At 36.7% G+C, this 69711-nt stretch overlaps 1 protein-coding gene across 4 annotated transcripts; it reads right to left on the bottom strand.

The window, feature by feature from the left end:
* Positions 1–12527: 12527 nt before the first annotated feature.
* Positions 12528–46648, bottom strand: Mob4 (MOB kinase activator 4). Of its 4 annotated transcripts, none has more exons than XM_081740198.1 (5): positions 46496–46648; positions 25814–25977; positions 21033–21242; positions 17726–17837; positions 12528–15218 (listed from the first exon to the last, which is right to left on the bottom strand). In XM_081740198.1, the coding sequence occupies exons 1-5, from the start codon at positions 46553–46555 to the stop codon at positions 15099–15101; spliced, it is 666 nt and encodes a 221-aa protein (XP_081596324.1). In that variant the 5' UTR covers positions 46556–46648; the 3' UTR covers positions 12528–15098. The 4 variants fall into 4 exon arrangements, with proteins under 4 accessions (XP_081596324.1, XP_081596325.1, XP_081596328.1 ...); XM_081740199.1 differs by lacking the exon at positions 46496–46648 and adding an exon at positions 46319–46429; XM_081740202.1 differs by lacking the exon at positions 46496–46648 and adding an exon at positions 46377–46398.
* Between the last annotated feature and the right edge of the window lie 23063 nt (positions 46649–69711).

Genomic DNA, 69711 nt, shown 5'->3' with positions numbered 1-69711 from the left:
GGACTTGTGAATGCCAGCAAGAGATTTTCAGGAGGCGCCAAGCTCTTAAAACCTACCTTGCCACCCGATCGTATATCACTTTACAAAGCCTGTCAACACACCCAAGCTACCATAAACCGCATTCTTCACCAAATTCAACGTAACACCTGGCAACAATTTTGTTTCACCCTTCGTTATGGCTCCTCTGTTTCCTCAATTTAGACCCTTTACCGTTCCCTTCGTAATAAGACATGCCTTTCTTCCTGTAGCGAATGTCTTTTTTCTCCTTGGCTCCACCAATTTCATTCCCAATTAGCCGCCGTCACGTGCCTTTTCCCTGCTCTCTGGCTTTTTCCTCTTTACACACCAGAATCATCCAGCCCCTTACATCATCCGTTTACCCTCTCCGAACTCTCTCTTATCTTATCTCGTCTACCCCAATCTTCCCCTGGTAATGATGACATCAGCTACCGTCACTTACAACGCCTTCCTCCAACGTACCAGCAGTTTTTACTCACCCTATATACTACTGTTTGGTCTTCCGAACGCATTTCTCCATGGAAGAACTAGCTCATAATTCCTATTCTCAAACCCACTAAACCACCTGGTATCACTGATCATTATCGCCCTATTGCTCTCTCCTCATGTCTCCTAAAGATCTTTGAACATCTGAAACAACGTTTTCAATGGTTATCCGAACATCAACTCTTATTCTTTAAACAGCAATACGGTTGCAGACTTGGTTCCAGTGTCTCTAACTGCCTCTCCTTTCTTATTTTCGATATTTGGCTTGCTTTCTACCGTATTTATTGACCTCTCCCTTGCTTATGATTTTGTTCCCCTTTATGACCTCATCGATATTCCCTGGCAACAAGGCTTTCTTCTAAATATCTACGTATTATATACAACCTTCTGGTCCAACGTACCCTATATATTCGCCTTGGTTTGCAACTCTCTGCCGGACGTACCACTTCCCAAGGACCTGTCTTATCTCCTCTCTTATTCAACCTCTTTCTGGCTCCTATCCGTTCGTGCTCCGTTATTGCGATGATTTAACCTTCTATATTCCTTTTTCTTCCTCCCAACTCGCTATACCCCAACTTATTCCTGCCTTTACTACATGTTCCAATTGATGTTCTGGCCACAGCGTACAAATTAACTGGAAAAGAACACCCTTTCTGGTCTTTACCCGTTAACTTACTCCAGCCCTTCCCTCCCTTACCTTTACCGTCATTACCCTTCCCCGCCGCCCTTCTGTTAAATATCTTGGAATAGTCTTCAACTCTTCTTTACATTGGACCCTTGTAAACTGGACCTTCAACTCTTACATAAAAAAAATCTTCTTCCTACGTTTAATACGGTCTATTTCTACTTCTACCTGGTCTTCTGATTTCTGTTTCCTTCTGTTATATAAACAGGTTTACTTACCCATTTTAACATATGGTCACTTCCTTTCCTCTTCTCCTTCTACGGTCTTTCACCGCTTCCAATCCCTCCAATATTCTACTCTCTGCCGTACCCTTAGCCTTCCTATTACAACTGCTGCCACCGCGCTTTATATTGAAACTGGGGTCCCACCCTTAACTATTTACCTCAAATATCTCTTGGATAAATTCTGCCTCCAGCGTTTCCAACTTACCTGTTCCCCTCTCCTCCCAAAACTAACTTTACTTCGACACCTTCATATTACCCCTAAACGTTCCCCATATACACTAGTTACCTCGAACTCGCACCGCGTCTGCTACATATCCACCATACGTATACTTTTACCTGCTATCTCCATCCCTATCCTGTTTTCCCCCCCCATCTCTATCATTTTCCCCTCAATACTCCCCATATTTTCACCCTTTCCTCTTGTCAACTTCATTTCTCCTCTCCCTCCGCACACTATACATTTGTTCTGGCTCTTTAATATCGATTCCTTCATTTTCACTTTATCCCCACCTGTTCTTCACGAATATTATCTATATTTACAACGCTCTGCTTTATTTCAGATCAAACTATCTCTAAAGATTCATCTCGTTCATCCATCTTTGTCTTTTTGAACCTACCGCTTATAACTGCCGGGAGAGCGATCTTCGCTTAGGCAAGAAGATATCGAAGCAGAAGATGCGACCCGCAACACCCTTAATAGTTGAATAGTTTTTGATCAGATGGTATTTTAAAATGTTGCTTTGTGACCAGTTTAAGTAGTTACATTGTCAACTCTTTAATCTTGTCCTGCTGCCATGCTATTACGTAACACTAATACTGGGGCGGATGTTGTTGACTCTCCACGGGAAATGTTGATTTGGACTGACTTGCATTATGTTTGATTTTTCGAGTGTTATTGATATAATTCGTTCTAGGTTAATTACCAAGATGAAAGTCAAATAGGAAAATAATGAAACTTGCACGTAATAAGTGAAGTTTTATCTAGCTTGGAAGGTTACGTTTTAATATGAATGTTCATAACATCCTTTACTAATGCTAAATGATTAAAGAATAGTATTTTCTTTTTCATAAAGTTTTTTCTTTGTTGTTTCGCAAATGCTTTATTTTTAAGATCTGTAAACGCGAAATGAATGTTTTCCATGGGTATAAGGCTCTTTCTCAATTTACGTAAAAATAAGCGTGAATTTGATTAGTCCGCAGCATAATTGAAGTGCGTCTTATTTGATTAATCCAAATACAATTCTGTTTTTGTTTTCTATCAACAAAGTTTTCTTTCCAACTGTAATGTCTTGATTCAGCGATAAATACCTAAATCTATGTGTAAATATTTCCTTTCCGAATAAAAATTCTTAAAAACGAAATATACTGTACTGTGTAAGTTATTTGCTTGATTTACACTCTCTCGCCTTCGGTACGAGCGCTCCCGGGTTTGATTCCCAGTGGGGCACTCAGTCGAAAATATGTAAAAAAAATTTCAGGTCAGTCATCTTGAGTAAGGTTTTTCTCATTTACACCAGGCAAATGCCGAGATAGTACCTCGTATAATGATACCAAGGCGCTTCCTTTCTTCCTCCCCAATTCCCCGGACAGCGGGATCGCCAAGGGGCGTCATCCCTCATACGTGACGGGCTAACATACCCATAGATGCCGAAAGCCAATCTAATACCTAATCCTCATTTTATTTGGTAATTTACTTGTAACTAGTGTTTGACATGAAGGCACGGTGGACCGCAGTGGCTCAGTGATAGAGCATTCACCTACGGTGCATGGCGTCTTTGGTTCGATCCCAGCTCGCGACAAATGTGCTTTGTGGTGGACAAACTATGTGCGTGGGTTTTCTTGGGTTCTCCTGTTTCCTCACACTTTCTTCATTCCACCATTTCACATCATCGCTATCTGCTTTAACCTAACCGGCATAATCGTGGGACGTAAAACTTAAAGATGTTTTAATAAAGACACAGTGATAGAGGGCTCACCTCCAGTCGAAAGTTCTGGTTCGATCCCTGGCCACGCGACTTCGTGTTATCAAGTCTTCTTGAGTCGTCTCGAGGTTCTCCCATTTGCTCCCACATTCTCATTCCAGCAATTATTTCGTAATTATTCGTCTTCATTAATCATCCGTCTTTAGCTTTAAAGGGCATAATCCTCGGACGTAAAACTAGAAATTTCATTTGAAGTTTCAGAAAATCAATGAAATCAAGTAGAGTTCAAACTCAAGTCCAGGAAAATTGTGTTTCCCTATCAAATTTGATGTCATATTCTTCAAAAGATTTCTTTAGAACTCTTTCCATTTGTCTGGATTAAATGCGAAATGTAAAATGAGAACCACTGCATATTTCGCGGGCTCTTTTGTGGCTAGTTAATTTTCGTCTTCGGTATGGGAGAGTTCAATTGTTTTTAATCCCAGTTCAGCCATAAACCCCACGTCGCATATAACTTCGGTGCTAGAAACGTATGTTAAAATCACAAACAAAACCATAAAATATTTTGTAAAATGAGTAAACCAGCGAGTAAGATATTTAACTCACAACTTTTTCATTATTACTATTTATTTATTTTAGTAAGTTGTTCTCATAAGATTACTTATTACAATTAGAACTAATAAAGACCTCGTACTTGAAAGCTGATATGAAAATCTATTCCATGGAAAGAATTACGAATTGTCCGCTCATTAGCTAGTCATGTGCAGTGGAGAATGTTTCAATTGCTTAAAAGGAGCACTACTGTAGTTCAGCTAATTGAGTAGTGTAAAAATCGCAATGCATTTTTCCCTCCTTAGGATTATTCTTTAAATATGAAAGATTGTTAAATAAATGGAACCTTCAACTAAAACTGTTTTGAGAGTATCGGAATCAAGTACAGTCCACTAATTGATAGCGATCATTTCAAACTACAATGTACACTCATGTCCAAAATTATTGTCGCATATCTATAAATATGTTTTTATAGGAATATAATTTGATAACAAATTCGCCCGGTACTTCATATAATGTTAGTATGTGTATAATCGGCAAAGACATGTATGTGGCAAATTTTATGTCAAAACAGCAGTAAATAAGAACAATAAAACTTTCTTGTCCATTTAGCAACATTTTGTTTTACTCATTCTAATTTCCGTATTTATAATTCTTTTCCTATGAAATTTACCACAAATATACATTTCCCGATTATACACATAGTATCAGTATTAAAAGTACCCTGCAAAATCATCAAATTATTTGGTCTAGGAATTAATTCGTGCGGTTGGTACGCACACATTGAAGCTGTAGTACAAACACAAAATACATAAATACCTTAAGAAAAATATTGTCCATCGCTAGCCACCACTTTCGCCCATCTGTCAGGCAATGTACGGATTCCGTGGCGAAAGAAGTCCTCATCCTTGGAAGCGATCCAGTCAGAGACCCATGTTTCGATATCTTCTGAAGAAGTAAACCGCTGTCCAATCAAATCGTTGTTCATGCAATCGAACAAGTAGTAGTCCGAAGGAGCAACGTCTGGTGAATACGGCGGGTGGGGTAAAACTTCCCATCCGACATTTTCTAAATAGGTTTTGACCGGTTTTGCGACATGTGGGCGAGCGTTATCATGTTGAACAATAAGTTTATCATGTCTGTTCTCCCATTCTGGTCGTGTTCTGGCCAGAGCTTGCTTCAAACGCATTAATTGTCGTCGATAACGTTCTCCATTCATAGTTTCACCCGGTTGCAGCAGCTCATAGTACACCACACCTTTCATATCCCACCATATGCACAGCATAACCTTTGCACAGTGAATATCTCGTTTTGGTTGTGATGGACCTGGTTCACCTGGTTTCACCCAGGCCTTTTTTCGTTTAGGGTTCTCGTAATGGATCCACTTCTCATCACCCGTAATAATTCGATGCAGAAACCCCTTTCTGCTCTGTCGTTGAAGCAGCAATTCGCAAATGGTTTTTCGTCTTTCAACGTCTCTGTCTTTCAATTCATGTGGAACCCAATGTGACATCTTTTGAATCATTCCCATGGCTTTCAAGCGTTTGGAGACTGTTGTTTGATCAACGCCTAATGCTGCTGCAAGTTGTTCCTGCGTTTGACACGAATCCTGCTCGAGCAATGCTGTCAATTCTTCGTCTTGAAATTTTTTTTGGCTGTCCAGCTCGCTCTTGGTCTGCCAAGCCGAAATCACCACTTCTAAACCGTGCAAACCACTTCTGACACGCTCGCTCAGCTAGAGCATGGTCACCATACACTTCCACCAAAATACGATGACTTTCAGTCGCACTTTTCTGCATGTTAAAGTAATGCAGCAGGACACCCCGCAAAAACACTTTATCAGGCACAAATTGCGCCATGTTCACTTAACTACAAACTGGTGTTGTTGACGCTTTAATCCACTGCCCTATACTACGAACGATACGCGATGACAGGGGTTTGCAACACATGTGCGGATACACGGAACTGTGGGACGCTCCGTTCGTTGCGCCATCTCTTGTCCACCCGCACGAATTAATTCCTAGACCAAATATATTCTTACAAGAAGACAGTTTTAGATATGCGACAATCATTTTGGACATGAGTGTACGTATTTTGTTGTATAGTTGTATAAAGGTAACCAAGAAGGTCTGCAGCTTTTTCACCCACCACCTTCGAAAATCGATATGTCACTTAAGACGTACCTGGAAGATCAACAATAGTCCCCATCAGCATCGATGGCCTTCTGCCAACGTTCTGGAAAACCAATGGATTCCATCACGGTAGAACTTCATGGGCCGTGAAGCGAAGAAAGTATCAAGAGCATTTTGCACCTCTACTAGGGGTTTGAACTGGTGTCATCTAAGATGATTGTCCAAGGAATGGAAGAGGTAATAATCGGACGGTACAATGTCTAGGGAGTATGGCGGATGCAATAGTGTTTCCCATCCGAGGCGTAGAATGGTGTCCTGGGTCATCCTACCCACATATGGCTTAGCGTTGTTCTGTAAAAGGACTCCTCCTCTGCGATTCAGAAGTGCTGGCTCCAGATTTTTGAGTTTTTCTTGAACACGGCCAACTGCTGACAATACACAGTTAAATTGATGCTCTGACCAGATGGTAGTAATTCCCAATGCACGACGCCGCGAGTAGTCCACTAAACACACAGGAAGACCTTTTGATGCAGTGCTGTTTCGGCTGTTTTGGAACCGGTTCATAGGATGCGAACCAATGATGACGGCGCCGTGGAGCTTCGTACAGGACCCACTTCTCATCACATGTCAACACCCTGTCCAGAAATGGCTCTTTCTCAGACGAGACAGCAAAGAAACACATGTGTCTGCTCGCATTGCCTTCTGGCCTGGAGTCAAGTCCAGACCCATCGACCCAACTTGTAGTGCTTGTCAAGTTGGAGGTGCTACCGAATGGTTTCTCCATCCACGCTGAATTGTCCTAGTTTCTCACATATCTGGTCACTGTTCGCCTCAATTGCTGCTTGAAGATCTTCATTTTGTCGTGTGTTGGTCTTCTGGCACGTGGTGCGTCTTCGAGTGTTTCGTCACCTTCCTAAAACTTGTTAAACCACCCCTGTACTGTCTGCGTAGTCACAACCTCACGATACCTTTCTTTTCGGGTTCCGAACTGCTGTGCACAATTATGATAAATCTTAAAAAGTAAGTAAATAAATAAATAAAAATAGACTATGCTCGTCTGTCCATTTATCGACAAATATCCGAGCAAAACCGGTAAGAGAGAATGAGAAACTTTTTTTGATAAGGATTCACCATCTCCATCCATCCATCTTTGCCTTTACCTCTATTGAATATAGGTAAGAAACAGCTAGAAACGTTCTTTACATTCGAGCGACGATAGGAGAGCAGGAATTACGAGAATGGTCGTCTGAAATCAATCGAATTAGATATTTTCAAGAATTTACATTTCAACATTGCGATAATTGTATATTGAATATTTCGGTACTTGTTGATATTTTGTCGATATTCAGATTCGGATAATGCACACAACGCATTGTACCTATTCCCGGGATGCTGAATTAAGGTTTAATCGTCGCCCTTAGGGGTCGTCCACATATTACGTAACGCGGCAAAGCGGAAGGGGGGGGGTATGTCCTCGTTACGTAACGCGTTTTTTTGCTATAATTTTAATTTTTATTCTCAAGTTTATATGCAATGTTTTAAATAATTTTATTCAATTATTCTCTCTTTTTATAAATAAACATATTTATATTGCTTCGGGAAATTGCGAACATGTAGCCAATATAAATTGAATCATGCAGAAGGGATTTGTAGACGCTACTAGACACCAGCATGACCGGTGATGAACACTTCGTGTATTACAATACAATAAAATTGTTTACGGCACACGCGTTTCTCGACTTAAGCTGTTTGTGATAGTAACAATCGCTTGAAAATGCCCTCGCTTTACAACTCGTATCGCTATTTCTAAGAATATTATTTAAAACTTTAGATTTTAATCAGCAGTACCCACTTTATTCTTCTAAGGGATTTTGCTTTCGCATGTGAAACAGAAGAAACTCTTTTTCGTGAAATAATATTTTCCACGACAGAATGATCCACGAATTGTAGCAAAATAACATATTAAAAGCCTAATTCGTCGGATATTCATCTCGTACTGATTCTTTTACTTTTGGATTTGAATATTTCTGGTGAAAACGAATTTGCACTAATTTAGGACAACAAGAATTTAAAAAGGGGTAAACTGAAGTCCAAATTCCAAAGAAGATGCTCGAAAACTTGTTCTCAAAGCTTGTCTCTGTTCCTTCACGTGTACAATCACTTCAAATCTGTAGTCGACGAGGAAGAGAATTTCTTTGCATCGTCGACACTGACGAACTTCAAATACACGATGCATCCTGGATCCCGAAAAATGAGGTCGATGTCTGTTATTTAGATCCCGTTTCACGTGTATTTTTCTGCAGTATTTTCTCTTTGCCAATCATCGGTGTCCTAAAAGGATGGTTGCGATCTCCTTGGGAAAAAGACAGTATGCAATTTCGAAGAATTAAAACTGGTCAATTAAACATCCTTATGGAGTTAAAGTATTATTACGGTATTCCATTTTCTAATACTTTGATTTGTTAGAAAAGCACTGGAAATATATTCAGAATACAAACATTTGGTAATAAAAAGTTCTATCATTAAACATATTTTTTGTTAAAATAACCAAAATTGGTGAAAAAACAAAAATCAGAAAGCGTTACGTAACAAAAGGGAGAGGGATTCCGCCTCGTGTTACGAAGTGTGACAAGGGGAAGGGAGGGGGTAAAAATTGGTCAAAAATAGCGTCACGTAATATGTGGATGGTCCCTTATCCCTTTATTAACCGCTTAACTTAAAACCACGAATAATTACAATTTTTTGCCCAAAAATTATTATCACGAATATATTCGTGCAAAGAAAAAAGATCTGAATATAAATTTAAACGGTGATTCCTTACGTTCGCCATACGCAGCTGAGTATATGAGTTTCCGCTAGGTGTGGGTAAGATCAAGGGCGCCGATTTCTCTGTAAATTTGAGGGGTGGGGCACTCAGACGCAGAAGTGTATATATGAGGATGTTAAGACAAATTGCATTCAAATTATGCCAAATATTGTATATTCATACACCTGGGGGGAGCACATGAGCTTTGGGGGGCCCTTGCCCCCCAGGATCGACGACCTTGGGTAAGATTCATTTAACTATTTTCGGCTAATATTTTGCATTGGAAGCCAATGCTTATTGACTAAATGATGGAACTGAAATAGCATATCTACATTGTACCGAGAAATCATTTGTCTGTTATTTCTCTTTGAAATAAGTTTTTTTTTTTTTTTTTTTTTTTTTTTTTCAAAAATAATACAAAAGTTCGTAGTAGATTGAATGGAATATCTACTTATACTGTACTCATTTTCCCCACTGTTTCGTTTTCTCAAATGCTAGTGTAATTTGGTAATGTTTATTGTGGAACGCACATATTCGGGATAATATTTCTTGCGGGAAAATTTAAATCTCAATTTTGATCAGCTTGTAGTTCAAATAAATTGAACGAACTGAATAAAACATTTTAAAAGATTCGCTGTCGCTTCATGTACACAAAGTGTTCAAAAAAAAAAAAAAAAAAAAAAGTAAGACTAACAATAAGATAACAACTGCTTTTATTACGAACGAATATACTCGTGGTTTTAAAATCGGTGATTTTCAAGTGCCTAATTCGGGCCTAAATTTTTAGACAGTTTTAGTAATGTTTGCTTCCACGTACCTTTACCTTCAACGTAACAATAAAAAAATATAAAATTTGGAACGACTTTTGCGAAAAAAAAAAAAGTTAAGCGATTAAAATCTACTTCAGATCTCAATATTGTTTTCTAAGTTAAAAACTGTAAAAGAGAGCGAGAAGCTGTTTTCATGATATGTATCCAGTATTTCACGAATACATTCGATCTCTTGTGTTTATCCTTATATTGAAATCTGAAGTTGTAGACTTAATCACAAGAGTAAAAACGATGGAAGATAGAATCCTGTCTCCTGTTGATGCAATAAGTCATGTTCCATATTAGTAATAATTTGTCACCTATTTCTATGGATTATTAATATATGTACCGGTCATCCTGTCATTTAGTTGATCTTGAGCGACCATATCCTGGCCTTCATCAAACATTTATTTGTCATCTGAAGCAGATTCAGAAGTGCTAATGTATCTTTTGCTGTGTTTGTACGGTCGAAACTGTGCAGTTAATTATTTGCTTAATATGGCAGGACATCATTGAAATAATACAGATATGTATTTTATAAATGAAGGAAATAACAGATTTTATACTCGACCAATTCATCTAGGAGCGAATTCAATGATATGCAGAGTTAAAAAAGAGACTAGATTGGACCGGAAAGCTCGGACCCCACTCTCAGTCCAGTCGTGGAATTTTTATTCTTTGTGCATCATGTGGCAAGATGTTTGCTTTCATTTTATTCCATAAGTTATTGAACATTTTCTATGGGATCAATACTGACTGGAGTTTGAAGTGAGTAATATCGCGTCCGTAGGTTTTCTAGTTTATCCCGTTTGTTATTCCACCATTATTTATTTATTACGAATCCGAAATTATCTTTAACTTGGACAGCGTAATCGTGGGATGTTAAAGGGTAAATTTACACATGATAAACTGAGCGCCGAGCAGTTGTTGGGTGAAATAATTTAGCAGTGTCGTTCTGTTTTAAATCAATTGCAGAAATCTCTCTAGATCACGTATGTCAAGTAGTGCACAGACATTGTATGCCATTATATTGCTGGTGTATCATGTTAAAAGTAACTGCTGAAGATTCGGCGCAGTCGGTGGACATTAGATGTACAGTCCACAAGATGAATTAGTGTAGATTATCGTTATTTACTTTTCCTTCAGACAAAGCAAAGAAATTTGGTATTATTCACACCGAACAAGTCGTTTCTAAGTTGACTGAATACAGCTCGTCTTTGGCCGTTTCCAAATCCATACCTGCTTAACCTGTTCTTACCGTCACCCAATTTTAGAAATAGGATTTTTTTTTTTTTTTTCCTGCCTGAAGATGTTACCGAGTAGATGTTGAGAAAACGTTCATACAAAATACTTTGATTGATCAAAAGATGCATCACCCGATCCATTAGCCCTCCTTTTTAAATTTCTTTCGAGCTTTCTAATACTCAAAGGGATCAACCTGCATTATTACACTGCTTCATTCCCTTGAATTCATAGCTTAAACTTAATTTATACAACATTCAGGAAAAAGAGATGCGAAAATGTATAGAGAAGGCTTATCAGGCATGAAAATGTTCTTTCAGGATACGAGGGAAAAGAAAAAGCGAATACAAAAGAATCATGCAAGAGAAGCTGCGACAAGCACAGTTGGCAGTTTAATACGGTACGTGACGTTTGGGCGCGAAGCCATTTGGGCGCCAAACGTTTGGGCGCAAGTTAAATTAAAAAGTCATTATGTTAGGCGTTGAGTACTAAGTTCGAATCAAGATATCACAAGGTGTCTACTGTAGTGGAAGTCCTTGAATTATACTGGATTTTATCTTAATACTAGAAACACTGGAATTTCAAAATTCTAGAAACTGAATTAACAATTAAATTTTGTAAATTTAAGTTTCAACCAAAGTTAAGTGTGCTTTTTAGTTGGTAACTTTTCAAGCCAAAGGTAAGTAGACCAGACTAGATATGATTGACTGCATTACATACATAGTGAGCCTATTCCATTAAAAAACTTAAAGCAGGCCTTCTACTGTAGTTATGCAATAAGTGTGAATGTCAAACACATTTCTAGTGGCTAAATGAGCAATATATGTACCCTTAATTATTGTTTTTCACTTTGAAATCGTTCTTTTTTTTTTCCTTTCGCCACATTCTTTAATGCAGATTAAATGCTTACAATGCGACAAAAAAAAGTGTTAAGTTTTGATTTTTATATTGGAATGTTAATTAAAAAAGTGATACCAGAAATACGGCATGCTGCAGTTCCTAAACTCAATGTCTTAGACACCCTGTATGTGAGATAAAGATAAAATTGTAGGAAATGTATATATCTTGATTCGCGCTTAGTTTTCAGTGCCTAGCTTACTTTATATATCGTAAATTGTGATTTTTACTATGTACCTTGCGCCCAAATGTCTGGCGCCAAAACGTCGGGGTGTGGGGGTCAGCATTAAACTAGGTTTCACATAATTTTCAGTAATAGTTTAAATGGGTTTCACTATATTTATTCAACTTTCATCAACCCAAAAATACTTTACTTTGCCTTATTGTATAATTTTCGTCACTCGATATAGTGGCTCTAAAGACGAGATGAAATTTAAGTTTTACGTTCCACGGTCATGCCGTGTAGGCTAAAGGAGACGGTGATGAGAAATGAATGAAATGGTGGAATGAACAAACTAGGAGAAAGCGGGAGAACCCCGAGGAAACCCACACAACATGGTGTTTGTCCACCACGAAGTTTACATGGCGCGAGCTGAGATCGAACCAGATACCCCACGCACCAGAGGGAAACAGTCTACCACTGAGCCACCGCGGCCCCCCAGTTCTAAAGATCATCATCAACATGTCTATATTTGTCACTTAAAAAGTAGAATTAGATAATACGCAACAAACATATAAAGAAAACAGGATTACATTTTTGTCATAGCGGAGTATATTTCATTATAAATGCAAGCACACGTCAATAATGGAAACAGAAAATTACCTTTAAAAAAAATACCGGACATATCTAATTATATAAAACTACCTGATATTTACTCACGTTTAGTCTACTTGGCACAGCGTAAGGTTTCATGCTTGGATACAAAAGCTTCAATTATACAACGAAATTAATAAATAATTTTTAAGCTAATTCTCTATTATTCAAAACAGCAACGTACACACTGGAGTTTTATTTGCTTTTTTAAAACTGTCACGATAAGCACGCTCTGAGGAAATTATTTCATTGATCCTAACAGGAACTCGAAATGTGTCGGAAACTCCGTTTTAGAAACAATCAATCCTAAATATGGAAAGATATTCCGTATACTGTATTACATTATATAAACCTTATTTGGTTAACAATTATATATTTGAGAAAATATAGAGCTTTTGTTTAAAAAAAAATGTTCACAATTACAATATTATAAATTACGAAATTTCTTCCAGTTGACACACCTTTAGGTCGCTTTTGTATAATCTATGGAAGTTTACAATCACTGGGATAATTCTGAACTAAATCTGTATAATCCATTATAATGTGGTGAAGCATCCATAAAAAGTATTTTAGCTGTACTTGTGATCAATCCTAAATCATTAACTACAAAGCAGATCTATAATTAACATTTCTGCCTTAAGTGATTATACTCAAATTTAACTTTTTATTAAATTAAATTCACATAATCACCAAGTGCACTGGACACTTTCACATTGTGAAAAGATAAGTTATGCTATACACAACTATACATAATTAAACCTAACTATGGTTTTATGTCAAGTGACTCAAGTATTGAACTTAACAGGATACAACTAATTATGAGTATCTACTTTTAACTGGTTTACACTTCACTTCACTTCTCTTTTTTCAAAGTACTGAAGGAAAAAAAAGAAGTAATATTACATGGTACCTGCAAAGCAAGCAAGGTAAATTTGATTTTACAGTTCATGATTTATTCGGGGAACATTCTTGGTTTCATCTTTAAAATGAAGTGGGACATTAGTTTAATTGAATTGGTTTGTTCTGCAAATATATTTCAATGTTTCCTACTTTGTGACAACTAATTTTTGCTATATATAATATTAAAATTTATAAATTAAATGTAATTTTAGTAATATTAAATTTATATATAACGCACTTTTATTTTGACAAAGTAAAAGACACTTCAATAGAACTGAAGAAAAAACCAGTAAAATCAAACTTAAAATTCCAGTTCATTACTACGAGTGGAATATTTCCCCGTATAAATAAATAAATAAATTTTTAAAAAATGGTGCGGATACTCAAACCCTTAACTGTACAATATTGTCTTTTTTCCTACTTTTCGATTTGGAGATACCCAACAATGACCACACGTGAACATTATTCTGATTTCACCTAAAGCTACTCGAATCACATCTACATCTGCACCTATAAAGTGTCGCACTAACATGAGAAGAAAACAAACCTATTTCACTAGTTTTCTGTAAGTCAAAAGGAATTTGTTTTCATGTGCAACGAACTAACCATATTGCCTTCCAATTTTTCGTTTCCTAAGAACTTTTTCGATGGCAAAATGAAACACCAAGAACATACGTTGTATCTTGTTATATTGCTTTTCTTTTTTCTACTCGATAATATCAGAACAAAACTTAAATTTTGATTACAATTAATGACTGGAGGCAAACTTGGTCAAGTTCGTTTTGCACTAATTCAAATGATAATTGACATACATTATAGTAATTTGATTTACTTTAAAATAGTGCAAGTTTATGCTTTTGCGACCAGTTAATTACTGCCAACAAAAAATATGACAGGGATAATTTTTAAATGTAATTATAGTCAGCGATAATGAAAATACTCGTACGAATAAATACACGAAATAGCCAATTTCACCATATACAAATATATCACATTAATTTATATAAATAAAATTATTGTCTATTGTGTTATATGTTCATATGGTATAATGAATTTCAGCATGGAATGATGCTAACCTCATGAAAGGAGTCTTAGGACCTGCTCTACAGCATGGAACAGTATTGCTTTCGTCTTCAGCGTGTACTAAGCGGAGCTTCCGACACAATTTCTCTTTTACTACGACTTATTCATTCCTACAGTTTTTTTCTTCTTTATCAACAATCGAAATCCAGGAGATTCATGACACTAATACAACTCTAAGGTTTCTGTACATAAAAAAAAGTCGTAATATAAAATATGTATACACTTGTACATACATACATACTTACACACACATGTGCCAACAATTTGGTTCCTGGGATAATGATCGTCATATATGTATTTATATATATTTATATTTCTGTATATATATTAGCATTATGCACACCCACACACATGCACACTTCACGGTAAAGTCTGTAGACACTTCCGTTATATTTACAATCAAGTAAATGGCGTCACTTGGAAAATAAAAGTTAATGTGTATTTTCTTTTATTGTACACGAAATTATCTTTAAATATTTGACACTCACTGTCCGTTTCATTAATAAAAATCAGAGGATAAAAATAAAATTATGCTTCAGATTCTCCGGTGCCTTCTTCTTCCAGGATTGGAACGATGAGGTTGTCTTTTGACATGAGATTGTACTTGGTGACAAATGCTGTGAATCTGCGACAAAGATATGTCTCATTCTGGAAAAGATAAATACGAATGGACTGTTATCAACATAAGTCTAACCATTTCAAGAGAACTGCATCGAAGAAAATCTCATTTTAATAAATTCGAGTTAAAAGAAAGAAAGGAAAATTCTAAATTAAATAATGCATAACGAAGTCGGTATTAATTTGCGACTATTCGTTTTCTATGCACTTTTACAATACGTTACCACGTAACTAAGTACAAAATGTTACCACTCCCATCAAGATAATTACACTTCCTAAGAAGGCATTTAACATGAAACCACAGTTTCCATTTCACAATTATGGTTATCATGTTTTGGTAAGCCTACAGTGAGACACACTTAGCGAACATGCACCTACTACCGGCTCTATATACCCAAATTTGCACTGAAACAATTTATTACGAATAATAGAAATAAGTAATACATTCATGAATGAAGACTGCAATGAAAATTTAAACCAAAAGCACACGAAACAAAAAACAAAAGCTTATAGCCTTGCCTGCACCAAGAAGTTAAACGGAAGTTATGAATCATTCAATAGGTCAAAGAATATTATTGGCGGTTATTTCACTGCTGCCAAAATGAAACATTTTAGCTATAGAACCATATCGACATCTCGAGTCATAAGTACACATCGTGATTTACACAATACATCGCATATTTTGAAAGTTTTCGAAAATTCGGTGTCCCGTCATATACTGACAACTTCAAAGAAACACCAGTCAACTTGTTAACTTTTCTACTGGATACTTTAAATGCTAATAAATAAATAAATAAAATAAAAGAAATAACCTTTTTGCTATTGGCGGTGTATCATTTAGAGCAGAAGTTAGTGAACCTAAGATCCAGCACTGAATGAAGCAACAGATGAAACATAGATGGCTTCGCAGCACTCCAGCAACGCTCTAGGATGATACTACGGCCGGATGATACTCCCAATATTACCGACGCTCCCTCTGAACCGCAAGTGGCACGTTAAATTTATTAAGATATTTTATAAATACACAGGATCTTGGTGGATTTTGAGCATTCTTTTACGATTATCGTCTACTATACTTATGATGAATCTCTGTATGCATGAATTATTTTAATATTAATAGTGAATTGTTGTTAAGTGTGTAGTAAATTGCTCTTTGAGGGAAAATAAGGGAAGTCACAAATACGCAGCTTGAGTTTGTTTGGAAATCTTGAAATATCAGATCGTCTAAAAGGTACTGAGCCTTTTGCGTACGAGACAGCATTAGTGTCTCAAATCTCACGATAAATGAATTGCAGTGGGCTGATGTTGAAGCTAATAGATGTGCGAAAAGTGTTGAAATTCTTATAATTAGATGAAAGAGATTACTGAACTCTTCACAAAACTGCAACATTACAACTTTATTTCGATAACGGCGCAAATACTATGCAGGCCAAACACACCTGTGCTGTTTATGGGCAAAATACCTCATAAAAAGTAAAAGACAGAGGATGATCCAGTAGCTTCCGTTCTGGAAATTTCGATGTCCAAGATGCTCCTGGCAGTGGGTGTGGGCGACGAATCACAGCAAAAGTGGATGATATTCTGGTAAAAGTCAAGTAAGACCGACATGTAAGCAGTCATGACATCGCCAATGACACACACAACTATCACCAAACAGTGTTAAACCATTTGGAGAAAGCTGGCCATAAATGAATCTCGACGTTGGATGCCACGTGATGTGTCTTAAAAACATTTACTCGATTGAATTTCTATCCACGAATCTCTACTGAAACGTAACAAACTCAAGCCATTTTTGAAGCGGTTAATCACGATTGATAGAAAGTGATATCTTGTGACAACAATATGAGAAAAACATTGTGGTCGATGCGAGAAGGTCCACTGTCTGTGGCAAACCCACACTGATGCTCAGAAAGGTTATGCTGTGGGTTTGGTTGACTGAAGGGACGTTGTGCATCATCAGCTGACGTTGTCGGGCAGAACGATAGACTCAGACCCGTGAACAATTAGCGCAAGTGCACCTAATCAATAAAAAGAAACGGCTGGAACTGGTCAATAGAAAGGGTGTTGCACAGTAAGCTGACAACGCCAGACTACATACATCTTTAACGACCCATCAGAAATTGAGAGAACTTCGCTGGGAAATTTTAGTGCATCCAACTCTATAACCCGAATCTGGTACCATCAGCCTATCACTTATTTCGATCTCTGCAGACCTTCATGAATGGTATGAATGGAATGATGGTATGAACCTTCATGAAGTTAGTTTCAAAAGTGGCCTGTCAAAAATCACGTGTCACAATTTTTTGCCAAGCTCTACAGCAACGGGATTATGGTCATGCCTGAAAAAGGCAGAAAGTCATGAAACAAAATGGTACATCTGTGGTTTCAAAATGTTATTTTCTAATAAAAATAATGTCTTCTCAAATTGGCCCTCCAAAGGCTCAATTCTTTTCAGACAATCTGATATTACAAAAATATAAATAAACAGATACTAACTACACAGAATAATACAAAGATTACGCAATTGGAAGACTCACCTCAAATTCATCAAAAATAGCTCGATGATGAAAATATGCATGAGAAAAAATTCGATATACCCGTCTGCATACAGATCCTAATTTGGCAACCGAGGATTCTTTAATGCTGACCCTGCAAAGATTAAAATTGTAATTTAAATTAACTTGGATACCTAAACTTATGCTTTATGAACGTATCGTTCATTTTTATACTGACTTCGACTGATATTAGCGTCTTTGTGAAGTTAAAAAGCTATAACGCACACATCAAATGAATACAACTTTTCAAGAATATCGAACTCGCCTTTTTGACTTTGTGTTAGACTGAAACAAAAAGACGCTCGAAATAAATACAAGCTAAATCGTAATATAGCATATACATACCACACACAAGAATGCCTTGCATAACATGGTTTTGCACAACATAGTTTTCTTCTAACACGGTTTCTATTATAATATATTTTATGAATGGCAATATGTTTGCCAAATCAAATTTTAAAAATAACCAAAAGAAAGCAGAAAAAAAAAACACATAATCATCAGTATAAGTAGAGTCGTGTTCTTGGTTCGATTCAAAGCTATGACAGTTTTTAGTGGACAGCATCCTGTTCATGGGTTTTCCCGTTTTCTCCCATATTCTCATTTACTTTCTTTAATCAACCATCTTCTTTAGCGTACAGGGCATAATCGTGGGACGTTAAATTAAATGAATTGGTAATCGTTAAACAACGTCAATCAATACTTTAAAGATTTTAAATTTTTTCTGCTTTCTGGACTTTGTATGCATACGGATATTGCTATTGTTTTGAGTTAAAACAATATTGAATGACAACAGTTACGAATGCGAAAGAGACTTTATCAATAATTGACAACCTATTCATACAGATTCCTTAAAAGCAGGAAAAGTGATAGTCGTTCAAACAGTGACAGACGTTATTTTAATAAATAATGACTCAAATACTTTCATTTCACGTTCCTTAATTATGTTTTCACAATTAAAACTGCAAAATAGTATTTTAAATTTTTGAAACGTACAACTGAAAGATCCATTTTTTTTTTAATTAACACTTGAAGAAATATGTAACTTCCGTATGTTTTCTGTTCCGTACTTTCTGTTACTTAGTTTATGGAAATAAGTACCTTTTTATTTTTACGCTTTATCATCATAAATGTTTGTGATGAATGAATTCAATTTATACTCTAGAATATAAATACACCACAAGTGGGCTTAGGCTGCATCCTGCTCTTACGTATTATGCACCAAACAGCCTACTTACACAATTTTGAGCTCAGAATGTTGAACCCCACGCTCGATTTTACCAGATGTGAAGGTGAGGAACTACTGATGCTGTGAGACTGTGCACTCATTGAGTGCCATGCCGTTCTGTTACCCTCTCCCCCTCTCACATCCTTATAGAAAGCATGTAGAAACCATAGATGGTCCATCTCATTGTCCAACAAATTTAAACTTTTTGTGTTTTACAAAGGCAAAAGTAACCATTTCTTATAGATTTCTGAGTGCAGAACACGAAAATAACAGTAAAATATGTCTCCTAGCTTATTCTGCGTAAATCGACTGTTTAGGTTTTGAATGTGATATAATGTGACGTTATATTAGCGACACACATATACAGCTATCAGGTTAAATTGTTAACAATCGAGTTGTTTATCTCTGTTTTCAACTCTGCTCATATCAACGACGCATGGCTTGCCCCATCAATCGCGTAATAATAGCCAAGGAAACATTAACTCCTATCTACCTCTTTTCCTTTACTTTGTTAAGGAGAGCATGTCATTAACATAATCGGTTTTAACTGACTGTGTGTGACTGTCATTGAAGTTATTTGAAGTCAATTTTACTTTATTAAAGTGTTATCTGTGGTGCTATTCGCTTGTTTATATTTAAGTATTCCCACACATGCAGTAACAATCCAAATATTTTTTGTTACATTTACGAGGACGTGATTTATGGATCGAGAAAGCAACGATTGACTCCAGCAATTACAAATAAAATAAAAAAGCATTTCTTTTATACTTTACGTCTCGTGTTGGAGACCAAAATAAAACTTGGGCTCCGCATGTGTGTTGTTCGACACGTTCATCAAGACTGTATTCTTGGATGAATGGAAAGAAAATGTCAACGTGTTTTGTTGTATCTGCTATTTGGCGTGAACCCATCAAGCACGTTACCAATTGGTGCTTCTGCATGATATTTCCCTTGAAGAAAAGGATAAATATGAAGAGAAAAATTAACATTAAATACCCTGTAATACCATCCATCATTCTCCCGTGGAGAGGAATTGCCTGTTCTGATCCCCCAGCTAACATTTTGACTATTAATGATGAAAATGATGATAAATTCCTAGAATCAGGTTATATACAAGCTTATAAATCCATCAATAATGCATATTCTACATACATGCCAACATCATGCAGTAAACCAACAGAATCACACAAAGCAAACTCAGTTATCTGCTTAACGATCTGGAAATATCAGAGGTAAAGCAGAATTGATAGCATCACTTTTGCAGCAACGGAACCTTTTCGCCGATACAGTTAAATCAGTTTTTCGAGAGCGTCATAAACAACTACAAGGGTATTTTCGCAGTGAACATAATATAACGTTCTGTATAAATGCTGACGGTGTACTGCACGAACTGACATTTCTTACAAACCAGACGAGTGGAAGATTTTATAGACGCATCCAAAATACAGAGGTTGTTCAGTCTACATTTGGCCAATTTCGACTTACATAAAAATTTAGAAGAATCCATGGCGCCAGGTCCGTAAGTGCACGATGTGTTTCCCTTGGTCCCCAACAATAGCCCGACAGCGTAATCTCCACTGTAATAGGCTTCTCTGAAGAACTGTGAGGGGAATCTTGTCCCATTCCCTTTGCACAGCTTTCCAAAGTCCTTCCACAGTTGTCACACGCCGTTTTCCCAAAGCCCGCTTCAGCAATCCAAATCCACAATAGTCCATAGGACTTGCATCTGGAGATTCAACAGATACTTCATTGAAAGGTCGTGAGGTATGTGAAAGACGTATATATATAATTTTATTTAAGTTTAGCGTCCTACGATTATGTACCGATAAGAGAGATGGGATAATCCTAAGGAAACCTACGCACGAAGTGTGTTTGTCGACCAGGATATTCACTTGGTGCTATTAAATAGGGTGTGTATTAAACTTACCACAGTTTCCTATTGTTTGATCAATAAGCAGCGATGTTAGCACCTTCGATAAAGTGTTATGAGGTTACCCAATTTAAAGTTTTCTTCTATAAAATGAAGAAAAATGAAAAACATAAAAAGAATACAGAAGTTACCTGCTAGGGAAATACTTGTTGCTATTTAACAAACAAGCTGCTCCATCCAACGTATGCCTTGTATAATCTATTGCTGGACATTCTTTGGGAGTTTTGTGAGCTGCACAGAGAAAGATCCACTGTTCCGTGGCTGTCATTTGGGTACACGTCTCTGGATGACATTCTCCTTGCAATCGCACGGCTAAACCATTCAGCTCCATACAAAATTGCCTGTAAAACATCGAATAAAAAATATTGCTTCTAGAAAGTAATCTATAATGCATTCCAAAGAAAATACTATATTTAAATCTAATATAAGGGCGTATGGTTTTAAATAGAAACAAGGACAAAGGCGAAGTGGAAACAATACTTTGTAATCGATTTTGGCTAAGAGATGCCTCTTCCTGACGCATTACCCAGTACAAGGTTGGAGTTCCTATTGAGCTGCCATTAAATTTGTAAGAAATTTATTGCTTGTAGTCCTTGCTCCGGGTGCTAATAAGTACTACCATTAGGTTCTTGGTTCGTGTCCAAAGACAATAACTAGGACAGTAAGTGGTTCGGTGAAATATAAACTGAACGATCGGAAACTGGATATTCGTCGTTTTAATATCAAATTCCATGAAACATAAAATTTTATCATTTTCAATATGGAGAGATAAAGGTATTTTCTTCAATCTTATGCACCCATTGACATGCATATATCAAAACACCGACAACCACGAACAAGAAAACTACTATCTATATACATGCGTATTTATTAGAGTATTCTCCATTAAAAGGAAAGGGAACATGGCAAACGCATTTTTTTTTTAAGATATGCACCGTAAGAATAGCTAATAAAACCATATTGATCTTCAATTATGATATACGCTTTCTTCACTTTCTCACATACAGTAACAGAAGTTCATCACTAACACTTTTTTCACAATGGATCGGGAGAAAAGAGGGTGAATAAGTACTCTAAAGATATGTTAATCTGTTGAGTGTAATTCAACTCTTGAATTGGTAAGCGAAGATAACTCCTCAGTAAATCAACAGCAACTTTTAAACAACTTCGCTCCAAGAACTGTGCGAGAAATTACTCCATTTTACGATGTAAACGGAGACGTGAAAAACAGCATAACTTCACTCATGTAAAGAATTATCCAGTGATTATATGTTTTGGCACTTAAACGCAGACTTAGCCTCGTACTCCACTATAATATATCATATATGTAGAATCGATTACTTAATCGTATAATTAAATAGGACAAGAGTGCAGCTGTCTTTAAAGAGTATAGTTCACACATTTTACATACTGAAAATGTTGAACAATGCAACGAAATTGGTCTCATGAGTTTTGATGCGGACTGCCCGTGGATTTATCATGGTTTTCAAGAGTTGTTACTTTGTCTTGCGACAGGGACATTGCTAGTCAGTTTTATGTTCCTAACTGACAAATAAAAATTCACATGCATTAACATACAAAATTGCCTCCAGGTTGTTGCAGTCATTACTTGTAATACTGAATTCACCAGATGGGTGAGATTGACGTTGGAGACTGCTCCCACGGTTATTATAGCTTCCAACCAATATAAATAATATAATGAGTTTACTGAATATTTACGTATTGCTAGTGTAAGAACAGCAGTTCAGAAAATGAGAATGCACATGGCTATTCTGAATTAGTTGTTATCAGTCCTGCGATTTGCACACTTGTACTCTGAGTTTAACAAGAAATGGTATTATTTTCATCTTTCAATGAAAAGTTTCTTTGTTTGCGATATCAAATTGTTTGCAACACATGACTAAATTGCACACCAAGGTACCTCAGAATAAAAAGTTTATTCGTTGCAAAGAAAGATAGTTCACTGTTCTTGCGTATTTTAACTTTTTTTGGCTTTTCTTGTAGGATATATATTGTCAAAAAATGGAATTGTACAGTCATGGTCAAAATAATATCTATAGCTGTTCCTAGCGGTTTTTGAACTTTGTAACTGAACATGTGTTTCAATAATATTTTAATAGATCGAAAGAGTATAATTGAAACTAATCAAGTTGCCCACAAGATCTCATAATTCTTGTCTTTTAAGCATAAAACGGCATTTGCAAGTTTGAAATTAATAAGTTATCTTCTTATTTAATGTATATGTAAGTAAATAGGAATTCAAACCATTAGTACCAACATTCTACTTATCACAATTAAAAAATAAGTAAAATAAAAAATCATACATTGAGTGATACAGAACCGAACGAAGATGTATGTCTTGTTTTGCGGGAATAAAATGTCTGGATCTCAATAAATTATTTGTTATTATAACAGATATTAACTGACCAAAACAGGAGTTCCAATTTTGGTTAAGGAAGGCCGTATTGCGTTTACTAAGGCTACTGGGAGAATGCGGTAAGACAGGGGACTAGAAGGTTTCATTGAGACGGTGTACCTAACGTTCTCTCATGGTTACGGTTTAGATGCTATAAGCAGCCTGATCTATGTGCGCTTAATAAAGAACGTAGCAAGTTATATAGTTGATATTGAATGTAGGAATACTTCATTTTTGCAGTAATATATGGAAATTACACTAGTCACCACACATTTGATAGAAGTTTGAGGAATTGCTGATTCTCATTATGTTCCCTTCCCTGATATCTGTAAACATGTAGAAATTTTCTGACACCCATAATCTTTCTTCTATTACATATAACTTTTAGAACCAGCCATTCACTTTACACTTTGTTGACTGCTATTTTTCGTTCGTCCCTGTTCCTAATTTTTAGAAGGGCATGATTGATACCTTGTCCGAAAGATGATGGAATACAGATTCGAACGGTGTAATATGTGTGTCAATTGTCCTCTGCTGGAAGAAGAAAATGAAGAAACTAAAAAGAATGTTTAAAAATTGGTAAATTTAAATTTGTCAGAAGGCGACATTATTGCAGATAACTGTGCAACACATCTTCGCAAAACTTTGCCCATAAACAGGCAATACATTAATATCTATTGTATTTAGAAATTGAAAAGATCGGCATTATACAACGTATTTAAAAAAAAAAAAAAAAAAATTCAGGCTTTGACGGATTTTAAAATTTTGGAATCTCAGGAGACAGTGTGGCATTTGTTTGCTCTACCTCTATTCCCATTCTAAATGTTACAAAGCGATGAGCCATACATCGTTTTAAAAGTTTGAGAATACAGATTTCATTGGCATAACATACGTGTCCGTTGTACTTTATTTGTAGAAGACGAAGACAAATTTAAAAAAAAAAAGTGAAAATCCACCATATACAGCGTAAAAATGTACGTAACCAAAAAACGCAATTTTGTCTCATACAATAAATACGAGAACAAAAAGCATATCACCTGTTAGGATATTCCATCTCTATTATGGAAGTTAGATACTATTATTGTGAATCATTTTTGAGTAGACTCAAAAATGATCCCTTATCAATTAACAGGGTTGGCAAAAACCATGGTTACACATAGCCACCAACTACTTTACATTTATCGAATCTCTATCTCAGCCAATCACTATATTCTTGGACTTCACAGCTTAGGGCACGAATATGCTAGTTTTCGAATTCAAACTGGCACTGGCGGATTTTTTTTTTTTTTTTTTTTTAAATGCAAAACTCATGGAGACCTTTTGTTGTAAAAATCTAGTTTTCACGGGATCATAGGTCTTCTCTAGAAGTGCCTCTTTCTGTTATCTCTACACCGTTGGATGCATTCTTCCCACATGATGAAAAAAAAAGTTTCGTTCCAGCCAAGATCAAAGCCTTGCTTATAATGGCAGATATTAGTGAAATTCGAAATTCTTTGACAACTTTTAGTATTATCATTTAATGATAATTTCGTTTGGCAAATAACTTTTCGTATTAAGTTTCAATTTTGAAACTTTCACAGGCAGATTGCTGATGACCTTTAATTAAGTACAGAATGATGTTTTTTTCTATTTTATCGAACTGATGTACTTATGTACCAAAACTATTATTTTTACAAATATTTCCAATTTAAAGGTCACTTTTTCTCCTTGTCATACTTTTGCTACAGCACAGCAGTCCTTACTGTCTATTTCTTGCTTGGAAGATAAAATACAATGAATTAGACGGATCTAATTTTATCACTCTCTTTTTCCGCTTCAATTTTCATAACTAAAAGTAAAGCGAAGGAATGAATAGGGAAAGAATGTACTGAGTAAAAGGTAGGCCTTAAATTTCTAAAGAGTGCTTTTTATCTAATGGCTCTACTTCTTGTCAGTAATGAAATACCTGAGTTGGAGTAAATGCCTTGAAGAGAAAGAAATTCGGTTGACAATAATTTTAGAAGGCTGTTACTTCTAAATGGGAGTGGGAAAAACAAAATCACTAATCCACATATAGAAGAATTCAATTTAATACTCATACAACTCACGTTTCAAATTACGTACTACATTTCGTATACTGACCAGTTTTTACAACAAACGTAACCTTACTTTATTGTTGTTACGTTTTCTGTCTAATGCATATGCGATGTTAGCTAATGTAAAGTGGAAGACAATTCAACGTAGGACTACGTGAACTGAAAGTGAGCTGTTTATATGAATTTAACTCGCACAATAAATTTCCACGAAAAAATACGTAAATGAGAAAATATTTTTAAGGAGAAACATATGTAATGTTAAATGAACCTACTGGATGTTCATATAACCATGGAAGCTCTTTTGAGGATTACTTAAAAAACGTTTTAAGCGCATGCATAAATATCTTGAATCATGTAATAATTAATATTCAAAATTTTTACATCACGAAAATTATTTTACTACCAAACTAGTTTTAATCACCTGAGATGTTCATATTTCCAGACTCCCTCGTCCTGAGCGTCTGGTGGTGTTAAGATTTGATCAATGTTGGCTGGATCTCGCCGAATCTGTTGTTGTATATATTGCTGAACAGCTAAAGTGCTGTCCATCTCTTCAAAAGGCTCATCAGGCCATCGACAAAAGTCCTGTTGAAAAAGAGAAACTGATAGTAATCTCTTCTCTATTATATACTTGCATACACAAAATGCACTAGAAAATACAGATTTTACCTTTTTCGTTGCTGGATTTTGCTCTTCCATAACGAGCAATAATATGAGTATTTTAGTAAAAATATGAATAAGGAATTTGTACAAATAGCTACAAATACACTAAATGTCTATTACGGATGTGAGAGTACGAGCATAGCGAAAAATAGCGAGAGTGACTAAGTTAACAAATAAAGGTTATGAAAAACTTTGGGAATAAAAAAAAAAAAAATACAAAAATAGCTGCTGATTCTTTGAATTGTTAGTGGGATGATACTAATCGGAATTGAAGTGTTCTCTGAAACTATTTGGTCTAGGAATTAATTCGTGCGGGTGGACAAGAGATGGCGCAACGAACGGAGCGTCCCACAGTTCCGTGTATCCACACATGTGTTGCAAACCCCTGTCATCGCGTATCGTTCGTAGTATAGGGCAGTGGATTAAAGCGTCAACAACACCAGTTTGTAGTTAAGTGAACATGGCGCAATTTGTGCCTGATAAAGTGTTTTTGCGGGGTGTCCTGCTGCATTACTTTAACATGCAGAAAAGTGCGACTGAAAGTCATCGTATTTTGGTGGAAGTGTATGGTGACCATGCTCTAGCTGAGCGAACGTGTCATTAGTGGTTTGCACGGTTTAGAAGTGGTGATTTCGGCTTGGCAGACCAAGAGCGAGCTGGACAGCCAAAAAAATTTCAAGACGAAGAATTGACAGCATTGCTCGAGCAGGATTCGTGTCAAACGCAGGAACAACTTGCAGCAGCATTAGGCGTTGATCAAACAACAGTCTCCAAACGCTTGAAAGCCATGGGAATGATTCAAAAGATGTCACATTGGGTTCCACATGAATTGAAAGACAGAGACGTTGAAAGACGAAAAACCATTTGCGAATTGCTGCTTCAACGACAGAGCAGAAAGGGGTTTCTGCATCGAATTATTACGGGTGATGAGAAGTGGATCCATTACGAGAACCCTAAACGAAAAAAGGCCTGGGTGAAACCAGGTGAACCAGGTCCATCACAACCAAAACGAGATATTCACTGTGCAAAGGTTATGCTGTGCATATGGTGGGATATGAAAGGTGTGGTGTACTATGAGCTGCTGCAACCGGGTGAAACTATGAATGGAGAACGTTATCGACGACAATTAATGCGTTTGAAGCAAGCTCTGGCCAGAACACGACCAGAATGGGAGAACAGACATGATAAACTTATTGTTCAACATGATAACGCTCGCCCACATGTCGCAAAACCGGTCAAAACCTATTTAGAAAATGTCGGATGGGAAGTTTTACCCCACCCGCCGTATTCACCAGACGTTGCTCCTTCGGACTACTACTTGTTCGATTGCATGAACAACGATTTGATTGGACAGCGGTTTACTTCTTCAGAAGATATCGAAACATGGGTCTCTGACTGGATCGCTTCCAAGGATGAGGACTTCTTTCGCCACGGAATCCGTACATTGCCTGACAGATGGGCGAAAGTGGTGGCTAGCGATGAACAATATTTTTCTTAAGGTATTTATGTATTTTGTGTTTGTACTACAGCTTCAATGTGTGCGTACCAACCGCACGAATTAATTCCTAGACCAAATAGTTTGATCCGAAAGTTCCTTGGGGGGCCCATTCTCTTTACAGAACAGCACAAAAACAATTAAAGATAACAATATAAGAGTATCAAGCTCCAAGAGGTAAGAAACGGTTGCAAACATGATTTCGTGAGTCGAAACATCAAAATAAATTAAAAATAGGAAGACTGATACAGGTGCAAAGGCAAGGACATTGTTATATTTGACTTTGGAACTCCCCCCCCCCTATTTTTCTAACTCTCACTTTCAACCTATTTAACTTCCTGACAATATTTCTATCCCTGACTTTCTAGTTGTAGAAACCAACAACTTCAAACTCTGATATACCAAATTGTAACTTTCTACGACATACTAATAATAATAATAATAATAATAATAATAATAATAATAATAATAATAATAATAATAAGGCAAGTTCAAATGAAGCGTTCACAGTTTTTAAGCAAAATTTATCTTAGTTTGCAAGATTTTAATGAAATTTGGTACAGTTCTTGACATCACTGGAAAATAAACCCTGAAATTTCAGATTGGTATTTGAACTGGTTTCGAAAATACAGGCCCCAAAAGTTATCAAAATTTGCCCAAAATTGTGTGAGTGACATTTGTTTCATTGGCATTTGCGACTGACCAAAAGGACCTAGAACGCTGGATAAGGTGTGTCATTTTAAAGTTTATGATAAAAAGAACTTTCACATGGTATAACTCTATAGATTTTTTAAAAAAATATTTTCGAAAAAATAGAAGTTTTCAGTTTGATTTTCCCAAAACGTCATATTTTGAATTTAAAAAAAAAAAAAAAAAAAAAAAACTGAAGTAATATTCGGATTGTTTTGAATGTATTCTCAAAGTTTTATTTTAAGATACTTTATTTTTAATAAAAAAAAGTGTTTCCACTTCCACACGTAGAATTGAAAACAGCGTTAATTTAGGTTCTTGTAAAATGGGCGAAAATAATATTTCTTCTGCTTTTCCAGCAACTGCAACACGTACGCAAGCCTTGACAATGTGGTGGATTACCTCAATGTAAAATATTACACATGTTTATATATATATATACATACTGGGAGCAGAATTCAACTTAGTTACTCAAGTGCAGACATACTTTTATATCGATTTACTGGAACTGAGGTATTGGAGTTTACTTAAAGTTGATTTTGGCGGCATTTTGCTGCAACACCTCGTGGAAAGAGGCCTTGTGATGGGTTGGTAGCTTGAGCATGTCCGCATCAGCGGCGTGCTGTCAAGGGGACTAGGTTAGTCCCCTGGCATTTTAATGAAAGTTTTTTGTGATAAATATATACCAAAGAAAACGAAAACATTGTTTGTATTTCTTTATTTTCGTAAAACAACACTATTTCAATTGTTCTGACACAACTTTAGTCAGCGCCCGTGTGCTGGGTGCGACAGCGAAGTGGAGATCGGAAACGCTCGGGTTTTAATCGGCTTTTCTCGGGGAGGGGAACAGGGTCCAGCCAGCTAGTCTTCATATTCTGTTCTTTAAGGTCTAAGCACGGGCGTTCTGTCGTAAGCGAATTTAATGCTCGTTTGCTTTTTACAGTTAATAGTTTTAACGCAATCAAATTTACAGTATTAATCTGGACACTTTAAGAGATCTAGTGAAGTGTGAACTTTTTAGATTATCAATATATTTTGAAAATGACTCGAAGAATAAAGTATGAAAGGGGACTCGTCTGAGAAATCGAGTCCCTTGCAGCAAAGCGATGGCGCAAGCAGTGATATTGCTTCAATTGGTACAGGGGACAGTAGGGGTGGGGATCGGCCGTTTCAGTGTTGTTTTCTGGGCCAATTATTCATTGTATCATTTGGATTCCTTAATTTTCAAGAAAAGCAACAAATAATAACCAGTGGTAGAACAACAACAAGCATTTCCATTCAGACAAAAATGAAAGATTATATACATAATATCAAAACGGATTATTTTGCTTCTTCGAAATAGTTAACTGCATGTAAGACAAGAAACAAACTGTATTGCTGGCCTTGCATTCTGTTCCACATAGAAAAGAGCGTGTGGAATAATGATGGCTTTTGTGACATGAACAATTTCCACAAACCCACGTTGCGCCAAGAAAAATGTTATTCACACCTGTCCACAATAACTAAATTGAAAACTTTCGGGAGAACCAGAATTGATTTTCAATTGACCAAGCAATGCAGAAGTTGATTCAAACCGAGATAATGAATCAATTGATTTATTCCTCTTGTTTTATGACTAAACAAGAGCTATCATTTAGAGGTCATAACGAACAGGAAGATTCTGTCAATTAGGGAAACAAGATTGAAGTAATTCAGTTACTTTCTAAGTACGACACTAAATGGATTTGCAGGGGCGCCCGAAGAAAATTTTCTTGGGAGGGGCCCATCTCCATGGTTGCTATGTTGCGTCTGGTATTTAATATACGTGGTTTGCTATATTACGTATACATTTTCGTGAGTCAGAGGAAGGCCCGGGTCCTACCCTGCCCTCTCGTTCGGGTGCCCATGTTGACTTGTCATCTTCACAGCACCGGATTGTTTAAAGGAACATCAAACAGAATTCAGAATTATATTATTAAATGTGTTGGTGAGTAATTCTGTGTAAAATTAAGTCAAAAATAAACAATACACTTTTTACAACAATAATGTTGGACAAAACTACAGATATTGCAAAGATCTCTCAACATTCAATCGGTACGTGAAAGACGACAATATTCATGGAAAATTTGTTTTGCAGATGTTACTAGTGATTGCACTGCGACTGCTTTAAGTGAACATGCTTTCCAAGTTCTCTCTCACTTTAATTGTAAGCAAAAGCTTGTAGCACTAGGCTATGGATGGAGCTGCCACATTTTCTGGACATTTGAACGGTTTACAATTTTTTGTGAAAAGGTGTTTGAGTGCACTCACCATACACTGCTATTCTCACAGGCTCATCTGGTTGTTCCACAGTCTGTTAATCACATCAAGGAATGTAAAATATTTTTTACAATAAGTGGCATTCCAAATTTCTTTCCATATTCATCGAAACGCTGTAACGCGCTTGCTGAATCAGAAGTAACTAAGCGATTTCCAACGGTTGCCAATATAAGATGGAATTACAATTCCAGAATTGTGAATGCAGTAAATGAAAATCAAATATAACTCTTACGGTGTTCTGAGAACATTGTAGAAGATACAGATAATTGCGACACCAAAGCTGTCATGACTTTAAAAAAAAAAAAGTTATCATTGAAGGATTTCGATTTTGCATATGTACTAAAAGGTTTTTTTTTTCTTTTTTTTCGTACGGATATACTATTCAACATTCTTTAAAGTAAAACCTTGGATGTGAAATATTGCATCCAAAAAGTACAAAAGATGGTATCTCAACTTAGAAATACAAGAAACGATTTTGAAGAGACTTATAGAAAAGTAGAATTAAAAAACAACGGAACCTTCTAATAAAAGACGTAAAGTAGATGACTCAACAGATCCAAAAATTAAATATGTGCGCCTCTTCAATAACACCACTGATACTGTGATTGGACAAATAAAGGTGAGATTTCAAGATCTCAGTGAGTTACAATTTTTTGAGCTGTTAGATTTAAAGAATTTTCAGTGCTTGAAATCTCAATTTCCTGATTGCTTGTTTTTGACCCTTAAATCAAGTTACGGGAGATTTAAAAAAAAAAAAAAAATTAACAATTTGTGGAGTGAATTAATATAAGTTTACAGACTCTTAGATTTTTCAAATAAAACTGTGACTGAAATTATCTATTTCTTGAAAAAAAGAGGCTTGGTAGAAGAAGCGGTTACAGAAACATATAAATTGTTATTTGGTGTCAACAATACTACTCAGGACCTCCAATGTAGAGCACACATTCTCTTCGAGCCTAGTCCCCTATGAGAAAAGTCACTGGATGCCACTGGTCTGCATCGTCCATACAATAACATAATTCTTACAACCCAGCAACTTTTTGACTTGACAGCGGAACACTACCGGAATGTATTTCATGCGTTCATTCCTAAAGCTTCAGATACTTCCACTCTTTAAGTCAAAGTATTTCCGTGTTGGCTGAGTTCATTCGAACAGACACCAAATTCGACAAGCTGGCAGTGACAGACATGTTTTCATTTGGGAAAATATAATAATAATAATAATAATAATAATAATAATAATAATAATAATAATAATAATAATAATAATAATAATAATAATAATAATAAAAGTGTTTCTCTATCCAGCTGAAGAAGACTTGAATTTTCAAATATAAACAAAAACCTGGTCAATGTTATATTTTGACACTGTACTATGCGAATTTGATTTCAATTCTTTTGTGGATTAAAAAAAAAAAAAAAAACTTTCTATATGAAGAATATACATTGTCTTACTACATCCCGATGTACAACTCCATCTTTGGAAGTGAAAACTCTTGTCACAAATAAGCCCATGCTGAAGCAAAATAAAACTCTGGGGTACATTCAAAACGACCTGAATACTTTTTATAATATTTTAAAAAATATTTAAAATATGATTTTCGAGAAAATGTAATTAAAAATTTATTATTATTATTATTATTATTATTATTATTTAAATGTATAGTGTCATACAATCTGGAAGCTCTGTTCATAAGCTATAAAATGACATTTTAACAAATTTAGGTCAGCCGTAAATTACGATCAGAGATCACTTCCGCAATTTTTGGTAAATTCTGATAAATCTGGGAACTTATAATTTCACAATCAGTTCACAAATCAACTTGGGCTTTCCGCTTGTTCCACACACAGATGATAGAGATCAGAAACTAATATCTCTCTGCAATCTGTGAGGGTCGATCTGAAACCTTGTATTGATTTGACACGGAATGACCGTAAGTATTAAAATCCTCAATCCAATGTTAAGACGATCTCCTATCTAGGCTAAGATAATATAGTATTTGAAAAGATTATGCTTTTCTGAAGAAGACTGACATCATAATTTGAATCCAACTCTACGTATAAAATCAGAAATGCTAGCCTATTTACCACAAACGATTCTTGCGGACATGCTGCCCAAAGTAATTAAAATAGCGAGATCTTTGTTACGTTACTGTTTCAGTTTCCTATACCCCGTGACATTTTTCATGTGCAAACACGACACATTTTAGCATTCGCTGCTGGTGTATTAGTAAGTTATTTTCCACCATTCATTTGAGCTGTACTTCATACGTACATGATATAATTCCAATAAGCATCATAGAAGTCTTATCATTGTAGAGACGAATGTACATAATTTCTTTCTTTCTTGAAGGAAGTTAGCTACTGTGTAACGACTGATTTTACATTCATCATGCATATTAAAACATGTATGACAAAACAGATTAATATTAGTTTAAAGCAGCAGTCAACTTCACCAATATTCATAACATTCTCCTGATTACAATTAGGCCTATGTTTTACAATACACAGTATGCACGATACGCTTAGTTCTGTTGACAGGGGCTCTGCACTTTTGGCGTCCTAAAAACATACCTGGTATATGTGAAAAGTAGGTAAATGAATTAAAAAAAAAAAAAAAAAAAAAATCTCCAGAAAATTTTATTTGTATTATTTTGTTGCCCTGAAACTCTTCATACACAAGCCTACGGTGATGGGTGTTGTACGAATGAAAATCGCAACTATGTGGCAGAATGAAATGCTTTGCAAAGGAAACAGTAATTCTGCTGCCACATCATTGTTCACCGCATTATAATGTGCAGAAGCGCACTATGTAAACAATAAAATAACAGAAATGATAACAAGATGATTATAAATACAGAGTATTAACTATAATTGAAGACGATCTGTATCGAGGAAACGAGGGGTGCAGATTAAGAATAATGAGACATCATTATTAACAGGGTTGGCAAAAACCATGGTTTTTATTGAAAAAAAAAATGAAAAACCCGTTTTTTTGGTTTAAACCCAGTTTATTTGGTTTAACCCAGGTTTTTTTGGTTTAAATATTTTGCTCTATATATCACATATGGACAGAAATAAGTTTGCTTCGCTTTGGTGTTAGTATGCAACAACCGGTCTGTGCTGGAAAGGGTCTCATAAGCTTAAATCGGAATCCAAACCGCTTCTCAGCTTACATCCGAGAGAAATTGTCCCCCATTTGAACTCGAAACCGGGACTAATTGGCCACAAATGCGATAAGTCTGCCGACTCACTCACGAAAGAATCCTGATAAAAATACGTCGTACTGATCTTTACATATTTGTTAATATGTCATTTCAGAAGGAGAAAAAGATGAACACTTGCACAAATGAAACCAATATACAGAATTACGTATGGACAATTTTAAAATACTGCAGAGAACAGAACTAATTTATCCAAGTTAGTTCACTACGACTTTTATTAGTCAAAGTTAAAGAAATACAAGGGCTTAATTTGCGTACATATCAGTAAGGAAAGTGAATAAAGATAAGAATTATTTGAGTCCACTTTGGCTCTGACCCATTATACATAAATAGATACTAAAGATAATTCTGATATCAATAAATGCCTCTCGTGGGGTTTGTATGACCCCTTCCCCTAAAAAAATAGAGCATTTCGATGTATTTCATCAAAAGTAAACATTAATAAAACGAAACAACATTTTGAATTTTTCTTTGATTGCAATTGCATAACAATAATAACGAACTATAAAACAATCACAAAAGAAACATTCATAAGCTTATATATATATAAAAAAAAAAAAAAAAAAAAAAAGTGGCTTTTGTAGTATAATCTCTTTGAGTAATGAATGGAGAATTTAGGTCTGAATATAATACGAATAATATACGGGAGTGAAACGTCATAACCCACAAATGTGTGTTCTTCAAGATTTTACGAACGCTTACACTTTTACGAACATTGTTTTTTTTTTTTGGTTTAAACCAGTTTTTTTTTATTTTGAAAAAAAAAAAAAAAAAAAAACAGCTGGTTTAAACCAGCCAACCCTGATTATTAACATTTAAGTTAAAATCTGTTACTTAAAAAGAAAGAGTAATGTTTAAGGAACTTAAATCCTGGTTCATAACTATGCAATTGTAATGCTAAACTAGCATGTAGTGATCATCTAGGACAGGTTATTGCTTTTTCTCTTGAGGGGGGAGGGGTGAAGAGAAAACTTCTTATTTTCCTCTACAGGCTATTAAAAATCACTTCGCGCCTGCTCCCTAGCGGACGCACCGCTTCCTATCGCACGCGTCCAATAGCGTGGTCGTGCTTGAACTGTAAAACACAGAATCTTGCTTGTAAAATGAAATGAAATGGTTCAGTTTTACCCCACAGCGATGTCGGCTAGGCTAAAGAAGACGGTGATGATGAGAAATGAATGCAATAGTAGCATGAATAAAGTGGGAGGAAGCGGGAGAACCCGGAGGAAACCCACGCACACGGTATTTATCCACTACAAAGCCCACTTGGTGCGAGTTATGATCGAAGCAGGACCCCACGCACCAGAGGTGAATGCTCTACCACTGAGCCACCGTGTCCATAAATCTTGCTTGTAGTAACTACATGGAACAGGTTAATGTTTTTCTCACGAGTAATAGTTTTAATGGCCTATAAGTTTGGAGGTATATTATTTACGTAAGCATGTAAGTTCGCATACATATTATAATTCAGTACATGGTTGGTTCAGATACCAGAAAAATAGAAGGTAATACAGGCGATAATTAGTGAATGAATTTTAACTTTTGAATTTTTTTTTTTTCTGGTGGCGCCCTTCAAATTTACCACCAGGGATGACTCTAAAGTTGGAGCTTGAATCCGGGGATAACCTATGGGTCATTCCACGTCAATTCAATCATTTTTTTTTTTTTGGGGGGGGGGGCACTATCACAGATTTGGATGAAATTTGTAAGTGTCATAAAACTTTTTATGCTGATTGCAAGTATGTACACTTTATTGCAATAGCATTAGCGGCTCAGGAGTTAGTGCATTTCATAAATGAGAAGAAAATCCATTTTAACAGTCGTGACATGACTTTTCTCCGTTATGTAAGAACACACACAAAAATCATATTTCGGTTCCTGTTAATGTCAGAGCTGACAGAAATTTATAAAGTCATTTTAAAGTAAGCATTTTGAGAAAAAAACTGGAACGGCATTTTGTGAACTTCAAACCTTTATTTCTCAAAATCCCCATCATGGATTTCAACGATTCAGTTTGTTTGAAAGCTTATTACATTTAGTTTCAAATATACAAAAATTGTGATGGGTCATCCAAGCACTGACTATGAGGAGACATCCCAGTCAGTGTTGCCAACTGATTGCGAAATAAACTTTTTTTCAATAATTTTCATACGATTTAACAAATCCCCCCCCCCCCCGCAATTGGTATAAGTACTCTTCGGTATCCTAGAAACACGTCTGTGAGCATTACTACTCTTCCCAAGCAACCCAGTTGTCAGGGTTGCCTGTCACATCGTTAGACGTATCTGTGCCACATTTTGTAGTAAGCTTATTACATCTATTTTCAGTTTACACAAATTGTGATGAGCCATCCAAGTATTGAGGAGATATCCCAGTCAGTGTTGTCAACTGATTGCGAAATAAACTTTTTCCAATAACTTTCATACGATTTAATCCCCTCCCCCCCCAAAAAAAATGTATGAGAACTCTTCGGTATCCTAGAAATACGCCTGTGAGCATTACCACTCCTATCAAGCAACCCAGTTATCAGGGTTGCCAACCAATTTCAGGGTTACCTGTTACAGCGTTAGACGTATTTGTGCCCACACTTTGCATTATTACCTGCGACATTAAAAATTTATTAAATAATGTGGACCAAATACCCCTAATTACTGAACTACCAACCTCGTAACAACACACTATATATATTCAATTATACAAAACACTAATGTGTTCAACTTCCTACTAACCTGTAAGGGCTCAAAACCCATATTCACTCTGGTCTAATTTCCAAACAATAGCGAAAGTTTTTTTTCTTTCTTTTTTCTTTGAAAATATCCATGACACTAGAAAAAATACTACATGGTTCAACGCTCCCAATCTTTCCGAAAGTCAGAGTTAGTGAATGTTTGAACATCTTCAAAATATTGTTTACCGCACACAACGGCGGGCGTATCAGCTAGTATATCTATAACAAATAGTCTTGTTAATGTTAGAATTAAGGAAACTATTGTATCCCAATGTGATTCCCCCAATTAATTATAACTATTCAACACAAAAGTTATTCCATGCTTTCAGATGATATGGAACATGATGTATTAACGGTCTCTCACACACAGAAACTGGTAATGTAGGACTTAAAACAAACTTTTCCTCACATAACAAAAGTGGAATATTTCATTATGGGTGTGGAGCCTAATATAAAAACTGCAGAGCCTTCTTGAATCTTCCATGGTATGGCGGCTTTTTTTTTTCTACCAGCCATGAAAAGTCCCCAAGCGATGGAATTGGTGGGACTGTTAAGCGGGTTGTGACAAAAGCAACCCTTCAGAGACCATTGTCTGAACAAATAAATATATGTGCCCTTATGTTTCATTTCTGCGAAGAAAATATCATTAGTACTGTATCAAGTTTTTTTTTTTTTAAACAAAGAAGAAATGCCTGTTGTTCATGCCACACTTGAACAAAGATTTCTGAGTGCAAAAACTATTCCGGGGACACATGCAATGCATTGTTTTGAAAAAACTGGCCCATTCAAGAATAAAGCAGAGCTCTGGATGAAGATTTTTGTCAGTGAATAGTGATGAAGGCGATGCATCAGTAAAATTCCTACATCCCCATGGTCCATCTCCCTCATTTTATTGCGCTGAAAATGATTCTTGTTGTGTTCCGTTTACTCACATCTTATATAAAGTGGATATAACAACTGCTACTGGCAGAACATACCAGCTATCTCCAAAGTCTCTAAAAGTAGTTACTTGAATGTGGGAAACGTTTAGAAAAAGCACTTGATGCTAATATATAATTACAGCAAAACCGAAGATTTATTTTATGTGCCATAACATGTATACCTATAATACTGTCAGGTTTATCATACTTGCTTCTTTGGTAGTTAATTCTGATTAACATAAAAAAAATGATAATGTCAATTTATTGTTCAGATTATTGTATTTTTTCTCTTAATTATAAATTTTCGAAACTCCCTATTTCTCCTAAGTACTTGGATGACCCATCACAATTTTTGTATAGTGAAAATATATGTAGGGGGCGCGGTGGCTCAGTGGAAGAGCGTTCACCTCCGGTGCTTGGGGTCCCCGGTTCGATCCCAGCTCCCACCGTGTGGACTTTATGGTGGACAAACACCGTGCTCGTGGGTTTTCTCGGGGTTCTCCCGTTTCCTCCCACTTCATTCATTCCACAATTTCACTCATCTCTCATCATCACCGTCTCCTTTAGCCTAACCGGCATAATCGTGGGACGTTAAACTTAAAGATTTCATTTTGAAAATATATGTAATAAGTTTACTGCACAATGTGGCATAGATATGTCTAACGCTGCGACAGGCAACCCTGGCAACTGGGTTGCTCGGGAGGAGTGGTAATGCTCACAGACGTGTTACTAGGATACCGAAGAGTACTTATACCATTATTTTTTTTTGGGGGGGGGGGGCAATATGTTAAATCGTATGGAAGTTATTGGAAAAACTTTATTTCGCAAACAGTTGGCAACACTGACTTGGATATCTCAGTGCTTGGAAGGACCATCCTAATTTTCGTATGTGTGAAACTAGAAATGCATTTTAGAAACGCACTAACTTCTGAACAGCTGATGCTATTGCAATAAAATTAACACGCTTGCAATCAGCATAAACAGATGTGTATCACTACCAAATGTCATCCAAATCTGAGATAGTGGGTTAAAAGCCTTGGTTGAACTGACGTAGAATGACTCCTATATATTTCCTGAAAGGGTTTGTCGAGTAAGTCCCAGAACAAGTTTCAATTTCTTGCTCGAAAGCAACCTACCCCTTCAGGGTTGGAAATATATAGAACAACTTGACCTCTTACATGTTCTATATATCAAAGTGATCTGCATGACTAGTAAGTTAAGAATATAATAGGCACTACTCAATTATATCCTACATTAATGAATGAAACCAAAAAATACTGCTATTTCACTACAAATATCCTATATTAATGGACCTATAAAGTTGAGGAAAGAAATTCCATAACGTCCAGCCAATAGTAAGTCATTTGGTATCAAAACTAATGTGACCCACTGTTATGGCCAGATGTGTCACATTCGGTGTACATATTTCATTTTCTACATTTTCGACGATTTCACCTATATACGTTGTTAGATCAATTCGTTCATTATATATTCGTTAACTGCTAATCTAGACGAGTTGTTTGATAGGTCACACGGTACAAAATATGTTCAATAGATTTGGAGTTACTAATTAGCAGGTTTGGCTGGTTTAAACCAAGGTGGCTTAAACCATGGTTTAAACCAGCTGGTTTTTTCAAAAAAAAAAAAAAAGTTTAAACCAGGGTTTGCCCAAGTGGGCCCAGCCCGAAAAAAGCCACCGGGTTTTTTCGGGTTGGACCCACCTGAAAAAACCCACCTGGGTTTTTGAGCTTTTTGTTAGTATATTGTTGGTACAAATAAGGTAATTACATTGAAAGTTATTTTTATCAGATTTTGGACTTTCCTGGGCGAATTAGATGCTTTCACGTTAAGGTGTACAACAATATAATACTTTTATAAACTTCTGAATGCACTGAATGAATTTTAAAAAATAATTTAAAAAACTTAGCTTGAGGTAATTATAGAACAAATTAATGTATAGATTATGCTTATAGCCTGTTTGAATTGAAGTAAGATAGGCATATGCAATTTTATATTTTAGAAAATAATTTCCGTGAAAAGTGTGCTCGCTGACTCGGCGACGCCGAGGGACGTTATCCCTCATCGGGTTTAAGGCCATAGGTGCCGGTACTACCAGTAAATATGTAGCGCATTAGTAAAACTATTAGTATTATTGTTTTATTACCTTTGATGGCAACACAAGTATTCTTCAGTAAAATTTGGTTTTCCGACAACAACAGTTTAGTTCAGTTATTTGTTGCTACTCTTCAAATAAGCATTCTGCAGAATCAACACCAGCAATAGCGTAAAAATTCTTGCCAAATTTAAAAAGCTTAATGCTCAGAGTTCCGAAGATTACGTAACTATTTTAAATGCTGAATTCAAACTTCCTTACTAGTGGAAGTTTCGATGTACACCAAGAAAAAGCTGCATTTTCGAAGAAAGAAAAAAAAAAAAAAAGAAAGAAAGAAAGAAAAAAACGTCGCGAAAGAAGTGCTCGGGAAAGTCCCGCAATTCAGCGCACAAAGCGTCGCAACTGAATAATTCAACAATAACACTATTTATTTTATGCTGGAAGATGTTGAATTTCATTTAAGACATTTACTTTATAAAATAATAATTATGTTTGTGTTAATTGTTTTAAATTAATTTTCTGGAAAGAGCCTCTTGCAACAAGTGCTCGGGAAATTCCCGTAATTGAACGCACAAAGTGTCGGAAGTGAACTCCAACCAGTGGCGGCAGTTGGACGTTAAAAGTGGGGGGGGGGGGGGGTAAGACATGATCTGAATATTTGATATCAATGTTGGTTTTCTCGGTTACTTGTAACACTTTGTTTGACGAAAAGTTGTATAACTATTAGGATACTGCCTTTTTCAGTTAAAATACCGTATATCTTGTTTCATATTTTATTAAGTAAATTGACAAGAGCAACGCAAGTAGATACTAGCCCTTTGTACTCTTAAACAACGAAGGTGTAAGAAGAGATTTAATTCCTTGCTCATGAATATCTGTTTGGAAAATTGTGTGATCAAATTAGGGGCCTATTTAATAACAAATTTGCAAAACAAATAAGCAGAAAGGATAATATTAATCAAATAATCAAAGTAATGAATAATGAGGCTTGTTTTGCAAAAGTTATATTGAAACTGGAAATTAATGAACAACTTATATTTTTAATTCCACGCATTCTATTATATGTGTTATTACTCTTAGAATGACAGTGAACACTACAAGTATATGCTACGACATTTAAAGAAATACTTTAGCAGGTTCCCGAAACATGTTCGCTGCCATTAAGTATAGTTTTCACTTTCTTGGAATATATCAAAACTCAGCAATACTTAGTCACTTCACATTTCAGTTTTACAAAATAATCCTAAAACCTAGAATTATGCTGAATTTACTAACTTTTATCTGTATATACAAAATTGTATATGTACACCCCTAAACTTGTATATTACACTGCCAAATTAATATTCCTTACTGAGCTCCTTCGTGGCTAAGCGGTTAGCGTACACGCCTTTGACGTGGGAGTCCCAGGCGGAATTCCCGGGAAGGGGGGGAAGCTCACGTGTTTCGGACTCCACGTTGATCATTAAGTCCACGTCTCATATAACTTCGCTTCTGAACTGGATGTTAAACTGAAAAAAATGAAATCAAAATATTCCTTATTATTAGAAAGAAGACAATACATTTTAGGAACTGTCGATTTTTGTGCAATTAAAGAATAACTTGTGAAGGACTTCTTTTCTTGCGAAATGTTATCTCAATTAGTTCCAGAGCCCTTGCAAGAAGAAATTAAAGTACGCTCGAATTGTGGCGCTCCAATAGGTTAATTTTTGGGCCATTTTTAGTGGCAGTTCAAACGCAATTCCTGTAGCTTTCTTAATTCCACGGAAAGACAACCAATACGTACTCATGGAACGACAAATATTTTATGGCACCATTTTTATTCTATGAACCAATAATATACACAAAACTTTATATTTCCAAATGAAACTATATATGTTAATGGGTAATTTCAAAAAGTGGGGGGCAACTGCCCCCCTTTCCCCCCCTAATCGCCGCCCATGACTCCTACAATAAAACTATTTATTTTACACTGGATAATATTTATGTCGTATAAGACATTTTGAAACATTTATTTTATAAAACACGAATTATATATTTTTGTTTTAAATTAATACATTTTGTGTTCATATTTGGCGAACGTCAGTGAGGCTCCTGGGATGATTCGATCTACATTTGGTCTTTCGTCTGTCTGTACCACACATACTACAGCGTATCATTCTCGGTCTTTTAAGTTTAAATTTTCAGGGTATAAGCACGATATACACTAAATTTCCTGTATAGATTTTGGCGGCATACCAACGTAAAATTTCAAAATGGCGGCCATTCTTTTTTCAAAATAGCGGATATCCACGCTACAAAGTGCAATTTTTGGTCTTTTAAGTTTACATGTTCAGAGTAGAAGCACGAGACACTCTAAATTAGCTGTATATACTTTGGCAGCGATTCAACGTAAAATTTCAAAATGGCGGCCGTTTTTTCAAAACTGCAGTGAATAGAAAATTGTTGTGACAATGATAATCTTGAAATATAAATCACATTTTAACACTTTTACCCCAAAAACATTGAAATATTTAAAAAAAAAACAATTAAACCCGAAAACACCCGAAAAAATCCACATGGGCCCAGGTGGGTTGGGCTTTTTAAAAAAAAACCGGGTTTTTTCAAACCCTGGTTTAAACCAAAAAAATAAAAAGTGCTTTAAATCGTGTGAACTTCATGGATACGTCTCCACATATCAAACCATCAGCATTACGTTTATCTATTTTTCACCTTTTAATCAAGGGGTCCCGTATTCAATTCTCGGTCGAACCACAACCCATCTTTCAAGTATAAACCAAGTAGCGATTCGAGGTGTACCTTCAAGCGAAAGTCTTCTCAGTGCCAACCTTGGTATTTCATAAGGATGTTAAGCCTAAACTTACGAAACGAAACCAAATTATATATTTCTACTTGCCTGAATGCCTGTTTTATAAAGCCAAGGTTGTTCAAATATACTGATAGAAATTGGCAGAATTTATGAACTGCCTACGTAGCTTCCATCAGCTTGGATTCGACTTTGTTTTAATTTTATTGAATGATACCTATATATCAAATTTGTAATTTAATACCTCAGTTCTAGAGTAGTGATTAATATACGTTGACCTTAAAATTTTACCTACAAAAACATTTAAAGTAATAATAGGATTTTACTAACGGCCAAGGCCGGAGTTTCCCGATTTATACATAATTCTGTATAATGTTTTTACTTGTGGAACTGTTTATTCTTTTGTCCTTATGAAATGACTCTTGACAATTATATTAACAACTAGGCCTATGTAAAGATCAGTACAACGTATTTTTAACAGGAATCGTTCGTGAGTGAGTCGGCACACGTATCGCATTTGTGGCCAATTAGCCCCGGTTTCGTGTCGAAACGGACAATTTCTCTTGGATGTAAGCCGAGAAGCGATTTGGATTCCGCTTTAAGCTTATGTGACCCCTTCCAGCATAACCTTGTTGTTGCATAATAATACCAAGGTGAAATAAACTAATTTCTGTCCATATCTAATATAAATACATAGAGTAAATTATTTAAACCACACAAACCTTCTTTAAACAAAAAAAAAAAGGTTTTTTTTGTTTTTTTCAATAAAAAGCATCACATTTGCCAACCCTGCTAAGAAGGGAAAGCTGGTCGTGGTGATATTTGAGCTCAGTTACTCGATTCGAACAACTCTTTCTCTGTAGCTATCTAAACCCGATCGGTAGCCCTTCAGGGTTTACGCCCTCTAGCCACGAAAAGGCCCGGGTAATGAGGGGAAAGAAGGATCTGGCTGTATGTTGTTTACCGGAGTTTGGCTTTAGTTTTTGGCTATGTCTTAAGAGTCATGTAACTCACACGTCACGGTTCTGGTTAGCCAATGCCTTTGTTTTCAAGATGTGAGGACAACGTAACTCAGACTGTCTCACGATCACTTTACGACATGATAGTGAGGTTCACTAATATAGGGTATTTATAGTGAAATAATCATTTTCTTGGGTTTACTACCTTGGTATAGGATGTAATTGGATAGTGCATGTTATATTCTTAATTACTTGTCATGCGGAGTACTTTGATATATAGGATATATAGGTCAAGTTGTTCTATATATTTCCAACCCTGAAGTGGTGGGTCACTTCCGGGCAAGGAATTGAATCCTGGTTTGGAACTTGCTCGACAAACCCACTCAGGATATATATATAGGTTATCCCCAGATTCAAGGTTCAACTTTGGAGCCATCCCTAGTAAGAAAGATATTGGAAATTGCCAAAAAAAAGTGTAGAACTTATGACGATGCTACTACCACGTAGAAATGAGTTTTAATGTTATATAAATAGAAAAACTTGTATTTTCGATGAAGTTTCATTTTAGGCAACCATATACGAATTCATGATTTATGAAGTTTTCTACCAGAAAACGCACTCCTAGTATCATCATAAGAATTATTTCTTGTGGGAACACTTACATACCTATGTGCAGATTCACTTTAGGAGGGCTTAACTGTTAAAGATAGCGTTGGAACACATGCCGTAAGATCGACAATGCAAAAAATACTAACAAACCAACCTCGGCTAGGTGGCTAGTAAAAACCACGAATTGTGTATAACCTGAGTAAGCATGACACGAAGCTGGTGGGCCTTACGAGAGCGTCAGCCATGGTGCGTATGCGTGCGACCTAAGGTATTGCAAAAACGCTGCGTTGCTATGCCTTAATTGTCTAACCATCTTTCGGATGCTTCTGTCGTTACGGATTATGACTTTAACACTAACTACAAATTTAGTTCATTATGATCTCCTTAAGGTAAAATTTCGATATATTTTGATTACTACACATCCCTCTTTAGAAATATTATTATGCCTACTATAAATATTACAAATCTACCGTTCCCTATACTGAGACAGCACCGTATTTCCATTATTTAATTTCGAAGCTAACAGCTCATCAACCTCCACCTAGAACACTTGCGAATTCACTAAACTGGACGTTGCAAATATACCGTACTTGGTATCACATAAATGTATTAGGACAAAGACTAACAATTAGTCACGGTAGTTACTGCCTTTTGCCCATCCTTCCTCTGTAAAACAAACCAACCCAACCTTAAGAGTTAATTTACGGATATATATATATATATATATATATATATATATATCTTTTAAAACATTCTACATGCAGGTGCCCTGAGTAACCAAAGTAAGTAATTAAGCTAACTTTACAATACCCGCTCCAGTTGCTACCCTTACATAGATACGAAAAATCCCATTCGGAACCAAATTTTTCTGGAGCGTGTATTGTAAAATTAACCCAGCGGACATTTCAAGGCTTAGAGTGCTTGGGTTAAAGTAGTTTAGTCCTGGGTAGGTTGGATCAGTTTACCTAGCTTCGGGTATGTTTAATATTGCTGGACCTCCTCGGGGACTTAACCCGATTACCCTTACGGCAATACAGCTGTATCGACGGACCACACGAACATCGAAAAAAGGGATTATTATTCAGTTTCTCCCTCAAAATACCAGGTCGTGACCCTAGAACACTGGTACTGATTATTGTTCGAAACACACTGTGAACATATGGCATAAAAAGCATTGAAGAAAACAGGAACCAACGTGTATTAGGTGGCCACAGAAGATGAATGTTATCTAACCGAGCAAGAGTAGCAAGTGGACCCGAGCGGGAGCGAGGAGGTGCGTCCGCAGGAAGCAGGCGCGTCAGTGGCGGTGGGTATATGCATAAACGAGGGTAGCAGGAAAGCTTTGTGTCATAAAATGCATGGCTTGTGTGTTGCACAGCTTTAGGGGAGATACTAAATGCCATGCAAAACATACCAAAATCTACTAAGATGTTCCTGTTCTTTTCTATAGTTTCAATTCATTCCTACACATACGACAAACTGTTCGCCTGTTTAGTAGACCATGCTTTTCACAAATTTCAACAACTGACACTCCTTATTTTTGTACAACTCGATAAAATTTTAACACGATATCAAACAATCTTGTCATCTACGTAGCATTCCCACACTGCCTTTCCCATAGATTATAAGTATACCTCTTCGCCAAATAGTCCCTTTCGGCTCCACACATAGTGCCGCTTACATCAAAAACAACTAAAAATAACTAACAAGAATTTTCTCAATTTCAACTATTCCCCTCACCTGACTTTCGATCACTCTTCCTCACAAACCAAAATAAGTTCTCCAATTTATGTTGTTTTTTTTTTCTTTTAATTGGTCCGGCGATACAGCAGTTAACCCATACTTACAAACTACCTTTATCGTAGGAATGTACCCGCGCCTGTGGTGAGTTCACTCGAGCAGACGGTTCTAGTAAATACAATTTATAGGTAAAATACGATGTGAAACACTTTTCGTGAAGCAATGAGTGTGTGAATATAAGTAATTTTTTCACAGTGCACACCGTACTGAAACGAATTTTGAAGAACCTACCTGAAAGATTTAACCTAACCTGAAAATGTAAGTAATTTGTCAAAATTTGGTAGAATAAACAAAGCTCTAACCTAACCTAAAATGTAAGAAATGTGGTAGAGTCGTCTTCTCGAGTAATACCGTGCGTGCGAGCGTGGTCCAATGTTCGATTCCCGATAGTCGTACTTGCCTTGGATAGAACACAAATAGTATTCGAACTCATTTTAAAATGACATCCTGTTTCGGTGCTGAAAACGGCAGTTCTGTAGGGCAAATCCTCCTACTTGATCCTTTCCTCTGGTTTATTAAATTGAAAGGCTTAGCAGTGCTAATGTGAATATATTAAATATGCATTACATATAAATAATTTTTATTATATACTGCATAACAAAAGCATCACGTAAGATGTCTTACCATTTAAGGTTTATATAGAAAACTAATATACTCATTAAATTATTTACTTGATATTGACCTATGTACAATGTAACATCAAGTTCCACCTTGACAAGAACCTAAGATTATACTGCGTGAACAGCAATACACAGGACATTCCACTCTTATTTTATCCAATTCCTTTTCTCGAACATTTACCTTTGCTTTAGTGCCTGGCCGATTTCTTCGTAATATCGTAGGCCCATCAGCCATCTTCATGTTTGCCAGCAAGTTTATTTAGTGCTGACATCTATTGTCGGTAGAAATCAGGAAAAACTGACGAACGCATTCCGCTAATATAATAACTTTAGACTAGCTTCAATTCATTCTTGTACCGTGCAGTCAGTTTCTTCGAACGTGTCTAGTCTCGTTTACTTATAAAAGACTGGAGTTTTATGAAGACTGAAAGGAATATGACCCTTCGTTAGAAATTAAAATCCAGCGGTGAAGTGCTGCTGCAATATAGCTGTATTATATTTTTACAAGTGAAGAGTTACTAGTGTGAAAACATTACAACTGTTACACGAACGTTAAAATCAGTGTAATTGAGTGTGAATAAAAGAGAGCTGTATAAGATATTATTTTCCGCATAGTGTACAAAAGCTGTATTTTATATTTACAAATGTGTTACCAATGTGGTACCATTACAAGTGATATATGAATTGCGATACCCACATTGAGACCACTCTAAAAGCAACATATAAGCACTAATCTGATGTAACCTAACCTATCCTACCCTAATGTTGGGAGTTACTATTTTCTGAATGGGTCAAATTATTTTAGTTTCTACGACTGAACCGTAGTTGCAATAACCTGAATAAATGATATTAAATGTTGGGATGTTTCTAGAACACTTAAAAATTGTTCTATTCTCTTCTAACTTTCTGGTGTTTATCGTTATAGTCGAAGTTATTAAACTATGTCGACTTTACTACTAAAATTGTTTTAATATTAGATTTATAATAAGTTACAATATGAGCTGTAACCAAAATGACCAGTCGATGAGAAGAAATAACCAGTTCTAAGTAAAATTGCTAACACTAAAATTTGTGGTTAAAACCCGATATGGATCTATGTCTAATCGGGTTTTATTCAAGGCTTGATACACCCATTAAGATTTGAACGCGCGAACACACATAGAGAGAAAGTGTGTTAGCCGTTTAACTAGGAAGGGGGCAACATTAATTTAGTGATGAGCAAATGCAAGACCAGCACCGGGGTGGTCTTGGTCTTGCACTGGAACTTTTGGTCTTGGTCTTGGTTTTGCAAGTCTTGCATTTAAGAAATCTCAAGATTTTCATAGGTAAATTTTACTATGGATATAAGGGACAATAAACTCTACAATGCACCAATAGTAACGGAAGTACAATGCATGTTTCTAAATGTAATATACGTAGTTCCTGCAGGCCCATGTCAGTCAAATGGAATCCGGAAGTACACTGTTTTAGTTCATAACTTTCACTGCGAGAGCGAGAGCGATTGTCGATAGTGTCGCTCCGTCTCGCATGCTAATACTCACTTGTTTAAGAATGTGTGTCTTTTTCTGATAAGAACCGATTCCAAGATACGACTTTTGGTCAGAAGTAATATTTGTATATGTTGAGCCGTCTTGCTTCAACGTGTTTACAATTTCTTTCTAATCATAACTGGTAATAGTATACATGAGAACCCCCTGTCTTCCGTGCGCGAGGATACTTCATATTATATATTTATACGTTACCAAATTAAATCACTGCGTTGTCTTTTTTATATGTGCTTAACATTCTATTTTTACTTTCTAGAATAAATTTTGTTGATTTCGATTCGAAAAATGTTAAATATTTTTAAATTTATATCATGATGCAGACCAAAATCCTTGTTGCATATAATGTAATGCGCTATAGCATATAAAGTACAAGGGCAAAAAGGTACGTTCTTTTTTATTTTCGTATCAGTGGATAAGTAAATGAAAGTAGGTTTGTTACCCCCTTTCTAAGTTCGTAGATACTCAATGAATAATCCCTAAAAGTATGAGCGTCCAGCTTCTTCTGGAACTCAGACGGTCTTACGTATACTATATCCTCATAATTAAATATCCGCTTATTTTATAATATGTTGCCATTGTTGTAATATGTATATTACATTCTTTAAAGCAGTAAGGATGACTTCATTGCGGCTGTGTCATTACCGATTGGAAAGAAGTGCTGCTACATGTTTTAGTATTTTCCAGAAAATAGGTTTGTTACATTATATTATGACATTATAGGGTAAATAGTTAAAAGTTTCAGTGTTCGAAAGTCAATATTCACAAATAATAGTTTTAGTAACTTTTATCTAATATTCAAATTTTGTTGGATTTAGGTTCTGTGTGTTTAACAAAGTAACTGAGTAGCAAAGATACACGTATATATGGCTGGCTGAATTTTTTTCGTTGTATATACATAAATTTAGCAATACTTAATATGTTTGTATAAGAGCAGAGTGAAAGATAAGTGTAAATTTAATCAAAAAAGCTGTGGAACTACAAAATGAGTCCTGTTATACCTTCATGTACAGATTAAGAATAGGTGAACCAATCTAAAATCTTCATTTAGTTGAATTAGACTTTAGTATCCCTTTCAGTACTGAAACTATATGAGGTTCAGACCTTCAATTTAAGGTGGAATTTGAACCATCGTAATTCGTTTATATTTCAATGTACTTCCTGGAAGACTAGGATTAGATTTCCGGCGGGAGCTAATGGGGTTTGGATCTACATTAATCAATATGCATCTACATTAATCAATATGTCAACGTCTCATGTAGCCTCGCTGCTGTACGGGACGTTAAGCAGAAAATCAACTCATTTAATGTATTTCTACCGCAAGTCGAACCGAGGAACATGTGCACTAAAGGTGTGCATGTGAGCCATTTGACCAGTGAAGAAGGCATATAAAAAGTAATTACATATATACCCTGCGTTTGATTAAACTATACTGTTTGTACCTTGAGAAGTTGCATTTTATAACGTCAAGTTTGAATTAGCAGCACAATTATTATTGCTGCAAATGCATTTTCTGGGCAAAATGACTTATATTGTCTAGAAGCAATCGTATTGCTGGAGTGTTGCAAATTAGCATATGGAAATTAGAGGTAATATACTATTTATATGCCCCATTCGCCGGATTGGGAGGTCGCAAAATTGGGCAAATATTTGGGGCAGTGGTTTGGTTTGATTGGTCAGGGAGGATCTAAGGCGAGTTCTTGCCCCGGGCGACAACTAGCGTATTTCCATCGCTGTGTGGCTTGCACACATGATTCTAGCCGCGGGTTGTGAACTTCCGCTCTTTTGTCGGAACACCTATTTGTTATACACGCAACAATATTATCATTCTATCACCGGCGTGAACATTACAGCCTTCGGCTCATTTCTTTTTGAACATCCTTATATATAATTTACGCATATGTCACCTGTAAGGTAAAGGGGAACCGAAGAATTTCCGCAATCAAAAGTCATTCCCTACGACAGAATGCGTTCTGTTTCTCTCTGTTTGAGCGTTTTTTTTTATCTTAAAGTGTGACCTAGAACTGAAAGACCACATGGAATATAATACCGGTACCTATAATGGTTATATGACAGTACTGTCAAGAAAGAGAATTGTTTCATTAGCTTGGTACTATTGAAATGCAAAAAGTTGATTTGAAAAAAAAAGTGTGCAAAAACAAGTACAGATAGAAGTAATGCTTACAAATTAGGTTAGATAAATGTATGTATTTTAAACAATATTTAGTAAAATAACGCACGTTCTCTGACTTAGGAGTCCTAAGGCCCATATTTATAAACACTCCTTGAACTGTTCCTTGACTTGACTTTAAGGCTTCCTCGGATAAGTGCTCCTTGAAGTTCAAGGACTACTTGAAAAAAATTCACATTTATGAACCTTCCTCGACTGTTCCTTATCGAAGGTTGATTTCAAGGTAGACTCAAGGAAAGACGTCATAGAAGTGATGAGGTCATAGCCAACAGCCAATGAGCATTCATAAAATAAAAGAAGTACGAAATTCGCATTTTGTAAATTATTCCTTTCAAACTACTATGTTTCCTCAATGATTTGTTGCTTGCAACTTTCCATTCTTGTTTAATATTTTAATGTATTATGTCAGTGCTTGCACTAGTAATCAATATAATATGACCAAATGAACAAGCAAAAACTTATCAACAATATGTGCATCTACAATTGGAGTTTTGCAGCCCAACCTAATATTTAAATAAGTAGAGGCCTAGTAAAGCGAACACTGTTACATATTCAAAAAGATTTTTCCCGACAAAATCAAACTACCGCAAATTTTGCAGTTTGCCGTAAATAACTCGAAAATAAGTAACATGTTAATAAAATAGTTGAAAAGTGGTTTTGTTGTTCAGAGGTTCGTTCTCCGTGTTTTTTTTTTTTCATTCTAAAGTTTTTAAAGACCATATGCAATATGTTTTCCCGTGTTTTCAGTTGTATATAATATGGTATTACAACTATCAAATTTCTTATGTGTGCTGGAGTAAATAGTTAAACAGGGACTTCCCGTGTTCTGTTAGGCTTACTAGATAGGCCTAACTGCACATGAACATCATCACATATAAATAAGTTATATATCCGCACTGCAAACAAATCATTATCAAAATATACAGGGTGGACACAGGTTCCCTTACCCCTGAAAATAAGTGGTTGAGTTGATTTTGAGTTTAACGTCCCTTTGAACAGCGAGGCTATATGAGACGTGGACCTACTGATTAAGGTGGAATCCGAACCACATGAGTTCCCGCCGGGAATCGAACCCGGGTTTCCCACGCCAACTGAAAATAAGTAACATAAACCACTAAACCTACGTAAATAACTACACGAAAAGAACTGAATGACATGAACAACTATACTTTCAAGAAGTTTTACTGAGATAGGAAACATTAAGTCAAAGGATCAGTCTCTCGACCGTCATTCTCATGACAAAGGATAATAAGCCGCCAGGTTATGTGGGACATTTTGAGGAGCATTTCAGGTAGAGATGCAAGGGCTCGGAAAAAAACCGGCTTTTCTGGAAAAAAACTCGGTTTTTTCTGCTTTGCTTTTTTGCTTCGGAAATTTTGGGCTTTTTTCAAAATACTGCTTTAAATTGATAAAACAGACTTTGTATCGCTTCTCTATAACACAAAAAATAATTTAATTAGTGGTTGATGCTGATAATAATATAAAACATCGAAAATAAACTATGAATTTCGAAAAAATATTTCAAACAATTTTTCTTCAACATATTTACATTATGAATTCCACAGGATTAACCAATGTATATAATAAGAATTTTTTAACCTCCTATATACAAAAGTAAGCAGAGTTGGCAAGAACCGTGGTTGTTTTTGAATATGCCAAAAACCCGTTTTTTGGGGATGTTTAAACCAGGCTTTTTTGGTTTAAACCAGGCTTTTTTGACTTAGATTTTTTGCTTTATGTATTTATATTACATATTCACAGAAATAGCCTAAGTTTGTTTCGCCTTGGTGTTATTATGCAACAGCGGGGTTATGCCGGAAGAACTCCCATAAGCTTAAAGAAGTGCGGTCAGTAAATTTCTTAAGTTGAGAATCTCCCGCCCTAGCCATTGGGAAAATCCCGTCATTACTTGAAATGTAAGACAATAACGGGAAAATCCTGTTATTGCTTTGCATGTAAAATTTAAAGGCCAACGTACCATAAGCAGTACGCTAAAACTGAGGTATTAAATTACAAATTTAGTACCGGTACGTAGATATCATTGAAAGTCCAATCCAAGCTAATGTTGGAAGCTACGTAGGCAATCGATAAATTTTGCCAATTTCTATCAATATATTTAAGCAATATTGGCTTCTTTATAAAACAACACGCATTTAGGCATGTAGAAATATACAATTTGGTTTGTTTCGTATATTTAGGCTTAACATCCTTACGAAATAACGAGGTTATCAAGGAGAAGACTTTCGCTTAAACTGACATCCGAACCGCTACTTGGGTTACGCATGAAAGAAGGATTGTGGTTCGACCGAGAATTGAACATGGGAACCTCGATTAAAAGGTGAAAGGGAAATAAAACTATTGCAGGTGGTTTGATATCTGGAAACGTTACCATGAAGTTCACACGATTCGCATTTTTCATTCTTTTTATTTTTGTGGTTTCAACCAGTTATTAAAAAAAAAAAAAAAAAAAGTTGGTGTAAATCAGCCAACCCTAAAAGTAAACACTTCTTTTTAAAGAATACACAAATAACTAGCAAAATAGTATGTAGTATTTTTACTTCAAAATATTCCATACCCTCTTTTTGAAACAAAATAAAATTAAAATAAAACATAAGAGAAATACTTAGATTTATATGATACACTTAAAGGCTGCACATCTAGAGCTTTTGGTTCTGTATATTCTTGAAATTCTACAGTTAAGTTTTATAGAACCACCATCACAGTTTACCCAATCCTCAAGTTTTCTGAATTTTTAACAAGAGGGATTCAACATATCATTACGGAACTCCCCCCCCCCAAAAAAAATACTACGGAATATATTTAAGTTAAGCTAAATACAACTGCACAACAAACATGACTGAGTGATTAGCTTTTGCGCTTCTATCGGGAAGTCCGGGATTCAACCAGCATTCGACCATTCTGACAAAGCTTTTCTTCATTCCATCTGTGAATGTAGAAATAGTACGTATACTGTGAGTTGGGCGACTTATTTTCTTATTGTTTTTAAATCGTTATTATTACTAATTACCAGCAGTGACGGTTTTGCGAAGGTTAGGGGAGCGGTCTTCCGGACTGAAGCCTGTTCCCCAAAGTTACGGAATGTATGCAACAAACGAAATATCTATTATTTATGCCTTTACTCATAAACTTTAAGCTCCCGCCAAATAAAAATTACGAATGTTAAAAAAAAAACTAAACATTAGTAAGAAAAACCCTTCCCAAAATACTTTTCTAAATCCGCCGCTGATTCTCAGTATAAAATGATTTTTAAAGTTGTATCCGGAAGATTATTGCTAAACATATAAACGAAACGAAATATTAGTTATGCCTGTACTCATAAACTTCAAGTACCTCCCAAATAAAATTAAAACTTTTTAGGAAACGAAACAATCAGACCCTCCTAAAGTACTTTTCTAAATCCGCTACTGATTATTTGTATAAAGTGGTATTCAAGGTTGTGTCCGGAAAATTATTGCTAAATCACTTCACAGCTACAGTATAACAGAAATGTGGAAGTACGGTTTGACGGATATATTGAAAAACGTACGCTTTGACCGATAAATAGAAAAACGGGCAAGTTTAACTTTTGCGCTAGAAGCTAGAGTACTAAAAGCTCTTAGAAATGAAACACGGATGACAAACTAGAGAAGAAAAAAGATGTCGATAACTCAAAAGTTAAAATAAAGTTAAATAACCTCTAAAATTACCGTCAAATACTACATTCTTCATGTTAGCTTTAATTCGTAAAACATGTGCTCCATCCATCTTGATGGTGAATTTCAGAGCGAAATATCACATTCAGGTCATGGAATTTTTATCTAACTATAGAATATACTATAAGAAAGCTATTTAGATAGAAAAATCATGAAGTTGAAAAAAGCCAAAATTTCCAAAATTCTCGTTTTTTTTCCAAAAAAGCCGGCTTTTTATGTGAAAAAAACCATCGATTCAAAAAAGCCGGCTTTTTTGCATCTCTAATTTTAGGTGTAACTTGAGTGAAAACTTCTTTCACAGCTTCTGTCAGTTCGGCAGTGGTATCCTAACGTTTTTGTGCAACGATGCCCATAATGAACTCCCATAGCGCACCATCACAGGTGGTGAGTTCTGTGTTTCTCTCATGTACCTAACAATTCCTAATAACACGTTCTTCAATACTGTAACTGGAAGTATCAGCCATCGTTCACACAATCTAAAACAATGGGAAAACTTACATTTCTATTTATAAAGGAGTATGGGAAAACTTATATTAGCATTTATCAAGGGGTAACGGGAATACTTACATTAGCATTTATCAAGGAGTAACGGGAAACCTTACATTAGTATTTATCAAGGAGTAACGGGACTTTCCGACCACCCTGTACTACTAGATATATACTTTAATACTAAATACGATTTCCATAGAAAATGACGTCAATATAAACACACACAAAAATTTAGGCAATATAAACGAATACTTATTATAATCCTGCAAGTGTCATAAAAATGAACATGATCATCATCATCACAAGTATTCTGCCATTATTGGCAAGTCACTTGCTGTAATTAAGAAGCTTCCATGCTCCACGGTCTTCCGCTAATCTCTTTATCGTCACGTACGATTTCTCTGCTTTGTTATCATTCATTCATTTTAGTCTTATTCGCCCTCTCCTTCTCTATCCTTCCACCATACCCTCTAGCACGTCTCTCAGGATACAGTTCCTTCTTACCCAATGTCCCAATCAGTTTCTGTTCCTCTTCTTAATAATGTCTAAAATTGTTCTTTTCTCTCCTACCATTTCTAATTCTAATACTCTTTCATTCGTTTTCCGTTCGATCCAACTAATTCTCTCCATTCTTCTCCACAACCATATCTCGAAAACTTCTAGTCGTTTTTCATCATTTTTGCGTAAGTTCATGTTTCTGCCCATACAGTACAATACTCCACACGAAGCAGTGTGTGAATCTTTTTCTCAACTCTATTCATGTTTCCACAAAATAGTATTTTCTTCCTCCTAAATGCTTCTTTCGCCATTTCTATCCTTACTTTTATTTCATTTCCCATTTCATATCAATATTAATAATGCTACCTAGGTATCGAAAACTAATCACTTGTTCTATTTTCTCACCTTCCACTTCTATATTTGACACCAATCCCTTCGTTCCAATCACTATGGCTTTTGTCTTTCGAACATTTATTTTCATCCCATATTCTTCGCAGCCCCTCCTCAAGTTTTCTAACATTTTATTGATTTCCTCTTCAGATTCTTCTACAAATGCCATATCATCTGCAAACCATATACACTAATCATTCTATTTCCTACCGAAATGCCGTCTTCATTTTGTAAGCTCTTTTCACTATTTCTTTTAGATAGATAATAAATAATGTAGGCGAGAGACAGCATCCCTATCGAATTCCCCTTCCAATTGCACTCTCTTCCTTCAGTTCTTCCCCTATCCTAACACTTACTTGTTGGTTCATGTATAAGTTTCTTATGAGTCTTCTATCTTTCCATTCCAACTCTATCTTTGTTAGAACTCCCAACAACAATTCCCAATTCACGCGGTCAAAAGCCTTTTCTAGATCAATAAATACAACATACACCTCTTTCCCTTTTTCTATAAATCTTTCACCGATCACCCTTAATAATCTGCATCTTTTGTGCCCTTACCTGTCCTGAACATAATAATGCACATTAAACACAGTTCTTTTTTGTTTTAATCTAAATTTTCATATTGAATTGTGCCGCTACCTGCTACGCAATTAGTGCATCTTCCTAATCTCCCAATATGTTTCTTTTTCTTTTTAAAAAAATCTTGGACGGGAAGAACCATGAGGAACGAACTTCCGAAGAACCTGGAAAAGACAAACTTGAGCACCACAATCACCGTTGCTTGTTTCACGTGTGCAGGATCTTTCGGGAGAGTTCAAATGTACCGTCTACCTAAAAGCTACAGTATCTATTTCAGCTTCCCTAGAGGCACAACTTCCAGTGCAAACCTCTCAACCGAAATAATAATAATAATAATAATAAAAAGTTAACAAAAATATCACAATTACCCTGACGAAGTGATAGCAAAAATCTTACACATGGTGCCTTCCAGTTTCCTAAGTTCAAGCAGCCAGATCTTGGCAGATCAAATGTCAAAAGTAATAGCCATTATTATTTGAATATATAAAAGGGTGATTTTTTATAGGGTTTACAAATTCAATCAGTTATATAATTCTTGATTGGAACTACATACAGACTTGGTTTATATGTCATTATACAGACTGCAAAACACTTCGGGCCTTATGCAGAGTCGCTCTAAAGCATGATTAGAATCACACTAAAGAGTTCGACTATCATATGTTTCCTGCAGTAATCAGGCTTTTAGTAAGACGCTAATCAAACGTCAAAACAACTCTGCATAAGGCAGTTCAACTCACGTATTGAGTAGTTGCGGAGGTGACCACACGCGGCGCCACTGGTCAGTCGTTGAAAATGGAGACTTTCGCTGGTGAGCTAAATGCGTATTTTGGTTTGAAGGAACGAAGTCAGCAACGAGTGTACAGCGTAAGTTTCGCATACAATATAGCAAGGAACCACCCAGCAGACCAACAGTGTACAAATGGCACCAGACATTTGTTGAAACACGTTGTTCTGTGCGACACACAAAGGCTCCAGGGCGCTCACCCGTCACTGACGATGTGGTGGAACCAGTTTTGTCCACAGTCCTCGAAAATCTACACGATGTGCATTACAAGAAACTGGTATCCCTCAGTCCACTGTTTGGCTCGTATTGCGTAGACGTTTGTCCATGAAGTCATACACACTGTCCTTTTTTCAAGCACTGAGTGAAGGGGATAAACATACCCGACATGAATTCTGTGTTACCATGTTGGATCGCATTAATGGTGATAAGTCATTCTTGAACAATGTGGTATTCAGTGATGAATCAACTTTTCACCTTTCCGGCCGAGTCAACACACACAATTGTCGTATTTGGGCCACGAAAAATCCGCACGCGCACGTGAAGCTGGTTCGTGTTTGAGCGCCAAAGTGTGACGTGTTTTGCGCTGTGTTCAGAGCAAACGTGTATGAACCATTCTTCTTTGCTGAGTGCACCATCACCGGCATCGCCTATCTTGATATGCTCTAGAACTTCGTTGTTCCACAGTTAGATGAAAATGACCACGATGGCCGCTTATGGTGGCAACAAGATGGCGCCCCGCCGCACTACCTGATAGACAAGAGAATTTCTTGATCAGCGTTTCCCAGATCAGTGTATAGGTCGTAGTGTATCAATTGCCTGGCCGCCACGGTCTATAGATTACACGCCACTTGACTTCTTTCTGTGGGGGTTTGTGAAAGATAAAATGTACACCCCTCCCCTACCTGATAATGTTAATGAACTGAAACATCGCATCACAACAACCATCGCGGACGTTACTCCCGAAATGCTAGCTACTATATGGCAGGAAAGCGACTTTGGTTGGGATGTGTCCAGGATGACCGCACACACATGTCACAAAAAAATGGATTTGTCACAAAAAAAAAAACGAAGTTTTTGCAGTATAATGACATATAAACTAAGTCTGTTTGTGGTTCCAATACAGAATTATAACTGATTGAAGTTTTAAACCCTATAAAGTATCACCTTGTATAACAAGTAATCCTGAGCTACAGACTGACTAATCAACACCCAGGCCAAACCGCTTAACCTAGAAACTTCCAATTTTGAGAGTGCATAGAAATGACAATGGAATGAAATCTTTCAGTTTAACTTTCCAAGATTATACCCTTTAGGCTAAGGGAGAGGGATAATTAAGGCAAATGAATGATGATAGAAGAATTGGTGGGATGAGAATACAGGAGGAAACGGGAGCACCGTGAGAAAACCCATTAAAACGATGTTTTTCTTTACAATCTTAATTGGCAGGGAGTCGAACCAGGAACCACACGCACCAGAGTTAAGCGAGTGCTCTACCCCTGAGCCACCGTGCCCCGGGTATATACATGTGACATAAGGTACCGATAAGGGAAAATTTTTGAAAATTCGATGAAAAGAGGGAGAAATAGAGTAAAGAAATGATACTAAAACATCTTGCAATATCTGAAGGTTAGAAACATAAAATTTGCTATGTGAACTTCTCATTTAAAATAATTAGACACGTGTTTCAGATTTGTTTGATATTTTACCTAGAAGGGAAAATAAAGTGCTGAGAACGAAAAAGATTTAGGAATTACAATTTTTGAAATAAGATCCCATATCAAGAAATCTCTGAAGTTTAGTGACATGAAATTTGTCATACGAACTTTTCATTGAAAATAATTACTCACATGTTTAAGCGTTTTTTCGATACTTGGCCTAGAAGGGAAGTAAATGGTTGAGAAGAAAAAACGACGAGAATTACAATTATTTTAACAGCTTATCCCATAAATAATGTCATGTTTTCGATGACTGCTATAATAACGCCATCTGACGACTAGTGAAATAGACGGCATGTGGCTAGTGAAGTAGACGGCACGTGAAATGACGGCAAGCATCCAGAAGAAGAACGATTTGTTGCTTGTGTTTGATTATGGCAGCGTCGGAGGACCGGATCACATACGGCATATTATGTTGAATGAATTACTCTAGGGATATCAGTCAGCGTAGCGACATGAAACATCAATTTCGTATATAGTTAGGATTAGAGATGCAAGGGCTCGGAAAAAAACCGGCTTTTTTGGAAAAAAACTCGGTTTTTTCTGCTTTGCTTTTTTGCTTCGGAAATTTTGGGCTTTTTTCAAAATACTGCTTTAAATTGATAAAACAGACTTTGTATCGCTTCTCTATAACACAAAAAATAATTTAATTAGTGGTTGATGCTGATAATAATATAAAACATCGAAAATAAACTATGAATTTCGAAAAAATATTTCAAACAATTTTTCTTCAACATATTTACATTATGAATTCCACAGGATTAACCAATGTATATAATAAGAATTTTCTAACCTCCTATATACAAAAGTAAGCAGAGTTGGCAAGAACCGTGGTTGTTTTTGAATATGCCAAAAACCCGTTTTTTGGGGGATGTTTAAACCAGGCTTTTTTGGTTTAAACCAGGCTTTTTTGACTTAGATTTTTTGCTTTATGTATTTATATTACATATTCACAGAAATAGCCTAAGTTTGTTTCGCCTTGATGTTATTATGCAACAGCGGGGTTATGCCGGAAGAACTCCCATAAGCTTAAAGAAGTGCGGTCAGTAAATTTCTTAAGTTGAGAATCTCCCGCCCTAGCCATTGGGAAAATCCCGTCATTACTTGAAATGTAAGACAATAACGGGAAAATCCTGTTATTGCTTTGCATGTAAAATTTAAAGGTCAACGTACCATAATCAGTACGCTAAAATTGAGGTATTAAATTAAAAATTTAGTACCGGTACGTAGATATCATTGAAAGTCCAATCCAAGCTAATGTTGGAAGCTACGTAGGCAATCGATAAATTTTGCCAATTTCTATCAATATATTTAAGCAATATTGGCTTCTTTATAAAACAACACGCATTTAAGCATGTAGAAATATACAATTTGGTTTGTTTCGTATATTTAGGCTTAACATCCTTACGAAATACCGAGGTTATCAAGGAGAAGACTTTCGCTTAAACTGACATCCGAACCGCTACTTGGGTTACGCATGAAAAAAGGATTGTAGTTCGACCGAGAATTGAACATGGGACACCTTGATTAAAAGATGAAAGGGAAATAAAACTATTGCAGGTGGTTTGATATCTGGAAACGTTACCATGAAGTTCACACGATTCGCATTTTTCATTCTTTTTATTTTTGTGGTTTCAACCAGTTATTAAAAAAAAAAAAAAAAAAAAGTTGGTGTAAATCAGCCAACCCTAAAAGTAAACACTTCTTTTTAAAGATTCCCGGCGGGAGCTCATGTGGTTCGGATTCCACGTTAATCAGTAGGTCCACGTCTCATATAGCCTCGCTGCTGAAAGGGACGCTAAACTAAAATCAACAACAACAACAACTTCTTTTTAAAGAATACACAAATAACTAGCAAAATACTATGTAGTATTTTTACTTCAAAATATTCCATACCCTCTTTTTGAAACAAAATAAAATTAAAATAAAACATAAGAGAAATACTTAGATTTATATGATATACTTAAAGGCTGCACATCTAGAGCTTTTGGTTCTGTATATTCTTGAAATTCTACAGTTAAGTTTTATAGAACCACCATCACAGTTTACCCAATCCTCAAGTTTTCTGAATTTTTAACAAGAGGGATTCAACATATCATTACGGAACTCGCCCCCCCCCCCCAAAAAAGACTACGGAATATATTTAAGTTAAGCTAAATACAACTGCACAACAAACATGACTGAGTGATTAGCTTTTGCGCTTCTATCGGGAAGTCCGGGATTCAACCAGCATTCGACCATTCTGACAAAGCTTTTCTTCATTCCATCTGTGAATGTAGAAATAGTGCGTGTACTGTGAGTTGGGCGACTTCCTTTTTTATTGTTTTTAAATCGTTATTATTACTAATTACCAGCAGTGACGGTTTTGCGAAGGTTAGGGGAGCGGTCTTTCGGACTGAAGCCCGTTCCCCAAAGTTACGGAATGTCTGCAACAAAACGAAATATGCCTTTACTCATAAACTTTAAGCTCCCGTCAAATAAAAATTACGAATGTTTAAAAAAACTAAACATTAGTAAGAAACCCTTCCCAAAATACTTTTCTAAATCCGCCACTGATTCTCAGTATAAAATGATTTTTAAAGTTGTATCCGGAAGATTATTGCTAAACATATAAACGAAACGAAATATTAGTTATGCCTGTACTCATAAACTTCAAGCACTTCCCAAATAAAATTAGGACTTTTTAGGAAACGAAACAATCAGAAAAAACCCTCCTAAAGTACTTTTCTAAATCCGCTACTGATTATTTGTATAAATTGGTATTCAGGGTTGTGTCCGGAAAATTATTGCTAAATCACTTCACAGCTACAGTATAACAGAAATGTGGAAGTACGGTTTGACGGATATATTGAAAAACGTACGCTTTGACGGATAAATAGAAAAACGGGCAAGTTTAACTTTTGCGCTAGAAGCTAGAGTACTAAAAGCTCTTAGAAATGAAACACGGATGACAAACTAGAGAAGAAAAAAGATGTCGATAACTCAAAAGTTAAAATAAAGTTAAATAGCCTCTAAAATTACCCTCAAATACTACATTCTTCATGTTAGCTTTAATTCGTAAAACATGTGCTCCATCCATCTTGATGGTGAATTTCAGAGCGAAATATCACATTCAGGTCATGGAATTTTTATCTAATTATAGAATATACTATAAGAAAGCTATTTAGATAGAAAAATCATGAAGTTGAAAAAAGCCAAAATTTCCAAAATTCTCGTTTTTTTCCCAAAAAAGCCGGCTTTTTATGTGAAAAAAACCATCGATTCAAAAAAGCCGGCTTTTTTGCATCTCTAGTTAGGATAGTTTGGATATGCGGAAGTACCAGATTAGTCTGGGGATACTAGCCTCACCGATGAGCAACGAGAAGGGACATCTGTGCAGCTGAGCAAGAATCCTTGCGAACAGCAGTGAAGGCAAATTCAATGTATACTGTTGTATCCTCGTCGCCAAAAGTGCCTTTACATCGCCGTGACGGGTATGTGACCGCGCAGTACTCCAAGGAAGGGATGGTTGCATAAGAAATTGTGATTAATTTTGAACAGATTTTATTTTGATTAGGGAAATAACATAGATATAGGGAGCAAAGGAAAAGATTTGAAGCATCAGTACATTATCTTCTCTGAAAAGATTCGTATTCTCAGTTTTTCATTTTATTCTCTTATATGTTAAGTTAATAACTGCTGACAACTGCTACTAGCGCTTTTCACTCTTCAGGAATTTAACACGACATGTTCGCAGAACACTTTTCTAAGTCCTAAATGTATGCGTGAATTATTTCATTCGTCTCACTGTCCTTATTTCAGAATGGAAACTGAATATGCTGAACGTGAGTATGTTTCGCTGTCGTCAAGCAAGGGTTGTAATAAATGTAAATAAGGTTCTTATTATTAAATAAAACACAGAAGTATCTATTCCATGTATAGCACAATATAATACAGTAATTAACCAACACGATAATCACTAACGCCCGCAGGATTTTTTCGAACGGGGGAGGGGCAAAAGACCGATATAGAGTTTTTTGATTTATTGCCCTATATATATATATATATATATATATATATATATATATATATATATATATATATATATATATATCAAAAGTCATAGTTTATCATTGATAGCGTATATCCTCTCACTTTTTAAAATCGCCAGTGTAACCTATTAGTCAGAACATACATCTCCAGATATAATGTAGAGAGAAGAGAAGGAAAGAGATATGAAAAGTGACGTAACTAATTTTACTGCACCCTGGATAATCCATTACTCATACCCGCCCTCTGTCCCACGCATTTCAACTGCTGCGTTATATATATATATATATATATATATATATATATATATATATATATATATATATATATATATATATATGGTTCCATGTCAGAAGGGCCCGAAAAAGGGCTAGGATAGAAAGGCCCGAGTCAAAATGGGGCTTGGTTTTAAAAGGCCCCGCGTCAAAAGGGCAAGTTCAAAAGTGGCCCGGCGACAAAAATGCCCGAGTCGAAAAAGCACAGCGTGAAAATGTTCCCCTCGTCAAAGGGGCCCGGGTCAAAGATCATCGCGAGAAGAGAGTCCAAGACAAAAGGGCCCTACGTAAAAAAAAAGGACAAAGTGGACACCGCCTCAAAAGGACACGGGTCAAAAGATTCTTGCGAGTAAAGAGGCAGAGTCAAAATGGCCTTATGTCAAAAAAGCTGGGTCAAAAAGGACCCCGTTTCAAAAGGGCACAGGTCTAGATGGTCCCACGTCAAAACGACCCCGCGGCAAAAGGCCCCGAGTCAAAAAGGCCCCGCGCCAAAAGGAGCCAAGTCAAAAGAGCCCCGCGTCAAAGGGGTCGGCAAATACAATTCCACGGCTAAAAAACCTGAGATCAGGAGTGAAAATCAGGAGAAAGATACATATGAGCAGTGGCGTAACTAATTTTATTGTGCCTTGATCGTTCATCCAACTCATACCTTCCCCCTGCCGCCCGCATTTCAGCTGGTATATATATATATATATATATATATATATATATATATATATATATATATATATATTTCTATGTCAGAAGGGCACGGACAAAGGGCAAAAATAGAAATGCCCGAATAAAAAGGGTCGAGAGGGCCCTGCGACAAAAGGATCCGAATCAAAACAGCCCCGCTGTCAAAACGGCCGGAATCAAAAGGACGTCGCGACAAAAAGCCCCTATCAAAAATGTCCGAGTCAAAAGGGACCTCACCTCAAAAAGGACACTGGTCAAAACGGTCCCGGGTCAAAAGCGTTACAGGCGAATGGGCACCGCGAAAGGAAGCCCGAGTCAAAAAGGCCTCCGTTAAAACGGGACGAGTCAAAAGACCCCTGCGTCAAAAAAGACCGACTCAAAAGGCTCCGCGTCAAAAGGGCCCGGCAAATATAATTTCACGGCGAAAAAGCCTGAGATCAGGATTGGAAATCAGGAGAAAGAAAGAGATATGATCAGTGGTGTAACAAATTTTACTGCGCCCTGGTCATTGATCATGTATTTAATCATACCCGCCCCTGCCCTGCCCCACACAGAGTTATATATATATATATATATATATATATATATATATATACAGATGGTGATCAGAAAAATGGAAACACCTGAACGAAATTGCAACTTACCAGATTAATATGGTGTCGGGCCACCTTTCACCTTCAGAACAGCCATGATGCGACGTGGGATGGAGGTACAGAGGTCGTGAATGGTAGCAAATGGAATTTTACACCATTCCTCGTGCAGGGCATCGGCCAGTTCTGTGAGAGAGGATGAAGGTGGAAATCGTTGCCGGAGTCGTGTTTCCAAGACGGACCACAAATGTTCAATTATGTTGAGATCTGGGGATTGGGCGGGCCAGGGGAGGTGTTGAACTTCATCCCGATGTTCCTCAAACCACGCTGCAACAACGCCAGCTGTGTGAATGGGTGCATTATCATCCTGGAAGATGGCGTCATTGTCCGGGAACAACATCCGGACCATAGGATGCAAGTGGTCTCCTAAAATTGCGACATAATCGTTGGCAGTGATTCATCCACTAAGTATGACCACAGGACCCAATGAAAACGATGATATGGCGGCCCACACCATCACCGAGTCGCCGCCATGTTTCACAGTTCTGCGGAGACACTGCAGATCATAAGCTTCTTTGGGCGTTCTCCACACATAAACATGGCCCGTGGTTGGGAATATGGTGAAGGATGACTCATCACCTTAGGGAAGGGAAGGGACCATATCATACGTTTCCAGTCCTTAACGGTCCAAATTGCATGGTCGCGGCATCATTTGCGGCGTGCGAAAGCGTTATGGTCCCTGATGAGCTGTTTGGCCCGTGCAACACGACCCCGTAAGTTCATGTCATGTAATTCGCGGCGGACTGTGATTGTCGAAACAGGGTGGGGGAGGTGCTGATTGAGTTCCTCCGTCACTTGCTCCGCAGTGGCACGACGGTTCTGCGTGACAATGCGCTTTAATACCCGGCGTGACCTGTCACTCATGATTTTCTTCCGCCCACTGTTCCGCTTCCCCGATGTGGTTTTCCCGTGTGTTGTGTAGGCCGTCATCACCTTCGACACTGTCCCATGCGACACACCTTACACAGTAGCCACTGCCGTCACACTCACTCCACATAACCGCGCACCAACAATTTGCCCTCTTTGAAAATCTGAGAGGTCTTTCATTTTACACTACCTCCTTCTGCTGCAGCCACTGGACACTGCTGTTCCACTGCGCCTGACGTAGTATGGAGACCGACCTAACACACCACCACCAGCGGTCCGGCGCTGCGGGCGGCACGACACAACTGCCAACCCATACATCTGACGTGTTGCCAACTACAGGTGTTTCCATTTTTCTGATCACCATCTGTATATAGTTCTGTCAGAAGGACACGGACAAAAAGGCGAAGACAGAAATGCCCAAGTAAACTGGACCCCGGTCGAAAGGGACCGGCGACAAAAGGGTCCAAATCAAAAGAGCCCCACTGTCAAAAGTGCCCAAGTCAAAAGGTCGTCGCGACAAAAGGGTCCTATTTAAAAATGCCCGGTGAAAAAGGACACCGCATCAAAAGGGCACGTGTGAAGGCTGTCCCGTGTCAAAAGTTCCCGAGTCGAAAGGGCCACGCTACAAAATGCCCCGAGTCAAAAGAGGCCCTGTGTCAAAAAGGCCTCTTGATAAAAGGCCCGGTAAATACAATTCCACGGCTAAAGAGCCTGAGATCAAGAGTGGAAATCAGGAGAAAGAAAGATATATGACCACTTACGTAAGTATTTTTACTGAGCCCTGGATCGTTGATCATCTATTTACTCATGCCCAACGCATTTCAGCTGGTGAATATATATTCTATGCCAGAAGGGCGAGGACCGAAATGCCCGAGTCAAAAGAGCCCCGGGTGAAAGGGCCCCATGACAAAATTGCCCTAGTTAAAAACGGTCCCGCGTCTAAAGAGCTCGGCGACCAAAGGGGCCGAGTCAAAAGGGTCCAAGTCAAAACGGCCGCGGGTAGAAAGAGCCCGGGTAAGGAGTCGGCGACAAATGAGCCCGCGTCAAAAGGGCGCTGTTTCAAAAGTGCCCTGGTCAAAAGGTCCGGAGTCAAAACGGCCCCGCACCAATACCGTTCGAGTCGAAAGTGCCACGCGTGAAATAGTCCCGACTGAAAAAGGCCCCGCGTCAAAAGGGCCCGGTTCCATGGCTAAAAAGACTGAGATCAAAGCACGAGAGGAAATCGAGCATGCACAAGTGTATATTGTCCCTTTGGTAAGTTGATGGTTTTGTGCAAATGAAGGAAAAATATCTGTAGTTATTAGTAGCAAATAGGAAATTTGAATCGTGATATAAGTTTTGTTTGGTTGTTGATTGTTCTGCAACAAATGCTATTACTTAAGTCATTCTCCATTAAAGTAAGGTTGCACTCCCGTCTTTCGGAGTTTGTATTCTCGTTACTTTATATATTATTCATTTTCCCCTTAGTTCTAAAATTCGATTTCTAGCCCTGGATCAAAGTATAGTATGAAAAATATTCTGTGAAAGCGATTAGTTTAATTTTGCAGTCAGAAGACACATGTGGAGCTGTATACAGGGTTAGTCAAAAGTATTGGGACAGAACAATAATAACGACGTGCGTGGATGGAGGCAAAACATGTTACAATTGGCATTATTGCATTGACTTGGAGTGGGGTCACCTTCGAACCGATCTTGAATTCCGCCATATTGCATATCACACAATATTATTAAATATAAAAGGTTATGTTTTTAGACTAACTTATACCTTAATATTCTTACAAATGAGAATGTGAACTCGTTTGTGACAGAGTATGCTCTGTTTTACATTGTGTCCGATGTTTAAAAGTAAATTACAGACATTCAGTAAAGCGACATCAGCATCATCCCTATTTATCGTATGATCATACTTCAGGTCTCGTTTTATCACAATACAGCAGCCTTTTAAATGGTAAACTCCGCATCAAAAAATTGCGACAGCTAACGCCGTGCAGTTAGGCCACCAAATATACATCTTCTTATCACATAGTCGTGTCAGGTAAAGAGACCCCTCTCTCACCTCCTTTCTTCTCTTCCATACTAAAATTAGCTGACAACATGAGCGCAATTTTTATTTCAAACTATACATGTATTAGTATAGATAAAAAGAAATAACAAAAAGGAGACGAAACAAGATTCATAGGTTGATGTAGGGAGAAACTGAAACACCCACAATGAAAAATTGAAACCAATGAATGTCTATTACACAGAGATTCAGAAATGAGCAGAGAGAGAGAGAGAGAAAGAAGAGGAAAGGAGAGGAGAAGAAAAAGTAACGGGAGAACAGATAAAACTGTGGAATTCAAACGTAGTAAGAAAATAACCTAACATTATAAAGTTCCGTTTCCAGAAATCCAACAGTAATATAGAAATAATGTTTGTTTTTACATAGTTTTTCAGAACTATTCGAATATACAGACGATCCTTTAAATATTTATTATGTTACTTTCATAATGGATAGCATACTCAATTTCAAGTAGAACTGTAGATCTCCGAGACACATCTAGGATAATGTCAAAGGTTTAACACACATGCTTTGTTTCCGCGTGGTTCGATTGCAAATTCGGTAGTGTTCGTTGGACGTAATGATCCAAAATACATTCTAATATACCCAGTAGACAGCGTTGGTCATATCTTCCATTTCAGACTACTAATGCGAACTGAACGAAAAAAACGAAACGAAAAGAAAAGAGAAAGAAAGAGAAAATTGAAGAGTGCTATTTTATTGCTAAATATCTATCAGATATAACCTATATTAAAAGTCCAAACTGTATCGTAATGGAAAGCTACAAATGTTGGAAAGGAAAAGTTCATGTTTCTCATAGATGTAGCATCTTTCAAATTTCAACGTGAATAAAACACATTGAATTATAGGACGGGAACAAATATTGTGTCGAACTAGTAAAATGAAATTTTGTTTTCAAATAACCAGAGAGGTACCATTTTCTAGTCTTTTCCGAAGAGTTATCTGTTCCGAACATCCAGCATTGATTTCATCTCTACCGAATATAACGTAATTTGCACAGAGAGAAAGAACACGCTAAGAGCTCATACGCATCATCGTGTCAGTCGTATGATGTTGGTTAGGTTATAGACCACCACTGGATCGAGGAATTTAAATCCGTAGTGAACCGGTAATTCGACTGAGATTCGGTAACCCAGAGGATGAAAAAGATATTTTACTTATTTCCTTGCGTTTAAACAGTATTTCTGTCAGAGATGACTAGGGCCGTTGATGTTATCCCCAGAGCACGAAAAACACGTCGCCGAAGTTAACAGTTAATTAGATTCCCCGGACCAGACTTCTGCTCCGTTTTAACTTTGGAATATGAACTGCATGTATGTGTGAGAGGGAGAGAACTAGAGAAGTGAAAGATGCAAAGAAAGATAGGGAAACGTCAAGAAAGAAAGAGAGAGGGACGGGACGAATATAAATATGAAGCATACTTACTATTGCAGTGTATGATATAGAACGCACACACTATTTACTCGAACTGTCGCTAGTGATGCCTTGTAAGTTCTCCATCAGAAGATGAGTCTCTTTTTGCAGCCATTATTTTATGCGAAAAAATCATACTACCTGATGGAGTATCGAACCAAGATTTTTCATTTGGAAGTCTGACACGTTACCACTACATCACCGATTGCTTTAGCCAAACTTTGTTTAACAAATGGTGTAGTGTTTCTTTCTGAGAACGATAACACGAAAATTGCATACTGCAGATCAACGATGTCTTTGGAATGTCCTGGTAATTCCTGTCCTCTTTCCCATCCAACATTTGTAAATCGTCTCTATCATGATACAGGTGTTTGCTTTCACATTGTTATGTATTGCTTGTCCAGTATGATAAGTCGATTCTTCACAATCACTATGCTACGAGGGTCATCCGGAAATTGGTACCCGTTTGTGCAATAAAGACACAGCAGTACATATTAACAAATATACACATTTTTATTGGAAAGAGCATACTTTACACTACTTCTCCACATAATCACCAAGCAAATTTAGGCATTTGTCATACCGTGTGACGAGTTTTTGTATTCCAGTCCTCCGCCACCAGTGTATTGAGATACGTAGTCACGCCTCGTTAAGTTCGTCATCACTGTCAAATCTTTTTCCCGCCAGAAAATCGAGACACATTAGGAAAATGTTCACAGAGTTCATCAATTGTGACGCGCCGATCGTTCCTCACTCATTCGTCTACTGACCTCAGTAGTTCGTCTGTAATGACAGATGGTCTCCCTGAACGCTCCTCGTCGTGTGTACTCCCCCTCCCCAGGTTGAAGTTGCGACACCAGCGCCGAACAGACGACTCGTCCATCGCATTGTCTCCATACACCTCCTTTAATTGAGGATGAATTTCACAAGGTCGAACGTTTCGTTCATTAAGAAATTTAATCACGGCCCTCACTTCACAACTGGCGGGGTTCTCAATTCGTTTAATCATTATAAATGAGCACAGACACAACACAGGCACTGCTAGCATCACGCAACCTCGCAGAGAGCAGGCAGACAAGCCACTAGTGATGGGTAGTTCCGGAAGGATTCCTTCCGAAAGAACGAATCCTTCAGAGGAATGAAAGGATTGAATCCCTGAAAGGAATCGGATTCATTTGGGCGGATTCACTCATGGAATGGATTCATTCAGGAAGTTAACGGATTGAATCAGTGAATTCGGTTGGTGGAACCAGATGGCGGAACCAAACAGCAGACGAATGCATTGATATGAATGGAGTCGGATTGATATGGATGGGACAAAAACAGTAGTAAAGATGGACCGACACTGCACAACAAAGAAGCAAATAATGCACGTACTGCGCATGTCTGGAAACAAGCAATCTTACGCGCTCTCGTGTCACTTTTCTGCAATATTCTGACCATCGCAACTGCTGTCCCAACTGGAGGAGAGGGGGAGATCAGTTGGTAGCCTTATCACTATTTTTTTTCTTTATTTCTTT

This window comes from Thermobia domestica, chromosome 15 (genome assembly GCF_964235325.1).
Source record: "Thermobia domestica chromosome 15, izTheDome1.hap1.1, whole genome shotgun sequence".
NCBI classification, from domain to species: Eukaryota; Metazoa; Arthropoda; class Insecta; order Zygentoma; family Lepismatidae; genus Thermobia; species Thermobia domestica.
The sequence above is the reverse complement of the archived record's forward strand: the minus strand, read 5'-3'. Positions and strand labels throughout refer to the sequence as shown.

Bases quoted from the DNA above. Each gene is read 5' to 3' on its own strand.
- Mob4 (XM_081740198.1), bottom strand. From the start codon at position 46,555: ATGAAGATGGCTGATGGGCCTACGATATTACGAAGAAATCGGCCAGGC. The intron at 25,978-46,495 runs GTAAATGTTCGA...CTTTTTCAACAG, and splicing joins GGCCAGGCACTAAAGCAAAG to GACTTTTGTCGATGGCCTGA. The intron at 17,838-21,032 runs GTAACTTCTGTA...TAATCTTTGCAG, and splicing joins AACAAGTATTTCCCTAGCAG to GGTCAGCATTAAAGAATCCT.